The following is a 71,710-nucleotide window of genomic DNA, read 5'->3' as shown; positions in this document are numbered from 1 at the left end:
GCTTGTGAAAGATGCTTTCTACAGCTGCAGTGTGAAGCTGACAACCAGGTTCATAGAGATCACCTGGAGTGGGCAGGCCAGTAAGCTCAATGACATCAAATGCTTTGGCTTCATGATGGACATTTCCTGTCATCCACTTAAGGACCCAAGTCTTAGGATCCCTGTTGTAGCCTATGATATGAAGAGTGGCGTAGAATTGAAGCAGAAACTCTTCATTCCAGTGCTCCTTATCAGTGACGAAATGCAGTAAGCCAGACTCTTTGAAGCAATCTAGAGCTTCTTCTAAGCAGGGCAGGCCAGCTATGGCTTCAGTATCAAGGCGCATATGCGGAAATATGCGGCCTTGGTTGTACAGAATGCATGAATAGTAGCTGCACTGCTGATAACTCCAGAACCGATCAGATGAAATCTTGGGCCTGGTGTAGGGGTTCTTATCACTATCGAAGAAGGTGTTGTGTGCAATGAAGCCGTTGACATTGAAAGATCCTGGTGAAGTGGCAGTACCTGGAAATCTGGGCAGTCTTGGCTTTGGCTTCTGAACCTGAGGCCTGTGCTCGACATGGTAATCAAATTGAGGACCAGCAGCGGTCGGAGGAATCAGAATAGGCCATCTGACAGTGACAAGTTGGCCATAGTTGTATGCTTGCTCGATGGTATGTGGCCTTGGAGGCGGAACAAGAGCAGTGGCATTGACTTCAGGCTGCAGATTTGTGTTAGGTGCGGCATTGACTTTAGCTGCTTCATGGGCTTCATTGGCCACTGGTACATTGCCCACTGTAGGCTCTACATTGCCTTCGGCCATGACAACGTCATTGGCTTCAGGAATGTCATTTGTGGCAGCCTCAGGATTCTCACCCTCCACTTGAATAGCTGGAGGTTCTGGCATAAACTGGTTCTCTTCATTTACTTCTTCTTGAGTTGCAGGGGGAGTAGCGACACGCTCTTCTTCTTGTGTTGCTCCGGCTGATGCAGCCAGAGGGTCTTCAGCAGCATTGGCTTCAGACACAGGGATCGTCACAGAAGGATTGTCTTCAGGGAACACTTGACGTGCCACTGCACTTGACAAGTTGGAGCCCTCTTCTATGATGGTGGTCATGGAGACAGATGGTGTCAGGCCTTTGCGAAGCCGTTGGAATACGGGCGGCGCCTTTGGTGATGGTGATGTCTCCATGTAGTTTTCATCATTGGACACGTGGCTGATGACGGGCACAGATGACGGTTGGGGTGTACTTGGTGAGTCTTGATGTGGGGTAGCTTGCTGGGGGCGATCAGCCCACGATGCATCTTGTGAGATTGGCGTCAAAGGACGACAAATACTGATAAGCTCACTATTCGTCTGAACAAGCGATGATACCGATGGGCGCTCGATCTGAGGAAGAACTTCATCATCTTCTACATTGTCTTGGGGACCAATGTCTTCAGTCGCGATAGGATCAACGACTGGAACTTCTTGTTCTTCGGGAGCCTCTGTGGAAGCAGGCTCATGTACAATCAACTGACGTTCTTGATTGTCGGATGGAGGGGGAATAAAGGCAAGGGGTTCAACAACAAGGGGCTCTGTAGGAGCAGCCCGATCTCTCTTCTTGGTTTTTCTTTTCTTGGGGGTGGTGCTTCATCAGTGGTGCGCTTGGTTTTCTGCTTCCTAGCTTCGGCTTCGGCTGCCTTGGTTTTCTTTTGTTCTGAAGCCACTGTGGAGACCTTAGGCTTCGAGCCTGTCATGCTGGCAGGGAAGACAATGCGAGGTTCTTCCCGCCTTGGAGCTTCAGTGGGGGCCACAGTAGGCTTCTTCTTTTGCTTGGCAGCCATCTTGGGGTCAATACCAGGATGCCCAAGTGCCTTGCACTTTTTAGCTTCGTTGTAAGCATGAACACATTTGGCAGCAAGAATCTTCATGCGTTCTCTTGAGCCTTTGGCTTCTTCACACTTCTTGCGAAAGGCTTCTTTAAGGTCATTCAGCATCACCTTGAATTTTTGGACATCAGCCACACTCAGCTTGGCCACATGCTTCTTGAATTGTTCCTTCTCGAAATCAATCTTGTGTTTCAGTTCAACAATTCGCTGGGCCAGAGCAAGCTCAGGAGCAATGGTGCCTTGGAAAGCAACGCTGACACCAATGGGGAGCTGAAGGTCGTCAAAGCTGAGATCTTGGTTGTCGAACCATTCATCAATGAAATTGTGCAAGATGTTCACATCAAAGAGGGGCAGATCATTGAAGATCTCCGCCTCTTGCTTGCTCTTGATCAGCTGCTCAAGGGCATCCTCACCAAATTCTTCATCTGAAGACAAAGCAATGGCTTCAGATTCATTCCTCAGAACGGCAGCTGGTGTCAGTCCTTGACTTGTCCTTGGAGCAGTTTTCTTTTGAGGCTTCTCGGTCCATTTGGAGACACGAGATTGATCTTCGGAGGTGTTGCTTGGAGCAGGAGGGGCAGTTGCCAATGGCTTCACTCGAGAAGCCTTTGGTGCAGCAGTGGGTTTGGAAGCCTTAGCTTTCTTCAGCTTCTTTGGCTTAGGAGTAGGAGCTGGAGCCTCTTCAGAGTCAGCAGCATCCTCAGAATGATCCACTTTTTCACCTTGTACGGCTATGTGTGCGAGGAGGCCTTCGAAGTTGTATAAGGGGCCGATTGTGTTCTCATTGGCTTCACGGGTGCCATCTTCCCGTGGAGAGGATGGACCAGGGTTGAAGTCAAGTCTGAATTCCTTCTTGTTCTGCACAGCTGAGTCTTTGGCATACTGGTAATTTCGCTTGAAGAGATGGTCTTCGCGACACCATAGCAGAGAAGAATGGTCAGCATTCTCTGGCTCTGATCCGCAAACCATGCAAGGATAGAAGCCTTGCTCAATGGCTTCAGCTTGGGTTCTGGGTTGAAGATTTTTATACAGAATATCACCCCAGGGTGCCTTGATGGAATTCTTCTCTGCATATTCTTGAGTGACAAATCGGTACTTGAACCACTCTTCAGCCCAGTATCTTCGGATCCATTGGATGCGATTCTTGCGACCAGTATAGGTTTCCTCAGGGTCCATTTTGTATAGCTCATCCAAATCTGATGGCAAATCCTTGGAAGTGTTTCCACGACGCTTTCTGCCACCCTTCCTTGCAGGTTTCTCAGTAGCCATGAAGCTTAACCTGAAAGGCTTCAGAACTTGCAAAGGCTTCTTGCGGCTAGTCAAACAAGAACTTGCTTCAGGTGAATTGATGTGACTCTGCAAGAATTCTGCAAACGAATGCAGACTATGAGAACCAAGGGGTTCTCCCATGGACATGTACCTGCGACAGCATTAAAGGTGCGAGGGAAGGGGAAGAGGTCATATGCATTCTCAGAAAATTTTGACGATAAATCAGTTTGAAGACATTGACCTCATATCGCAAAGACATTCACTTATATGATGAGAGTTGGTTCCAGAGTTGTACAAATCCAAGAATAAGTACAAGTGAGGAATCTAACTTGTGAAGAAGCATAAGTGAATATACTAGGCAATATACGAGATGCAGAAAGAGATAGATTCATGTTCGAAGATCAAGAAACCACTTTTGGTAGGAAGGGATGAATCTATCAGATCAAAAAGACAGTAAAAAAGAGTTTTAATTACCACAAGAAGAACTGCTAGATGAAGGGAAGGTTGAGTCCGAGCAGTTCAATCTCTCGTGCCCTAACTTGGCGATGAGAGACAGCTACGGTGGCGGCGGAGAAGATGAGGTCCGCGGCTGGCGTGAGGACGGCGTCGGAGAAGTCGCAGCAGCTAAGCGCTTCGTCATCGGCGTCGTCGAGTGCTAGCGGTGGCGCTAGGGTTTTCGGGAGGTGGCGAGGTGGAAGAAAAGTTTTTGACCGCGATGGGATGTGCATTTATAAGGAAAGGGACAACACAGCGTAATTACGCAGGTGCCCCTAGCGATTCACATTTGAATGACACGTGGCGTGCATGCAACTCCTAGGTAGTTGTTCCATGTTCCCACGCACGCCTGGATTGTCGGGGCGGTCGTTCCGAATTCTTCGGACTTCCGATAATAAAGATAGCACATTTAAAACTGACATAAATGTTTGTCAGATTGGCTTCAGCTGACAAGGTTCAGTGAAGACAATCGACAATTTTCAATAGAATGCATATGATTTGGACAGATAGAGTTGAGGTAGAAGCATAGATAGGTTAGGGTCCGATCACATTCACTTAGATCAAAAGATTCAACACGAAGTCATAACTATAAGTGAATGTTGTGGAGGACAGAACACAAATAGTATGCAACCGGTTTAAGTCCAAATCAATCATATGAAGATAAATTCAAATATAAGTCAGAAATAAAGATAACTCAGTTATGAAGACTATGCAAACATAACGCCAAGAGAAGCACTTCAAACAAAAGTTTGGTGGTGGCGTTACCCACCGTATAGGAAATATTAGACCCAGACACGGCGCACAATTATCGTGGCGCTCCGAAGTCAAATTCTGCATTAATGTATTCACACTTGGAATGTATGTCTTCATTGATTGAAAATATACGTTACTTCGTGTGTTGCACATCTAAGTCATCAACATGCATAAGTGTTAGGATGTGTGTCCCATTCACAGGACATTCGAGGATTCCAAGATATTTAGCTCACACCGCAACTTGCAAAACCTTTGCTCATCCAAGGGCTTAGTGAAGATATCAGCCAACTGCTCTTCTGTCTTGACGTGGATGATATCAATGTCTTCCTTCATAACATGATCTCTGAGGAAGTGATGACGAATCTCAATATGCTTTGTCTTCGAGTGCTGAACTGGATTGTTGGCAATCTTGATGGCACTCTCATTGTCGCAGTAGAGAGGCACATTCTTCAGGTGTATACCATAGTCCTTGAGAGTTTACTTCATCCAGAGAAGCTGAGCATAGCAAGATCCAGCAGCAATGTATTCGGATTCAGCAGTGGAGAGAGATACACAGTTCTGCTTCTTTGAAGACCAACAGACAAGTGATCGTCCCAGAAAGTGACATGTGCCTGATGTGGACTTGCGATCAACCTTGTCACTAGCATAATCAGCATTTGAGAATCCAACTAGATCAAACTCTGAGCCCTTTGGATACCATAATCCTAGTGTTGGGGTGTAAGCCAAATATCGAAGTATTCGCTTCACAGCTAAGTGATGTGATTCCTTTGGAGCCGCTTGGAATCGGGCACACATGCAAACACTAAGCATTATATCTGGCCTAGATGCACATAAATAAAGCAAAGAACCAATCATGGAGCAGTATACCTTTTGGTTGAATTCTTTACCATTGTCGTCGGGACCCAGATGACTTTTGGTTGGCATTGGCGTCGTGTATCCTTTGCAGTCTTGCATTCCAAACTTCTTCAGGCAATCTTTGAGATATTTTTCTTGAGAGATGAAGATGCCCTTGCGTTGCTGACAGATTTGGAGACCCAGAAAGAACTTCAATTCACCCATAATGAACATCTGATATTGCTCTTGCATCATATGACCAAACTCATCACTGTATTTCTTGTTGGTGCATCCGAATATAATGTCATCCACATATATTTGGCACACAAACAGTTCACCGTCATAAGTCTTCGTGAAGAGAGTAGGGTCTAGTGAACCAGGTTTGAAGACTTTGCTCTTCAGGAAGTCCTTGAGCATACCATACCAAGCGTGAGGGGCTTGTTTGAGGCCATACAGTTCCTTGTTGAGATTTTACACCATATCAGGATGTTTTGGATCTTCAAAGCCAGGAGGTTGTGCAACATATACTTCTTCTTCTATCTTTCCAGTTAGAAAAGCACTCTTCACATCCATTTGATATAGGAGTATGTTGTGATGATTTGCATAGGCAAGCAGTATGCGAATAGCTTCAAGCCTTGCCACAGGAGCAGAAGTTTCATCAAAGTCAATCCCTTCCACTTGAGTGTAGCCTTGAGCAACTAGACGAGCTTTGTTTCTGACCACTTGACCATGTTCATCTTGCTTGTTGTGATATATCCATTTGGTGCCAATGATATTGTGCTTCCGAGGATCAGGACGCTTGACCAGTTCCCACACATTGTTCAACTCAAACTGTTGGAGCTCTTCTTGCATGGCTTGAATCCATTCAGGTTCCATGAAGGCTTTAGTCACTTTCGTGGGTTCTGAGATTGAGATGAATGCAAAGTGTCCACAGAAATTGGTGAGTTGTGTTGCTCTTTGTGTGGCTCTTGAATGAGTGAGTGGACCAGGTGCATTGAGGCTATCAATCATCTTCTCAATTTGTACTTCATTTGCAAAACGAGGATGAGCAGGACGAAGATTTTGCTCTTGCTGATCATTGTCATCGTTTGTGGAATTGTCTTCAGGCTGAGCATTGTCTTCAGATTGATCAGGTGCAGAAATGACAAGTTCCTCTTCAGACAGACTCTCAGAGGGTATGATTTCGCCAGTTCCCATTTGCTTGATTGACTCAATAGGGGATAATTCATCTAGCACATTTGGCAGGTGCTCTCTTTGCGAGCCGTTAGTTTCATCGAACCGCACATCCACATTTTCAACCACTTTATAGTGAAAGAGGTTGAAGACTCTGTAGGAGTGCGAATCCTTTACGTAACCAAGCATAAAACCTTCATGTGCTTTCGGTGCAAATTTTGAAGTGTGATGAGGATCCTTGATCCAGTACCTAGCACCAAATACTTTGAGGTAACTTACGTTTGGCTTCTTACCAGTTAGGAGCTCATAGGAAGTTTTCTTCAGAAGCTTGTGAAGATAAACACGGTTGATGATGTGGCATGCAGTGTCAATGGCTTCAGGCCAGAACTTTCGTGGAGTCTTGTACTCATCAAGCATCGTTCGAGCCATCTCAATAAGAGTTCTGTTCTTGCGCTCTGCGATGCCATTCTGCTGAGGTGTTTAAGGAGATGAGAACTCATGAGTGATACCCATGGTATCCAGGTAGAGATCGAGGCCGGTGTTCTTGAACTCAGTGCCGTTGTCGCTTCTAATGTGCTTGATCTTGACACCGTAGTTCGTCATGGCACGGTTGGCAAAGCGTCTGAAGACATCTTACACTTCAGTCTTGTAGAGGATTATATGCACCCAAGTGTATCGAGAGTAATCATCAACAATGACGAAGCTATAGAGGCAGGTAGTAGCATTGAGAGTGGAATAGTGAGTAGGGACAAATAAGTCCATGTGCAGCAGCTCGAAGGGTTGACACGTGGTCATGATAGTCTTCGAGGGATGCTTGGCTCTTGTCATCTTTCCGGCTTCGCAGGCGCCACATAAATGATCCTTCTTGAACTTGATGCCTTCGATGCCCACAACGTGCTTCTTCTTCGCGAGAGTGTGCAAGTTCCTCATGCTAGCATGCCCTAGCCTTCGATGCCAAAGCCAGCATTCTGAAGCTTTTGCAAGAAGACGTACGACCATCTGTGGACCTGCTGAGAAATCTACCATATACAGATCATTTTTCGATATCCTTCAAAGACTAGAGACTTGTCAGGTTCCATCAGTACAAGGCAGCGAAATTTTCCAAATAGCACAATCGTGTTTAAATCACAAAGCATTGAGACAGACATTAAGTTGAATCCAAGGGATTCAACAAGCATCACTTTGTCCATGTACTGATTGTCGTGGTTCTAAGTCTGACAGTAGTGTAGGGGGGGTACTAAGGAGAGGCAAGATCCTAGCTATGGAGTAGTTGTGCACACAAGAGTTTTATGAGTTCTGGCCCTTCTCGGAGGAAGTAACAGCCCTACGTCTCGGTGCCCGGAGGCGGTCGACTGGATTATATGTGTGAGAGTTACAGGGGTGCGAACCCTTCTACCAGCGGAGGGGGTGGCTTATATAGAGGATGCCAAGACCCCAGCCAACCCACGTAGCGGAGGGTTAAAGTACATTAAGGCCTGGCGTTACTGGTAACGCTCTACATAAAGTGTCATCATGATCATAAAGATACTTAATTACAGACCATTTGGATACATAGTAGATCTTGAACTCCTGGTGGTCGAGTGAGTCTTCATGGTCGAGTGTCTTCAAGTGCGTCGAGTGTCTTCCAGTCAGTCGAGTGGAGTCCCTCTAGGTCGACTGGAAGATGGCTTCATCTAAAGATGTCCTCGGGGAGGGTACCTTGGACAGGTTCATGACCCTACCCTAGGTACATGACTTCATCATTAGCCCCCAAATGGATCGAGGTTTGAGTGAGGAAGGAGTTGAGAATTCTTCCGACTCCTCTTGCTATGCTATGAGTATGTCTTGTTCTGGATCAAATGACCATAGGTGATGGCATCAACTTCTTTTTCAGTCGCCTTGATCCATTCTGGATATAGGTCGAGTGATCTTTCTATACTTGGAGATCCCCGAGCGACAGATCAGAGGAAATCTTCGATCTGACAAGTTGCCCTGCTCTCCGCAGATTTAGTGGGATCTGAATTTTCGGGAAGCGCGCGGGGCGGAGGAAGCCGTAGTACTCGGATGGGATAAGGCAGGGATGCCTCGATTTCTGTGCCACCTTTTTCGCCACGTATCGCGTGTGCGACTGTTGCGGGATTTGACAGGATCGCCCGGGCCTACCAGTCAGCCACTCGGAAGAGACTTCATATAAGGCGCCGGACGGGGGGTTTTCAAACAGTGCGCCCCCAATCTCCTCTTCCTCCTCGAGTCCACCCGCTTCGTTTGCTTCCGCCTCCGCCCCGCTGCTCCTTGCGTGCCTTGTCGGCGATGATGGTGAAGGAAAAGACTGCTGCCTTGGAGCGGGTGAAGAAGGCGACGGCGAAGGCGAAGGGAAGAGCGCCCAGTCGGGGTGGCTCCTCGTTGTAGTCCGGCCTGCCGCAAGGCTGGATCCAGGGAGATTGGATCCGCTCGACCATCACGCAGAAGGATCTCGACGACCTGGCCAACGAGGGACTGATCCCCCATGGGTCAGTGAGGCTTCCGGGGAAGGAGTGGCAGCCGCAACCTCAGGAGGGTGAGTGCGTCCTCCTAGCCACCCATGTAGATCGCGGTTTTTCTCTGCCACCGAATCTTTTCTTCCGGGGGTTTCTGAACTTTTTTGGTGCACAACTCCATCACTTCACGCCCAACTCCATTGCCTACCTTGCTGCTTTCGTGTCTTTGTGCGAAAACTTCCTGGGTTGTCGGCGCACTGGGGCCTCTTCAAACACATTTTCACTTGTCGCTCCCAGACGGTGAGAAAGGCTAGCCCGAATGACGAGAGAACCCAAGTTATTTAGATGTGCGGGTGTCTCGGGGTTCAAATGAGGAGTAAGAGTGCCTTTCCAGCCGTGACCCTTCCCGAGTCAGTTCGAGGGTGGCAGTCGACCTGGTTCTACTGCCAAGACCAGTCGACGCCAGGGTAGTCAACTGGTCTCCCTCCGTTCTCCATGGACCGAGCGAACAAGCCATCTTCTTTGAAGGTGCTCCCGGAGGAGAAGGCTCAGGTTAGGATGTTGATGGAGCGCGTGGTCTAGCTTATTCGCGACGGAGTGAAAGGCATGGATCTTCTAGAGGTTTTCCTTCGACGGCGCATTCAACCACTTCAGTATCGAAGGCATCCAATGTGGTTGTACTCTGGTCCCGAAGACACCTCTCGGGTCCACCCGGAGGAGGTCGATGATGTCACTCTGGAGAGGTGGATGACCGCCATCACAGGGAACAGGGACAATCCTCGTGGAGCCAGGAGGATCCCGCCACTCGACCAGTCCTACGAACTGGACAAGGTTTGACTACATTCTTCCGACTGTGCTTCTTGTTTTCTTCATTCCGCTTTGTTGCAATCCAGTCGACTGAAATTTTGTTTGTTATCTCCCAGATCACTACCGAGATGTACTCGATGCCCAATAGGGCGCAAGAACAGGCTGAAGAAGAAGAAGGAAGCGGAGGCGAAAGCCAGGAGGAGTGGAAGTCGGATGGCGACGAGGGTGATGAAGATGCTGGTTCTGAAGAGGAAGAGGAGGAGGAGGAGGAGGAGGCAGTCGAGCCTCCTCGCACTGAAAGACGGTCCAAGCTCGCCCACGACCCTACAGTCGAGCGCGGCAAGGGAGTCGTGCCTGCTGGGCAATCGACAAAACGCCCTCGGACGACTTTTCCGGCGCCGACTGAGAAAGCGTCGAAGCAACCCCGAGCGGCACCGACAAAACCGGCGAAGGCCTTACCGAAGATGAGGATGGAGATTCTGACTGTTTCTGGGTAATAGCATAACTCATGTTTTCCCATTTGATATGGATATATTCTTGGTCGACCCGATCGCTGACCGACTGAATTCTGAAATCGCAGTGCTGCTACTTCTAAGACTTCAGCCAGGCATGAGGACCAAGAGATGGAGGATGCTGCTACTTCCCATCCTGGTATGGTCTGCGCAGTTTCACTTTCGGTCGATTGGATCTTCATTTTTGACTTTGAACTTTTTCTGCAGCTCCACCTAGCGTTATCATCGATCTCCCTGACGATGACGATGAAGCGCCACTGAGGCCGAGGAGGAGCAGGAAGGCGACTGCTGGCAAGACTGCTCAGGTTGCGTCAACACCTGAACTATTGGTTCCGGAGGGGAGCAATGTTGCTCGGGCTACCGTGTCCTTTGCGGAGCCGTTAACGAGTGCCCGTCCTCCGTCGTCGAGTGCTGATCCACCTTCTCTCTTCTCCACCTACCACGTCCCGGAGGACCAAGCAGGCACTGCCAAGGAAGCCATACGCCAAGCGGGGATCATGATGGAGCAGGTGAAGGCGATCCGAGCCGCCAGCCAAGCAGCTTACAACGCGAGTTCAGCTCTTCAGAGCAACGTCCAGGCTAGTTGAACACCGACTGAAAAATCTTTAATGTTTGTCATGCACCCGCTTGGTGTGTTGATTGGAATGTTTGGATTAGTGGGGGCAGGCTGAGTGCACCCACTGGGTGTAGTCCCCGAGACTACGGTGGACTGCTGGCAGTCGACTGTAGTCTTTATGTCTTGAACCTCTTTTTTTTACTTGCTTCGCTCGAGCTGGCGAGTGGAATTATAGAACCGGTGGGGGCACTCTGACTGCACCCGCTGGGTGTAGTCCCCAAGACCATGGTCGACTGCTGGTAGTCGGCTATGTTCTGAAGAATTCTTCATTTTTTTTGTCTAACTGCTGGCAGTTAGCTGTTTCCGGTCGACTGATCGATCCGAGCCGGTAGAACCAGTGGGGGCACTCTGAGTGCACCCGCTGGGTGTAGTCCCCGAGACTACAGTTGAGTATTTTGATTCGGCTGTAGTCTTAGAAGTGCTACGATTTTTCTCTTAGTAACTCGGAAGTGATCTATCTTTGATGTCTGTCGACTGATCTTTCACAGAAATCTTATGACCTTGTTTCTCGTTATACTGAGCTGGAGAACAAGCATATCCAGCTTGAACTTGATCTGAAGCTTGTCCATGAGAACTTCACGAAGTCGAAGGAGGAGGCAAAAGGTATGTTTCGTGAGAATCTTGACGACTGTCCTTATTTTTGTCCATTTTTGAGTCTGATCTCACTGTCGTTTTGCAGATAAACTGAAGGATGCTCTGAAGAAGAAGGACCTTGACCTTGCCGAGGCGCAGAAAGCTGCTTCGGACAAGACGAAGCTTGTCGAAGAGAAGTTGGCTTCGATCAGTAAACTTGAAGAGGAGAATGCCACTCTGAAAGTTGCTCTCGACGTCGCCAACAAGGAGGTCACCCAACAGAAGCGTGAGAAGCTAGCCCTGAGTGACAAAGCTAGCGAACTGGCGGGAAAGAAGAATGACTTGGAGGATTATCTGGGAGGGCTCGCCAAGAAGTTATTCCTTATGCTCGAAGGTAACCCCTTATATCCGACTAGTGATCACTGACTTTGTGGGAACATTAGCTTATCCTTGGATCGCATCCACAGAATTCTGCCAAAATTTTGAAGAGGAGACTAGTCGAGTGGAGACTGGCTTGGATCCCATCAACTCTCCCGTGAAGGACGAAGCTGCTATGAACGTGCTCCGTCTCGAGTCTCGCGTTGCTGCTGTGGTTGACTATCTGGCGAGATTGAAGGCCACAACATCGCGCATTGACACAGCACTCTGGCCGGAAGAAACACTTCAGAATGACCTCGAGTCTCTGATGACTCGACTGAACGAAGTTCCAAGTCGAGTGCAAGAATGGAAGAAGTCTTCCGCCAGGTGTGGCACCGACGTTGCCCTGTCTCTAGTCCATGTTCACTGCAAGGAAGCGAGAGAAGACAAGCTGGTGTCTCTCAAGGTGGCCAATACCAGGAAGCATGACTTCCATTCTTTCATGGAGACCTTCATCGCTGCAGCCACTCGGATCACAGACGGAATCAACCTGGACGAGTTTGTTGCGCCTTCCAGCCCTCCGCGGGAGGGGTAAAAAACTTCTATGCTTGATGCTTTGAATTTGCCTCGGAATGCCGAGTGATTTTTGTAATCAATAAACCTTAACAGGCTTGATGCCTGAGCACTTTTGGATCCATAGGACGTTATCCGTACATGGTTTACCATTGAATATGTTTGCTTCTGCCTTCAAACGATCATCATCCTTTGCTTGGAATATATTCTAGTGTCTGTGATGCTCTTTTGCAGGTAGGGACGAAGCACAATTCGCAATCGACTTGTACTCGTCATGCTTAGGCGAGCAGTGGGCTGCAGCTAAGCCCCCGAGTGGGAGTTTTGCTCACCACTCGGTAGGATTTCAAAAACTTAGGAGAGCACTGGGCTGCAACTAAGCCCCCGAGTGGGAGGTTTGTTCTCCACTCGGTAGGATTTTAGAAACTTAGGCGAGCACTGGGGCTGCAGCTAAGCCCCCGAGTGGGAGGTTTGCTCTCCACTCGGTAGGATTTTATTAACTTAGGCGAGCACTGGGCTGCAGCTAAGCCCCCCGAGTGGGAGGTTTGCTCTCCACTCGGTAGGATTTTAGAAACTTAGGCGAGCACTGGGCTGCAGCTAAGCCCCCGAGTGGGAGGTTTGCTCTCTACTCGGTAGGATTTTAGAAACTTAGGCGAGCACTGGGTTGCAGCTAAGCCCCCGAGTGGGAGGTTTGCTCTCCACTCGGTAGGATTTTAGAAACTTAGGCGAGCACTGGGCTGCAGCTAAGCCTCCGAGTGGGAGGTTTGCTCTCCACTCGGTAGGATTTTAGAAACTTAGGTGAGCACTGGGCTGCAGCTAAGCCCCCGAGTGGGAGGTTTACTCTCCACTCGGTAGGATTTTCGTGGCGTAGATTTGGAGGAGAAGGTAGCAGTCGACCTACGCTTCGTCCTCCTTGCAGAGCGCACGTTGTATTTGTGGCGTAGCTCGGAAGGAGAAGGCAGGAGTCGACCTGCGCTTCGTCCTCCTTGCGGAGCGCACGTTGTATTTGTGGCGTAGCTCGGAAGGAGAAGGCAGGAGTTGACCTGTGCTTCGTCCTCCTTGCGGAGCGCACGTTGTCTTTTATACTTAGGCGAACACTAGGTTGCAGCTAAGCCTCCGAGTGGAAGGCTGGCTTACCACTCGGTAGGATTTTCAAAAACTTAGGCGAGCACTGGGCTGCAGCTAAGCCCCCGAGTGGGAGGTTTGCTCTCCACTCGGTAGGATTTTGTTTAAACTTAGGCGAGTACTTGGACTGCAGCTAAGCCTCCGAGTGGAAGGCTGGCTTACCACTTAGTAGGATTTTGTTTAAACTTAGGCGAAACGGATTCGCAGCTAAGCCTCTGAGTGGAAGGCTGGCTTACCACTCTGTAGGATTTTTTACAAACTTAGGCGAAACGGATTCGCACCTAAGCCACCCACTGGGGACTGATTTATGTGAACAAAAGTAATAACAACCACTGGAAAAATTATGAAACTCTTGTCTTTGATAAATAAACTACAGAAGTACTTTTATTACAACTCATCCGAGTGAATACTTAAGTATAAAAGGGGCGGAGCAGATCCGCATTCCAAGCTCGTGGCTCGTCAATCTGGCGATCGACGTTGTAAAGGCGGTATGCTCCGTTGTGGAGAACTTTGGAAACAATGAAGGGGCCTTCCCAAGTAGGGGCGAGTTTGTGTGGTTTCAGTTGGTCCACTCGGAGGACCAAGTCTCCTTCTTGGAAGGCTTGGCTCTTCACATTTCTGGTGTAGAATCGACGCAAGTCTTGCTGGTAGATGGTCGATCGGATCATGGCCATCTCTCTTTCTTCTTCCAGAAGGTCGACTGCGTCCTGCCAGGCTTGTTCTGCTTCAGCTTCAGAGTAGAGCTCGACTCGCGGTGCATTGTGAAGCAGGTCACTTGGCAGAACCGCCTTAGCTCCGTAGACCCGAAAGAACGGAGTCCTCCCAATCGACCGATTTGGAGTAGTCCTCAATCCCCAAAGAACTGATGGAAGTTCGTCGACCCACGCGCCTGCTGCGTGCTTGAGGTCGCGCATCAACCGGGGTTTCAGTCCTTTGAGAATTAGGCCGTTTGCTCTTTCTGCTTGTCCATTCGACTGGGGGTGGGCGACTGAAGCGTAGTCGACTCGTGTGCCTTGGGAAGCGTAGAAAGCTTTGAATTGATCGGAGTCGAAGTTTGACCCATTATCAGTGATGATGCTATGCGGAACTCCATATCTGAATATTAATTCTCTGATGAAGCTGATGGCAGTGCCAGCATCAAGATTTTTAATGGGCTTGGCCTCGATCCACTTGGTGAACTTGTCGACTGCCACCAGTACATGGGTGAAGCCGCTCCTGCCAGTTCTCAGCGGTCCAACCATATCTAAACCCCAAACAGCGAAAGGCCAGACAATCGGGATGGTCTTCAAGGCTGAGGAGTGTTTGTGTGACATGTTGGAGTAGAACTGACATCCTTCACACTTGTCGACTATCTCTTTCGCCATTTCATTTGCTCTGGGCCACTAAAAACCCGCTCGGTATCCTTTAGCCATGATGGTCCGAGAGGACGCATGATGGCCACAGGTCCCCGAGTGGATGTCATTGAGAATCATTCGACCCTCTTCCAGTGTTATGCATTTCTGGCTGACTCCAGTCGTACTTTCTCTGTACAACTGTCCCCTCATGACAGTAAAGGCTTTGGATCGACGGATGACCTCTCGAGCCTCTTCTTCATTCTCTGGGAGCTCTTTCCTTAGAATATACGCGATATAGGGCACTGTCCAGTCGGGAGTGATAACCAGAACTTCCATGATTAAGTCGACCACAGCTGGTACCTCGACTTCAGTCGGATCTGTGGCTCTTTTTGGCTGCGGGGTTTCTTCAGTGAAAGGATCTTCTTGAACTGACGGCGTGTGAACATGCTCCGAAAACACGCCACTCGGGATGGCTTCTCTTTTGGAACCTATCTTCGCCAAGTCATCGGCTGCTTGATTTTTCAGTCGGGGGACGTGATGGAGCTCTAATCCCTCAAATTTCTTCTCCAGCTTTCTGACCGCATTGCAGTAACCAGTCATGGCTGGGCTTCTGATGTCCCACTCCTTCATCCCTTGGTTAACCACTAAATCCGAGTCGCCGTAGACCATGAGGTGACGGACGCCGAGTGAAATGGCCATACGCAACCCATACAAGAGTGCTTCGTATTCTGCTTCATTGTTGGAAGAATCAAAGTGAATCTGGAGTACATATCTGAGATTATCTCCTCGGGGGGAAACCAACATTACCCCGGCACCGGAACCATTCAGCATTTTAGAGCCATCAAAAAACATAGTCCAGTGCTTCGAGTGAACTTGAGTTGGTAACTGCTGTTTAGTCCACTCGGCGAGGAAATCTGCTATTGCTTGGGACTTGATAGCTTTCTTTGCCTCAAATCTGATATCCAGGGGAAGAAGTTCAATCGCCCATTTTGCCACTCGGCCAGTTGCATCTCTGTTGCGCAGAATCTCTGATAAGGGGGCGTCGCTGATGACTGTAATGATATGGTCAGAGAAGTAGAGAGCAACTTTCTTCGTGGTCACATAAATCCCATATACAAGCTTCTGATGATGAGGGTATCGTTGCTTTGATGGGGTCAAGACTTCAGAAATGTAATATACTGGGCGCTGAACTTTGAAGGCTTTCCCTTCTTCTTCCCGCTCGACCGTAAGTACAGTACTGACGACTTGTCCTGTGGCTGCAATGTAAAGCAGCAAAGGCTCTTTGCTGATCGGGGCAGCAAGCACCGGCTGGGTGGAAAGCAGGGTTTTTAACTCTGCAAACGCTGCGTCAGCTTCAGGAGTCCACTCGAACTTGTCTGACTTCTTCATCAGTCGGTAAAGAGGCAATGCCTTCTCACCGAGACGAGAGATGAATCGACTTAAAGCGGCCAAGCAACCAGTAAGCTTCTGAACATCGTGCACATGCACAGGTCATTTCATTTGGAGTATAGTGCCCACTTTCTCTGGGTTTGCATCGATTCCTCATTCGGAAACGAGAAAACTGAGTAACTTTTCACCAGGAACTCCGAATGTGCACTTGGATGGGTTAAGCTTGATATCGCACCTCCTAAGGTTGGCAAATGTTTCAGCGAGGTCAGTCAGCAGGTCGGAACCTTTCCGTGACTTGACCACAATGTCATCCATGTACGCTTCCACATTCCGACTGATTTGAGTGAGCAAACACTTCTGAATCATCCTCATGAACGTGGCTCCGGCATTCTTGAGGCCGAATGGCATGGTGACATAACAGAAGCACCCGAATGGGGTGATGAAAGCTGTTTTGATCTCATCGGGTCCAAACAGACGGATCTGATGGTACCCGGAATAAGTGTCCAAGAAAGACAGTCGCTCACATCCCACAGTCGAGTCGACTATTTGGTCAATGCGGGGAAGAGGAAAATGATCTTTCGGGCAGGCCCGATTGATATGCTTAAAATCAATGCACATGCGAAGCGAATTGTCCTTTTTGGGGACCATGACGACATTGGCGAGCCACTCGGAGTGGTAAATCTCTTAGATAAACTCTGCTGCTAGGAGCCGAGCCACTTCTTCGCCAATAGCCTTCCTTTTCTGGATGACGGACCGTCGCAGATGTTCCTTCACAGGTTTTGCCTTTGAATCGACTCGTAGACGATGCTCAGCCAGTCCCCTGGGTACACCCGGGCACCTGGCATGTCAGAAGGTTTCCATGCAAAGATGTCCCAGTTCTCACGGAGGAACTGGATGAGCGCTTCTTCCTATTTGGGGTCGAGTGTTGTGGAGATATGAGTCGGAGCAGCGTTGGGGTCGGTCGGGTGGATGTGAACTGGTTTTGTCTCACCGGACAACTGGAACGCTGATTCCGTAGCAGGCTTTTTGGCTCACAACAAATCACTCGGGTCCGCATTCCTTTGGTGTTCCTGCCACTCTTCTGCCACCATCTGAGCATCGACGATCTTTGAGCCTTTCTGGAAGCACTCTTCTTCCTTCTTGCGGTTACTAGTGACAGTGATCACGCCTTTAGGGCCAGGCATCTTTAGTTTGAGGTACACGTAACATGGTCGGGCCATAAAACGTGCATAAGCTGGCCTGCCCAAAATAGCATGGTAGGCACTCTGGAAATCCACAACCTCAAATGTCAGCTTCTCTTTGCGGAAATTCTTTGAATCACCAAAAACCACATCAAGAGCAATCTGGCCGAGTGACGCGGCCTTCTTGCCAGGAATGACTCCATAGAAACTCATGTTGCTTGTGCTGAGTCTGGACATCGGAATGCCCATCCCTTTCAGTGTCTCAGCATACAGTATATTCAAACTACTGCCGCCATCCATCAACACTTTAGTCAGTCAAGTGCCCTCAACGACTGGGCGACCACCAGAGCTTGCCTCCCAGGGGTGGCTATGTGCGTCGGATGATCAGACTGGTCGAATGTAACGGCGGTTTGAGACCACTTCAGATAATTGGGTGTTGACGGAGCAGCCATATTCACCTCTCGGTTTATAACTTTCAGTCGGTTTTTGCTCTCAACGTTAGCAAAAATCATCAGGGTGGAATTGACCTGTGGATATTCCTCGTCACTGTCCTCTTTGTACTCGACTTTGTCTGACTCTTTTTCCTTATCCTTGTGTTGCTTTCCTTGGAACTGCTGTATCAGGAGTCGACACTGCCGAGTGGTATGCTTCGGGTAAATGAAGTTACCCTCTTCATCTTTCTTTGTGTGGATGTGACACGGTAAATCCATCACGTCGTTTCCTTCTTTATCCTTTACTTTTTTGGGGTTCCAAGGCCCCTTGGGCTTTCCTTTGAACTTTCCTTGGGTCACGGCCAAGGCTTCTCCAGGAGCAGCTGGCTCGGCTTTCCGCTTTTGCTTCCGACTGGAGTTCCCTCCTCCGGTTTCCTGGGCGACTGACTTATGCTTGCCGCTCCGGAGCCGATCCTCTTCCTCACCATTGGCATATTTGGTGGCTATTTCCATCAGTCGACTCAGAGACATGTCTCCGGTTCGACCGAATTTCAGGCTTAGCTCTCTGTATTTTACGCCCTCCTTGAAGGCACAGACTGCCTGGTGATCAGATACATTCTCTACTGTGTGATGTAGTGTGATCCATCTCTGGATATAATCCCTCAAAGTCTCATTCAACTTCTGCACACAAGATTGCAGCTCTGTCAGTCCTGCTGGTCGCTTGCATGTTCCTTCGAACGTTCTGACAAACACTTAGGAGAGGTCCTCCCACGTGTAAATGTTGCTAGGTGTCAACTGATTCAGCCATGCTCTGGCTGACCCTTCCAACATAAGAGGCAGATGCTTCATGGCCACCTCGTCATTTCCGCCGCCGATCTGAACAGCCACTCGGTAGTCCTCAAGCCAAGTATCGGGCTTAGACTCACCGTTGAACTTACTGACTCCAGTCGCCAACCTGAAGTTGGGGGGAATCACCGCGGCTCTGATGGCTCTGCTGAAACACTCTGGTCCGGAGACATGCACTCGGCTGCTGGTGGGTAAATCTCTATCGTTACCCTCTCTGTGGGCTCTGTTTCGGTCGACCAGACCTTGAATGATGATGGATCTCGCATCAAAGCCTGGTTCCCTGGGGTCGACCGGAATCCTTCGCCCGCCACTGTGCTGGCGTCTATCATCCTGCTGTTGAGGCATATAGGACCCACCCCTTGGGGGGAGTAGGCACTCGACGTCGATCGTTGTGATCGAATCGGTGATCATACTGCTGATGGTTCCTGTACTAATCGTGCCGGTCACCACGCCCTTCACGCCTCGGGGGCGATCTGGGGCTATGAGCCGACTGGATCGTATTCGCTGCCACGGATCTGCTGTGAATCCTGTTCCGCGACTGCGACACAACTGAGTTCTGATCTCCTACTGCCCGGAGCAAATCTCTGATCTGCATCAAGCCTCTGCCCGCCTCTGACTGGGAAGGCTGAATTGATTCTGCTATACGGGTTGCAGCTACTAAATTCTGAATCGGAGTTCGATATACCTGAGTCGGGGGTGGAAAGAGCTGGCGTCGACTGGAGTCTGGAATCCGTTGTCGCGCGCGCTCGTCGAGTGCCCGCTGAAGGTTCTCCAGTCGAGTGCGCTCGGCCAGGTTGGCCAAGCGCACGTCCTCCAAGGTGCGAGCCTCAGGGGTTTATCCAACGATCGGAGTGTGAAGCGCATCCATGTTCCGGCGGCGAAGCTCTTCCCTCTGCTGCGAATTGAGGGGCTCGGGGAGATATTTCTCATGGGCGTGCGACGGATCGCCTCCGCTGTTGCCTCCCTCGGCACCGGGAAAGCCGGGGGGGACATGCGGTCCATTGACCATCAGGACCTCCACTGCTGGATCACTGCTGTCGCACTTGGATGCAATCTCTGCGGAGCCAGTCGAACAGGCCGTAGAGAGATACGTCGGGCTCGATTGCCGCGACTTGGGCGGTGGTCGACTGGCGAGCCACCGCGTGCCTCACCCACCGCTGAAGCCTCGACTGACCGGAGCGCTTGCGCCGGTGGGAAGCGGGGAGGGAGGATGACACGAAAACCGGCCGATACTGGGTCGACGGTTGCCGCAGAAGGACGCCGCGGACGCACGCTTGAAAGTGCGTAGCCCCGCGGACCGGGAGCGCGTCGACGTCGAGCGGAGCCTCCTGCAGCCAGGCAGAGTCGTCGACGACGAACGTGAGCGCGCCGAGACGGATCTCGCGGCCCTCAACCAAAACTCTGCCTATAACCATGATGACGGGAATCGGAAAAATTGCAACTTCTCCAATAAGTCGCTAAGACACCTGCCCCACGGTGGGCGCCAACTGTCGTGGTTCTAAGTCTGACAGTAATGTAGGGGGGTACTAAGGAGAGGCAAGATCCTAGCTATGGAGTAGTTGTGCACACAAGAGTTTCCTTCTCGGAGGAAGTAATAGCCCTACGTCTCGGTGCCCGGAGGCGGTCGACTGGATTATATGTGTGAGAGTTACAGGGGTGTGAACCCTTCTGCCAGCGGAGGGGGGTGGCTTATATAGAGGATGCCAAGACCCCAGCCAACCCACGTAGCGGAGGGAAGTACATTAAGGCCTGGCGTTACTGGTAACGCTCTACATAAAGTGTCATCATGACCATAAAGACTACTTAATTATAGACCGTTTGGATAGAGAGTAGATCTTGAACTCCTGGTGGTCGAGTGAGTCTTCATGGTCGAGTGTATTCAAGTGCATCGAGTGTCTTCCAGTCAGTCGAGTGGAGTCCCTCTAGGTCGACTGGAAGATGGCTTCATCTAAAGATGTCCTCGGGGAGGGTACCTTGGACAGGTTCATGACCCTACCCTAGGTACATGACTTCATCACTGATCCCTTGAGATTGCAACTCTACCTAGGACCAATACCTTGCTTTTACCAGTGTCAGCAAATGTGATGTGGTTCTTGTCTGATGGACGCATCGTTGAATCCATCAGAAGACTTCGATCGCCAGCCATGTGATTGGTGCATCCACTGTCGATAATCCATTCTGAAGCACGAGGTGTCGAGGCCTACAATGCAGTTTGGGGGATAGGCTTCACCAAGAGAGTTGTGAAGCATAAATATTTGACGCACAAGAGGATTATCAAAGCTTAGATCAAGGTTAGGATAGATAGTATGACTGGCAAGCGATTCAGATACGAAATACATAGTTAGACCATTTGGGCATTTTATCTTGTGTCCCATAATGTGTTTTAGGTCTCCAGCAATTGCATCGGACGCCTTTGATTTCTGGCTGGAGACCTTTCTCTGCAAAAGAAAGTTAATTCTTCTTAACCACCCACATCTTCAGGGATGGCTTAGAAGCAATGAGTCTAAGTGCAGCATCTGAGAATTTCGGCTTTGGAGCCCTATCAAATAGCCTTGCAGGAGAAGAACGATACTCATATGAATAAGCAGAAAAGTCCTTAGTTCTATGAACATAGCGGTTTGAAGACACACGCTCATATTCATAAGTCTGAGTATGGTTTCCCTGCAAAACATTGGCGTTAGGGTGACTCAGGTGAGTCCCGTATCTATATGAAGCCTTAGGGCCATATGAAGCCATAGGTCTGGGGTTTGTCTTCTTCCTTGGTGGTGTCAGGATGACATTCACAGGAAGATTCTCAATACACTATTTAGGTACCCAGATCTTCTTCATAGGTGGTCCATTCCTGCAGTTAGTCCCAATATACCAGGCAAACACTTCACCATTATGATCCTTAAACAGTTTATAGTTTGCATCAAAGGATTCATCAATGATAATAGGGTTAGCGCAAGTGAAACCAGATAAGGTGGATGGATCTACTGAAGGTTCCTTTGCAGCAACCCATGTTGTTTTGGGGTACTGCTCAGGCTTCCAGTACGACCCATCAACATTCATTTTCCTCTTGAACCCAAACCCTCTTTTCTAGGGTTTCGGTTCAGAATCTGCGTTTTGAGGACATCACATAATGTCTGATGCCCTTTGAGGCTTTTGTACATGCCAGTCATGTACAATTCCTTCTGCCCTGCATCATCAGTGATACTTGCATTGTCCTCAGATGAGGAGATAGTGACAGCAGAGACATATGAAGAATTTGTAGCATTAGAAGCATTTGAACATTCAGGTGAAGAATTAGTAGTTTCACGTTCAATGCACTTCAGACATGGAGGAACAAATTCTTCCTGTGTAACGCTGATTTGTTGAGCAAGTAATGAATCGCGCTCCTTCTGAAGCTCTTCATAATCCACTCTTAGTTTTTCAAGATCTTGCTTTCTTTGAAGACATTCAAAAGAAAGCTTCTCGTGATCAGACAAGAGAGTATTATGTTGATCTTCAAGGGCGTCAAACTTGGAATGAAGTCTCTGAAGACTCTCAGCCAATGCTTTTGACTGATCCATTTCTTCACCCAACATATCATCGCTCTTACTAAGCATATATTGAACTTTTTCCAAGGCTCTTTGTTGTTTAGTGGCAAGGGAAGCAAGTTTGACATAGCTGGGGCCAAATTCATCACCTGATTCATCATCACTAGATTCAGAAAGGTAGCATTCAATTACCTTAGCACCCTTTGCCATGAGGCATGGTGAAGATGATGACGATTCAGGTGCAAAGGTCATCTCTTTGAGAGACTCCTTGTAATCCTCAAACCAAGGATCATGACGAGTACGATGACCTTCATAGACCTCAGAAAGCCGGTCCCAGATTAGCTTCGCGTGATTGAGGTGCATGACGTTCCTGAACTGATTTTGGGACAGACAGGAGCAGATGACATCCTTCGCCGTAAGGTTCAGTAGAGTGTACTTGCGAATGTCATCAGCCTCCGCCATCTTGCATAGATCGGTAAGACCAATCTCAGTGATGGTCCACAGTTTGCTGTCCATAGCCATGAGTCGCTTCTTCATCATGGCCTTCCACCGAGGATATCATGACCATCAAAGGTGGGGCAAGATACGTTCCTCAATCCTGCAGTCGACATAGCTAAAAATCCAGATGGTTAAACCGAATCACACAAAACAAGGGAGTACCTTGCTCTGATACCAATTGAAAGTGCTAGTTATCGACTAGAGGGGGGTGAATAGGCGATTTTTATGAAAGTCTTCAAAACATGGGAGTTTCGAAGATTAACAGAAGAAACAACACTATTCTTATGTAGCGGAAGGTAGACTACACTAGACAAGCCATAGTCATGTATTCAATGAAGTGAAAGCACGAAGACTATTAGCAGCTAGGTAGTAAGGATCAGGGTGGAAGATAGTATGAAGCCAATCAGAACAAGTAGTTACACAGTGAAGTCAAACAGGCAGAGCAATCAGGCAATGACTTCACAAAGACAATTGTAAGTAAGGAGAGTAAGAGATAGAACCAGTGTGTTGTGAAGACAAGGATTTGTTCGACCAGTTCCAGTTGCTGTGACAACTGTACGTCTGGTTAGGGAGGCTGAGATTCAACTCAGAAGACCGCGTCTTCACCTTATTCCCCTTGAGCTAAGGACACACAGTCCTCGCCCAATCACTCTGGTAAGTCTTCAAGGTAGACTTCCAAACCTTCACAGACTTCGTTCACCGGCAATCCACAATGACTCTTGGATGCTCATAACGTGACGCCTAACCGGCTAAAGGATTCACAGTCCTCAAGTGTAACAAGTCTTCAGATCACGCGAACAGAAAGACTTCAATGATGCCAAACACTCTCTGGGCTCTGGGTGGTTTGGGTTTTGTCCTCGCAAGGATTCTCTCTCTCAAAGGCTTCGGAGGTGGGTTGCTCTCAAACGACAAAAGCCGTATCTAACTCTGAGCAGCCACCAATTTATGGTGTAGGGGGTGGGCTATTTATAGCCACGGGGCAACCCGACCTGATTTGTCCAAAATGACCTTGGGTCACTAAAGAACTGACACGTGTCACAACGGTCAGATTTCAAACACACGCGACAGCTTGACTTGGGCTACAAGTAAAGCTGGCTTATCCGACTCTGGATAAGATTTGCTCTCATTGTCTTTGCTCGAAGACATAGGATTTTGGTTGAGCATCACTTCGGTCACTCTGACTTTGTTCACTTGGACCCCACTTAACAGTGCGGTGGTTCCTATGACTCAACAAAGAAGAAAAGAAACAATGAAACTACTAAGTCTTCGCGCTCCATAATCTTCACTCAATGTCTTCTCCTGTCATAGTCTTCAGTGTGAATGTCTTCACGTACCACCATTATCTTCAATGTCTTTATACATTTTTAGGGGTCATCTCCGGTAGGTAAACCGAATCGAGGAGGGACTACTACCTGTGTTATCCTACAATTCTCACAAACACATTAGTCCCTCAACCATGTTTGTCGTCAATACTCCAAAACCAAACTAGGGGTGGCACTAGATGCACTTACAACTACGACGATATGACCAAGGTGTTAAACTATGGAGGGGGGCACCACACACGGCTAAGAGATTGTCTGTTTTGCTTTGGGGTGCCCCCTGCCCCCATATATAAAGGAGGGAGGGAGGAGGTGGCCAGCCTAGAGGGGCACGCCAAAGGGGGAAGTCCTACTAGGACTCCCAGTCCTAGTAGGAGTCCCCTTCCCTTTTCGGAGTAGGAGAAGGGGGAAGGGAAAGAGAGAGGGAGAAGGAAAGGGGGGTCGTGCCCCCTCCCCTAGTCCAATTCGGTTTGGCTAGGGGGGGAGCGCGCCACCTCCTGGCCGTCGGCCTCCTCTTCCCAGTAAGGCCCATGAAGGCCCAATACTCTCCCGGGGGGTTCCGATAACCTCCCGGTACTCCAGAAAATGTCCAAACCTATCCGAAACCTTTTCAGTGTCTGAACATAACCTTACAATATATCAATATTTATGTATTGACCATTTCGAGACTCCTCGTCATGTCTGTGATCTTATCCGGGACTCCGAACAAACTTCGGTCATCAAAAACACATAAGTCTTAATACAAATCGTCATCGAACGTTAAGCATGCGTACCCTACGAGTTCGAGAACTATGTAGACATGATCGAGACACATCTCCGATCAATAACCAATAGCGGAACCTGTATGCTCATATTGGCTCCTACATATTCTACGAAGATCTTTATCGGTCAAACCGCATAACAACATACGTTGTTCTCTTTGTCATTGATATGTTACTTGCCCGAGAGTCGATCGTCGGTATCATCATACCTAGTTCAATCTCGTTACTGGCAAGTCTCTTTACTCGTTCCGTAATGCTTCATCCCATAACTAACTCATTAGTCACATTGCTTGCAAGGCTTATAGTGATGAGCATTACCGACAGGGCCCAGAGATACCTCTCCGATACACGGAGTGACAAATCCTAATCTCGGTCTATGCCAACCCAACAAACACCTTCGGACACACCTGTAGAGCATCTTTATAATCACCCAGTTACGTTGTGATGTTTGATAGCACACAAGGTGTTCCTCCGGTATTCGGCAGTTGCATAATCTCATGGTCAGAGGAACATGTATAAGTCATGAAGAAAGCAGTGACAATAAAACTGTAACGATCATAATGCTAAGCTAACGAATGGGTCTTGTCCATCACATCATTCTCCTAATGATGTGATCTCGTTCATCAAATGACAACACATGTATATGGTTAGGAAACATAACCATATTTCATTGACGAGCTAGTCAAGTAGAGGCATACTAGGGACACTATGTTTTGTCTATGTATTCACACATGTACTAAGTTTCTGGTTAATACAATTCTAGCATGAATAATAAACATTTATCATGATGTAAGGAAATATAAAAAACAACTTTATTATTGCCTCTAGGGCATATTTCCTTTAGGAGCATGTTCTCAATTCCAAGGGCTCGATCAATGGTCATCGAGTGCTCAACTGCAACAGGGCGCGTGGGCATTTGACACTGATGGTCGACTACTTTGCCCCTGATGCACTATTCACTGACCATTTTCGTCGGCATTTTCGGATGCGCAAGACTGTCTTCGATCGTTTGTAACATGGCGTCCGGCCCTACGATGACTACTTCATCCCGAAGAAGGACATCATGGGAACGATTGGCTTCTCTAGTTACCAGAAGTGAATGGCCACACTTCAGATGCTTGCATATGGCACGACCGTTGATTCATGGGACGAGTACCTACGGATGTCTGAGAGCACATGTGGAGATGCCATGGTCAGGTTTGCAACTGCTGTGGTCAAGGTGTTCGGACCTCAGTACCTGAGAACCAACTGTGGCAGACACCGAGAGGCTCCTGACAATCTCAGAAGCAATAGGGTGGTCTGGTTTGCTTGGATCTCTTAATTGCATGCATTGGAAATGGAAGAGTTCCCCGAAGACTTTACAAGGGCAATATCAGGGTCATGTTAAGAAGCCCACCATCATTCTTGAAGCAGTAGCATCACATGATCTTTGGATTTGTCACGCTTTTTTGGCATGCCCGGGTCTCAAAATGACATCAATGTGCTGCAACAATCGCCGTTGTTTGCGAGACTGACTGGATAAAAAGCTCCTTTTTGCCACTATACTGTCAATGGACATGAGTACAACATGGGCTACTATCTGGTTGACGGTATCTATCCTCCATGGGCTATCTTTTTCAGCACCATCTTAAACCCAATTGGCCAGAAAAAGGCCCATTTTACCCAAAGACAAGAGGCGGCTAGAAAGGATGTCGAGAGGGCATTTGGAGTTCTTCGGGTGTGTTTTTGCAGTTGTTTGTGGACCTGCAAAACTATGGGATTCGGAGACCTTGTGGGAGGTGATGATGTTGTGTGATCATCCACAACATGATCGTCGAGGACGAGGGTGACGATGCTGCCGCAGCTCTGGAATTTGAGAACATGGGTGATCCTATCCAACTTTCGGACCAGAATCCGGCCACATTTGAGGAGTTTATTCAAATGCATCAACAAATTCCGCATCGACCAACTCACGAGCAGCTCAAGGAAGATCTGATTGAGCATGAGTGGGCGGTGAAAGGGGAGAACAATGTTGGGATGTAAATATTTGAACTAGTGCTGCATGCGGCTATTTGAACTCTGTGCCCTTTGCATGTGGCTACTTGATCGTGCAGACTGAGATTTTTTTGAAAGGCCGGATGTATGCAACCACAGTTGGTTGTCGATCTCGTGCATCCGTGTCCGCGGACTAATCCTCTGTCCGTGGACGGATGCGGGAGATTTTTTGCAGGTTGCCGTTGGAGATGGCCTAATGTCGACAACGCGGGTTCAAGTTCCTCATCTCTTATAAGAATAAGACAGGGGAGTCTCTCCTCTGTTGTCATTCTCATTCAACAGTAAGACTGAGCCTAAGGTTCAAGTATGTCCGAATCCATAGTACTCCTGCATGATTGTATTGTGGAGTGGGTTTTGTCTAGAGGACGAGTAGAGATCAAATGCAAGCATCCATGTTTGTCTGGGATATTTATTACTCCCTTCATTCCACAATGTAGTGCGCTTGCGCTTATCGAGATTCAAGTTTGACCATAAATTAACAAACGAGACCGACTGCAGCGGGAGCAAAAACTATACCACTGAATTCATATTTTTGACATGAATTTAGTGATATAATTTTTGCTCCCGACGTAATCGGTCTTGTTGGTTAAATTTACAGTCAAATTTGGATCTCGGTAAGAGCAGGTACAATAGAGCTGAGTCAGCTGGCTATAAGAAATAAACTAGTATATTTTTACTTAGTTGGAGGAAAGAGAAGAAGAGAGAGAAGATAAGCGGGCTCTTGGTGAAGAGCCAGCTCTAGCACGTGCTCCTAGTCACTTTGTGAGAGTGAAACGTGGGCCATATAATAAAAAAGTAATACACTCTTCTAATCAACTATTGTACATATTGGCTATAAGATGGGCTATAGATGACATGGCAATGGCTTATAGCCAGCAGTTGGCTATACTATTAACCATGCTCTAAGTGCGGACGCACTACATTGTGGTATGGAGGGAGTAATGAAAATTACACGTCTGTCCAAACATAGCCTTGAACGAAGTGAATTCTGAAGTAAAGAAAATTCCAATCAAAGGAAAACATGCAAACTTTATTTTGATTAGGACCAAATGAAACAATAACACAACTATCGAAAAAAAATGTTTTCTTCGACTCATTTTAATTGACGTTTCTAAATCTAGGATAAATACGAGCATCATGATTTAAACCCAGATGGACTGTAAATACTATTATACACCTAACCATCTCAAACACAGGTTAACACACGTTGGTTGGTTTGCGGGAGTATGCACACACTGTTGGAGGACCCTATCCCGTCCCATGTAGATGTGGTACTACAAAAGTCCAAAGCAATTACGAAGCCCTCTTTCGGAAGGGACGAACACGCCTGTCTCGCGCTCCTCCACACGCCAAAGCAACAACAGTCCCAGTACTATTATAGGCTGATTGATAGGTAAACGAGGGAGGGAATCAAAGGAAGGAAATATTATTATTCATTCAGCCATCCCTTCAAAGCTTCCTCCCTTCCTTCTCCACTCCACCAAACAAGCTCCAAACGTGCACGCGGCCAACGTGCACGGCACAGCCACGCCAACAGCAGCCGCATCTTAATTCTTATCATCATCGGTCCAAAATTTACACTTCACCAACCCAAATTTGACAAAATTTGGCAAAACTATCTTTGACTCTTTTTTTTTTGAATGACACACACAGAGAGAGAGAGAGAGAGAGAGAGAGAGAGAGAGAGAGTCTGTCTTCTTATCGCAACGCAAATCATTGGAACTGGTGAAGTGGTGATGATGAGATGCCTTGCTCGCCGCACCTAAAACGAAACTGATTGCGGCGTGACGGACGCCAACAGCGACCACCCGTTCGCGCGATTCAAAACCACGAACCAAATTCCCCAATCCCACGGTCGTGCACGCCAAAACGAACGAACGACATATCCGAACTCCTCCTCCTTCCCGAGCAAGCCAGGTCCCGGTCCCGGTCGTGCGCGGATCCGCCTTCTCCAATCCGATCGCCCCTGGCGCGCCATCGAGCCCAGATTTATGCGGCCGTACTGCCGCGCGCGCCCCAGCCATGCAGCAGAGTAGCAGCGGGGAACAGGGTTTGACTGCCGCGGAGTTGCGGGGAGTAGTAGATTGGTCGCAATGGCGAGCCTGTCGGACTCTGGTGGTGGTGGCGGCGGCGGCGGCCGGTCTGGCGCGGAGCTGATGGTGCCGCAGTTCCACCTCAAGGCGCTGCACGCCATCCTCGCCGCGCGCGCGCCGCGCCCGATCGCGCCGGCGCCAGCGTCGGCGGCGGTGCGGAGGCGGGACAGGTGGTTCCACCTGCCGCTCCACGCGCCGCCCGCGGCGGAGCACGTCCCGGAGCCGGCCCTCGGGGAGCCGGTCGTGGTGGACGTGTACCTGGCCCCGTCGGCCGGCGGGGAGGAGGAGGAGGTGGTGGAGAGGTGGACGGTGGCGTGCGAGCCCTGGTCGGCTGGGGAGAGGGCGGCCGCCGAGGCGGGGGAAGGGCTGGCCGTCAACAGGGCGTACAAGCGCTGCATCACGCTGCTCAGGTCGCTCTACACCACGCTCCGCCTTCTCCCGGCGTACCGCGTCTTCCGCACGCTCTGCGCGTCCGGCCAGGGCTACAACTACGAGATGGGCCACCGCGTCGGCTCCTTCGCCGCCCCTTTCTCCCGCGCCGACGAGGCGGCCATGCGCACCCGCGGCTTCCCCCCCGTAGAGACCCACCTCGGCCGCCTGGTCGTGTCCGTCCAGTACCTCCCCAGCCTCGCCGCCTACAACTTCGAGATCACGTCTCTCTCCTCCGCCATGCTCATCACCGATTACGTCGGGAGCCCGGCAGCGGAGCCTATGCGCTCCTTCCCGTCGTCGCTCACAGAGCCTGCCAGCTCGGCCTTGCCGCTGCCCTCACGCCGCCCCAACAGCTGGGCGTCGCCTGCTGGTGCCTACTGGCCACAGTCGCCCGGGCAGCACGCCAAGTTCTCACCGCCCCCAACGCTGTACGCGTCTCCCACGCCATCTCCTCCCACGTTCGGTGGCGGCTACCTGCAGTCGCGGCTGTGCGGGGAGACCGCACCAATGAGCATACCGCAAGCGGGCGGAGGGAGGGGCCCTGTCCAGTATCGGAACATGTCCGATCCCAGCAGGGGGTTCATGCTACCTCCACCTTCACCCAAGAGCGTGCGAGGGGAGGCACGGTCACACGAGTCACTCACAGAGAGCGGCCGCTCATCCCGGAAGGCAGAGGGGCTCCGGATAGCCGATCTCTACGCTAACTTGCCTGCTGCTCCAAAGGTGATTCCTCGCGTTTGCAATGCATATGCTTAACTGATGATGTTTGTGTGCATAACTGAAAACTCAAGGACAGTACAGATTGTTATGGTATCCGAAATGCAGCCTGGACGGAGTTTATAAGGGTGGTTGATATGATATTGTGTCAAGTAGGGTGGAATCTTGGTAATTTTAGTAGTCCCATTAAAGTCGAAAGGCCACGGGAACACATGCACCCAACCGTAAAGTTATGTTGATAAATCTCCCCTTCACCAATTCTGCAGGTAGTATGCATAACTTGTTTGGTTTAGCCTGATATTATTTCTCGAACATTTAGCCTGATAGTTACAGTGGCATAATTTGTATCACTCCAGACTGGCACTTGGTATGATATGATTTTCATAATCTTGTAACCTAGGGTGCTGCAGCATACTACACCTTCTTTTTACTGAATTTTGTCTAATTACTAATGATTATCGTATTGTCAACCCATACTACATACATACCGCGATGGGAGCATAGAATTCTCTAGAATTGCTCGAAGGCTGACATGTTATTTTATTTATTTGAATTTCTTATTTTGGAAATGGCACACCTCTCCTGGTTCTTTGTAGGTCAAACCTGTCCAGACTAAATAACCTTAGTCGGTTAGTCCTAACAGTTTGAAATGCATATTTGAGTCCCAAAAATAGACAAGTTCCTGAAATATGCGTTTTGATACTTTTAGGACCAACTTGACATACTTGTGATACTTATAGGACCTCTGGTGCATTTTATATCCTGGCTGCTAGTTTTATAAGGCCTTGCGTAAGCTCACCCTTTTCCAATAGACCCCCTCTGTATCCCTGATGCAATTCATAAATTAGTTTATGCATTACACATACTTGGTCGTAGTGAAATATTGGTTATCAACTTTTGGTGAGAATGTTATTGTGTGAATATACATATTATTTTGGGGGAATAAATATATATCTTGTACTTCACATTATATGTCAAAACTTGAAAATCTTAATTTTGTTGTAGTATTCATATCTGGGAGTGGAAATAACTCTGCCAAGATAGATGTGAAACTTGTTATATTCATATTTGATACTGGAAATCACTATGCAGATAGCTGACAAACATAGTGTTCACATCAGAAATCAGTGGATTTCTAAGATTTTATTTCTAATCATATGTCCTTGTTTTTTTTCTAATATAATAAGCCAAATTGGCACGTCTTCTTCATACTGAGCATCTCTCAGTCTCAGTTGGTGGGGCCGCATGAGAGATAAGCCCGCCTACTCTAATTGAGTTATGATGTTTGGAGTACCAGAGTTCAACTCCTGTTGGTGTAATGTATTCCGTGGAGTGCCTGGTGTCGTAACCGTTCTTGTACAAGGAATACCAGTCGGTGCACCTGCTTGAGTTTTCTAAGCACGTCTTCTTCATAAATCAGTATTTAGTTTACCCAAAATAACTTTTGTGTCCACTCCATTTCTGCTTAACAAATCCTCAAGTGTCTGTTTCCGCTAACTGATTTGTGGGCCACATCTTATAAAAAACTAATTCCGACATATTATGGGCATTTCCTTCTTATCTTTTTCGCATGGTCCACAACCTGTGTACTGCAAGTGTGAGGGGATGTTTGGATGTTGGTAAAGTTTTATGCCCAAAGTGGCAGGCAAACGGGTCACCACTCTTCACACCTATGACGAGCAGCATATGAGTCTTAGCCTTCATTTTCCATTGCACTCAGTATAAACCAAGGTTGATAGACTAGGTTTTATGCCTGCTAAGTCTATATCTTTTGGCCTATATGCAGACTAAGGACAGTAGGGAGGAATCTGGTAGGTTCTCAGGTGTTTTCTCCTCTAGTGGTTCCCCACGACATGGGATTTCAAGGAGTTCAAGCAGACTGTCTACGCAAGATGATACTGATGATGCATATCTTCCTTTTGCTGTGGATGATGTCGATGCACCTGATTCCAGACCTGGGTATGTTTGAGTCCTGCTTCAAATTTGGCAGATATTTCCATGTGGTTCATGACCTGGGTATCCAGTTAGTTAATTATAAGCAGTATATGCTACATGTATATGTTATATGTGATGTTTAGTACTTGAGACGCTGTTCCTAACCCTATTTAGTACTACCTCTGTAAACAAGCTAAGACGTTTTAGATCACTAGTGATCTAAAACGTCTTATATGTGATGTTCTCAGAGGGAGTAGATCTTACTGATTAGCAAAATTTGATGTGCTTCCATGACATGCACTTTACAGGAGCAGTGGTGGTAAGGAGGACCAGTCGGCTTCGTCCTCGCATAAATCACAAGATGCTGCGGTTGGCTATCTTGTCCATCTGCTGAGGTCTGCACGTCCGTTGCGAGATCCTAGCAATTCATCTGTTACATCAAGGGCTGAATCTACCGAAGCAGGCAACACCAGCTCGTTCATGTCCCGTAGAACGTCTGATGCATTCGAGGAGCTTGAATCTTTCAAAGATATAAAGGAGAACCTGCTCTCCCGTAGTAGATCTAGAATGCAAGATTCATTCGATAGATCCTAACTTAACGGACGAAGGCTCCCAATCAGCCAATCACACAGGATACTATTACACGGTAAGATCGGTAGTCCGTATTGATGAGTGAGGATATCTCCATGAGCTATGTATATAACCATCAACTGGCACTTGTTTTACGGCACCTCATTCTCAAACTCAAGCAGTCTCATGATCCGCCTCTGTTGATAGTGTTTTGCATAAAAGCAAAACCGACAGGATTCTTGTTGCTGGAAACCCACTGGTGTGTGTTTGGAATTATATATAATCATCATCATACTGAACTATTTATTTGTTCCATGTCAGCAGCTCTTTGTACTAGTGCTCTTGGTGCGCTGGATCGTTGATGTTGTGAGCTGAAATTTCTGTGCACGGAGCAGTATGAAACCATGAATTCTGCTTACTTGCTTTGCGACTGATGCTTCTGTACTACCTGGTTATCTGTAAAGCGCACTCCTAGAATCGAAAATGGCAGCTTCGAGCTTGCTTGCAACGTTGGAGTTTCTGCTTTCAGCCTGGCCTATGTGTATCCATTTCCCTTTCTTGTGGCATCTGCCCTTTTCTTCAGAGCAAACGCGTCTCTGTAAATGAGTAAAGTAACGGCAGGAATCATCTTCATCATCCCTTTTGCTTGTTTCCATTGAGAACGCGCTACATCCGCTCCAAGGAGAGCAGGATACCGCAAATGTTTCCTGAAAATGTTGAGCTGTGAGGCGTCGCAAGCAAGCTTCTGAACCCGTTCAGCTTTAGGCGGATAACATGAGCACATCTGTTCACAAGTTTCATCTTCCAGTAAGTTGGTGGCCGGTTGTGCTGATGCTTCTGTTCGCATTTGTGTATCAGAGGAATGGAGTGAGACTGGAACAAAACAAGCCAAATGCCGTTCTTTCCCAGTTTTGCGGATTCGTCGAAAATTTTCGTGGGATGCTCTGAGCGAAAGTTTCACAGTGCAGCAGCCCTCAGACAACCGAGTGGGATGGATGTATGAGCGCCTGCGTTTGTACCGTTGTTCAAAAAAAGTTGCGAACGTGCCGTTTTTACTCTCGTGGAAATGGAATCCCACCGGCCCGAAGTGTTCTCGAGCGCGTTCCAGATGTCGCACCACGTTCAACCGAGAGAGAAGAAACGTCGCACCACGTCTCTGGATCAATTAATAAAGAAAAAGAAAACTCGCTATTTCGAATCAAAACTCTTTGCAGTGCCCATATAATACCCGCCGAAGGCGTGCGACTCACAGAAAGTTGATCTCTATGTGTGGCCACGTGTCATTCCATTTTTTTTACAGTGCTAGAACAAAAATCCATGACGATGAGCTAGTTTCCCTATAAATACCCCGGCCGCCGCGAGTGTGGTTACCACGCTCCAGTCCAGGTTCCCATTTGCACACAACAGTGCTAGAGCTCATCTCATTACACCCGCGGTGTGTTGCGTCCATGGCTCCCGCCGCCGACCTTAGCTCGCACGTCCACGCGGCCGCGGACGCCGCACCCAAGTCCCCCGCCAAGCCGAAGCAAGAAGAGATCAGTCCTGCGGCGGCCGACGTTGACGACGACGTGGAGGCGGGTGGTGGCAGCCCGGGCGGCGACGGCGTCAACTACGTAGCGCGCGCACAGTGGCTCCGCGCGGCCGTCCTGGGCGCCAACGACGGCCTCGTCACCGTGGCCTCCCTCATGATCGGCGTTGGCGCCGTCAACGATTCCAAGCGCGCGATGCTCGTGTCGGGCGTCGCGGGGCTCGTGTCCGGCGCCTGCAGCATGGCCATCGGCGAGTTCGTGTCCGTGTACGCGCAGTACGACATCGAGGTGGCCCAGATCAAGCGCATCCGCGGCGGCGACGGCGACAGGAGCAACCTGCCGAGCCCGATGCTGGCGGCGGGCGCGTCGGCCCTGGCGTTCGCGGCGGGCGCCGCGCTGCCGCTTCTGAGCGGCGGGTTCGTGCGGACGTGGGCGGGCAGGGTTGTGGCCGTGTGCGCGGCGAGCAGCGTCGGGCTTGCCGGCTTCGGCGTGCTGGGCGCGTACCTGGGCGGCGCGAGCGTGGTGCGGTCCGGGGCCCGGGTGCTGGTGGGAGGGTGGCTCGCCATGGCCACCACCTACGGGGCGCTTAAGCTCTTCGGAGTGCACGGCGCTTAGGCGAGCGCAAATTACGGGCAGAAGTATATATTTTGCCGCGGGAATAACCGAGCCAATGGATTATTTAGAAAACAAGACTAGCAGAGTAGCGCTAGGTCTGTTGGTGCTGCGCTTTACGAAAACATATCATGTAAGTATATTGCTACTAACGTGCATGTGGCCGGTCGTACTACTAGCCAGGAGATCGTATATTTGAATACAGATTATGAAGTTTGCTGCTGCTGGCCTATGAAAAGAATGTTGCATGTCATTCTGCACTCGGAAATGTCACTGCTTATGTACAGTCACAACTTGTCATGAGGCCATTCAAATATCTCAACGGTGTTTTTTTTAGGGAAAATACTACCGCATTTATTAAATTACGATGTTCGGAATCTCATCCGACAAAACAGAAAGAACGAAATCCGGGGGAGCCCCAACCAAACCTTACAAAGTTCATCACCAACTCCTACTCTAGCTAGCTTATGCGCGGCAGCATTAGCAGAACGTCTAACCCAAGACACCTTAGAGTCGACAAAGGACTGCATCAAGGATTTGATCTCCTCCACCAGAGGCCCAGACGGCGAGAGCTCCTTAGTGTGTTTCTTCAACATCTGCACGACTCCTCTAGCGTCTAGCTCGACATGCACGTGCGTCTCGTTGATATCTTTTGCTACTTCGAGAGCCCGCTTACATGCCAAGAGCTCAGCCACCTCAGGATCGACCAACTCCTGGAAGTGGTGGCACATACCAGCTCTGAATGCCCCCATATGATCCCATAGCACAGCCCCACCTCCAGCCTTGTTTCCCATCTTGGATATTGCGCCGTCAGAATTCACCTTGATCCAGCCCTCATCCGGTGGCTCCCATTTCTGAATCTGCAAGCGTGCCGGAGTGTTATCTGATGCGGGATGTGCCATCTTCCACTCCTCCATTTGCCTCAAAACCACACCCAGTATTTCGTGTGGGTGTTTGATCATTTTCCCTTCTCGTGTCTCATTCCTCGACAGCCATAGGCTGTATAATGCCTGCATCGTTGCCTGCTTTGCCTCATCGGAAGCTCCCGCTAGCCACTGTAGTAGCCAATGTGCTATCTCTCTCTGGGAGTCCAACTGGCATGGTGGGATCGCCACCAAATCTCCCATCTCCGATCGAAATAGCCGCCAAAAAAGTTCAGAGTGTGGACACGCCCAAAACCAATGAAATATAGTTTCTTCACGCCCACAAGCAACACAGAAAACCCCAGGTTTTATCCTTCATCGATGGAGCTCTGCTCCAACTGCCAGTCCATTTGAAATTAGTCTCCAAAGATGGATCTTGGCCTTTCCCGGTGCATTCGTGCCCCAGAGGGCCATATACGCCTTGTGTTTGTTCACCGAGCTAGATGACTCCGGCCGTCCGGAGCGCGATCTGAGCATGGCCATTTTCAAGTGATAAGCTGAGCGAACAGAGAAGATTCCATTCTTTGTGAAATTCCAAGCTTGGTAGTCATCAGCATCCAAACCACCCACCACAATCTGCAAAATGTCGCTAGCATCATCCGGGGTGAACATCTCCCTGACTCGGTCGCGATCCCAGCTCCTTCCGTCCGGCAACAGGAGATCTGCCACCTTCGTCATGCCAGGTATATACGTCTGTCCCAATGGCTTCATGGACCCGCCTCTTGGGATCCAGTTACTGTGATGTATACTCACCTTGGATCTGTCTCCAATTCTCCACACCAAGCCTTCGCGAAGTAGATCCCGGCCATGCAAAATACTTCTGTAAGTGTATGAGGCTGTAGCAGGACACGTTGCGCTCAAAATGGATTCCTCTTTGAAGTAGCGTGCCTTGAGCACTCTTGCCACTAACGCCTCTGGGAATTGTAAGACACGCCAGGCTTTCTTTGCAAGAAGAGCCTGATTAAACACTGTCAGGTCGCGGAAACCCATACCTCCATCCCTTTTCGAGGTGCACATCTTTTGCCATGAAATCCAATGTACTTTTTTCTCACCATCCTTTGCCCCCCACCAGAATTTTGACGAGATAGAATTCAGATTCCGGCATGTTTTCTTTGTGAGGTGGAAACAACTCATGGTGAAGGTTGGTACTGCTTGGAGACCAGACTTGATAAGAACCTCCCTTGCCTTCTTTGAAAGGCCTAAACCCTTCCATCTACTACATTTACCCTTTGAACTCTCCATTACATAATGAAAGATGCCCTCCTTTGATCGTCCAACCAGTGTTGGGAGACCAAGGTACCGTTCACTTAGTGCTTCCGAGGTCACCCCCAGCACCGCCTTGAGCTCTTCTTTAGTGTTGTCCTGACAGCCCTTGCCAAAGAAAATCGAAGATTTCTGCAAATTCACCTTCTGTCCCGAAGCTTGCTCGTAACTCACTAAGATCTCCCTTAGAGTCTCTAGGTACTCAGTGGAGCCCTCCAAGAACACAATACTGTCATCTGCAAAAAGGAGATGCGTTACATGGGGGGCAGTGCTCCCAACGTCACTCCTTTCAGTCTATTTTCTGCTTGCGCTTTCCTCAACAGAGCCGAGAAACCCTCAACACAAAATAAGAACAGATAAGGCAACAGAGGATCTCCCTGTCTGAGGCCTCGGGAGGGTAAAAAGCACCTAGAACATGCACCGTTGAGCTTTACCGAGAAATTTGCCGTCGTCACACACCGCATGATCATCTCTATCCATGACTCTGCAAATCCAAACCGTTCCATCATCTGCTTCAAGAACACCCACTCAACACGGTCATAGCCTTCATCATATCAAGCTTCACAGCACATAAGGGTCTCTTCCTCTTCCTGTTGCGAATGGCGTGGACACACTCATAGGCCACTAGCACATTATCTGTGATAAGGCGCCCAGGGACGAAAGCACTCTGCTCCTCTGATATAAGCAACGGAAGTATACCCTTCAATCGGTTGGCCAACACCTTTGTTGCTATCTTGTACAGCACATTACATAAGCTAATCGGTCGAAACTGGGACAACAGCTCCGGCGAGTTGACTTTTGGAATCATAACTATCAATGTAGCATTAAAACCCTCTGGTGTAGCAACTCCACCCAGGAAATCCCACACAGCTCTGCAAATGTCATCCCGGAGTAGCGACTAGTGTCACTGATAAAAGAGCGCGGGGAGCCCATCCGGCCCCGAGGCTTTAGTCGGCCCCATCTGAAATAGAGCCGTCTCTATTTCAGAATCTGAAATACTCGCTATCAACTCCGTGTTCATCTCCTGTGTAATACGCCCACTGAATGTTTTGTAGCACTCCCTCCACCCCCACCGATCCTTCCGACTTGAACAACTCTTCATAGAACGAAGCTGCCATGGCTCTCATCTCCTCGTCCATTGTACACCTAGAGCCATCGGGTCGTCGCAAAGCCTTGATGGTATTCTTTCTTTTACGATGCGATGCCCAGTTCTGAAAATACTTTGTATTTTGATCACCTGCCTTTAGCCAATCCACTCCGGAGCGCTGTTTGTACATAAGTTCTTCTCTTTCATATACCTCCCTCAATTGCTCTTCTAGCTCCCGAACCTCGTGCTGATAACCCGAGCTAAGCGCCCATTCCTTTGCTTCTAAAAGTTGGGCTTTTAGCTGTTTGATCTTCCTTCGTATCGACCCAAAAACCTCTCACGCCCATCTCTGCATCGAGCCTGCCATTTTGCCAAGTTTTTGCCAAACTGCCGTTACCCCCTCCTCACCCGTGCTCGCCGCTTCCCAAGCCTCCACTATCATGGCCTCATACTGATCATGTCTGGTCCAAGCCTCCTCATATCTGAACGGCCGCTCCCCCATCCTCGAGCGTTGTGGAGCCGTCTCTAACATACGTACCAGGAGGGCTTGGTGGTCCGATTCTTCACAGAGAAGATGCTCTACTGAAGTCTCAGGAAAAAGACTCAAAAAACCATCATTGCATGTGGCACGGTCCAACCGAACCTGAATATTATCCTTTCCATCCCTTTTGTTATCCCACGTGTAGGGGTAGCCAGTGAAGCCAAGATCAGCCAGGCCATAGTCGGCTAAGCAATCTCGAAAATCCTCCATTTGATTGAAACACCTTGGGTTACCCCCCACCTGATCAGTATGGAAGAGGGCCTCGTTAAAATTGTCGACACATAGCCACGGTAGGTTATCTTAAGCCCGAAGAAAGCGGATAGCATCCCATGATTTCTTCCTCAACTCGGTTTTGGGTTCTCCATAGAATCCAGTGATCCTATAGAGTTTACACTCCCACTCGATCTCAGCATCTATAAAGTATTGGCACCACGACCTCACTGTAACTTTAACATTCTCCCTCCACCACAAAGCCAAACCAACACTTCTCCCATTGCAACTCACCGCAACACCACTAGTGAATCCCAGACTCCATTTCAAATGTTCCATCGCTTTAGCTGATTTTTTTGTTTCTGAAAGGAACACCACCGCTGGGTTGTGAGACCTAATAAGGTCCCGCAGTTCGCCCACTGTCGAGTCCAACCCCAGTCCTCGACAGTTCCAGGCAAGGAGATTCATTGCTCTCGCCGCTTTATCATCATTGTTACGGATGTGGTCAAACACCGAGGAAGTCTTCCTCCTTGTATCGCGAAAGAACTCATCCTCTCTACTAGTCCCTTCTGCACCTGCCTCGGCCTCCTCTTCCTATTATCTCCCTCTCTCCAAGAAGTTGGTTCCAAGCGATGTCTCTCCCCAAGATCTGACCTGTCCTTCCTCACGTAATAGCCCCTACGTCGTTCCCGGTTCCCATGCATACCGGGTCCCCCCAGTGGGTCGACCCGCTCTAGATCTGCATGGCGCCCATTATGTCCCCCCGACGCATGGTTCCTGCTATACCCCCTGCTGCCTCCATTTGTTTTTTCTTTGCACCCCGCCTCCCTGAACTTAGCTCGTTGACTCCCAACACGCTGCTCCATTAGTTTACTTCTCATTTCCGTTTCCCTCCTTGCCTCAAGGCTGTCCCTGAGGTCTCTCCCACGTGTCATGTCGAGCTTCTCTCTAGCTTTGTTTGGGTTGGATACTTCCTCTACTGCATGCACTGGAGGGTCGCCAGTGCGACCCTCCGAGGTGCGCGAAAATTCCGTTTGTAAGTTTCTTTTTGTAGGTATATCCCTGACCCTCGGGTTCATGGTGTTGTTATTAGCCGTCTCACCCGTGTGAGAGGTCCCGTAGCTATTCTGGCCTCCCATACCTCCAGTTTTTGAGCCATCTTTGCTCCCATTGTTCCTCCCTGGGGACGCTCGAAGCCAGCCCCCCCATTGTGACGATGAGTCAACTGGGGGATTGCACTCACCCCCCTTGTGAACTAGTCTTCCACAGTCAAAGCAGAAATGCGGAATCTTCTCGTAGTAAAAATCAAACCATGTCTTCTCCTCATCATCCTTCTTCTTCCTCAAGTAAATACCGCGAATTAACGGTTCAAACACAGAGATCTTAGTCTGGATCCTAAAATTCTGTCCTCTGGCAACTCCATCTTTATCCACATCAACCTTCACCGTCTCCCCTAACCAATCTCCCAATGCCCTCCCAAAGGCTTTCGTCCTCTTATCTGGTGGCAAGTCCGAGATCCTCACCCACACCTCAATTTTATCAAAAATCATCTCAGACGGTCTCTTATCTCCTTCGTACACCTTCATCACCAGCACGCTGAAATCGAACTGCCAAGGGCCATTGTGTATGACATGCCTGTAGTCACCCTCAGAACCAAAGTGAACTTAAAAAATATTAGGTCCAATTTCAGCAAACTTAGCTTCTCTGTGTAGTCCCCAAGCCCTAGGCATCGTCTTCTCCACCACGGACATCTTCATAGGGCGGGGAGAACAAACTTTACCTAAAGCAGACCAACGGTGATCTTTATGGACTTTTGGGTGTGGATCTTCGAAGACAAACCCCTCCTCCTCCTTGTCCATGAGCACCATGCCTCCTAACCTCGCTGAAAGACTTGCCGCCGCATATGGAGTTTTGCTCTCTACAGGAGACTTACTCGCCTCCCTGCTAGCAGATCCGGCCCCCTTCCGCGCCGGCGTGGCCGCCGCCGCCCCAGATGGGATCGGTGTAGATTTGTTCGCCACGTCGGCATCCTTCCCTCCTGCTTCTCCCACCATGAGCGCCGCTCCAAAGCGCGGAGAGACAAGTTGACTGGCCTGACTCACGGGAGACGCCGTCGCCGCCCCGAGCTTTGCCAGAATCCAACCACCCCAGTGCTTCGAAACCCTAACCCTAGCGAGAGAACGCGGTCACCCTGGCGATCGCCTCCTATCGCCCTGACGGTGTTGTAATGTTGTAATTTGCTAATGTGTTGTTGTATTGACAATACGTGAATGCTACTTCTCTCCTTGGGTTTGGATTGGTCGGCGCGATGTGGTGTGGTTGTGCTCCCCGAGTTCATCCTCAATCAACCCTGTTCTCCATCCTCTCGACCTTCATTACCCATGTTGGGAGCTATGTTGGGAGGGATCTTAGTCTGCGCCTAGCTCTTGATTTAAGTGTCACAGAGATGGCATCTACCTCTCCTATGGTGTCGCCTCTTGATTTCAGTTGCCTATAAGCCGTGCATGCTAGAGTTTATTCCACGATGTTGGTTGCTAATCCCCGGTTGGTCGTTATCTTTGTGGTAACGATAGCTTAGTATGCTAGAATGGTTCATGTTTTTTGTATGCACAAGTTTGCAATGCCCTTTGATGGTGTTGGTGGCAAGCATCGAAACCAGAGCTAGCCGGTGAGGGTCTTGGGGTGTGATGATCTCTTCATGCAGTGATATATAACACGGCGAACAAAGAAAAGCCATCAACACTGAGTTAATTGCACAAAAGTACCACAATTGGGGCATCACATGCAGGTTGGTACCACGATTGCTAATTTTTGTGTGTCAGTACCAACATTGCTCCAGGCCGTTGCAAATAAGGCTAAAACTCCGTTTTATATGTATTGACACTAGATCCGACAGCTCAGGCCCACCCGTCAGGTGCCACGCTGGCCAATCAACGCGTGCTCGCGCGCTGACTAGGACGAGCCGCTCTCCAAACCTGGTTTGGTCGCACCGGTTCATCCCCCACCGTACCATTCCTCTCCCCTCCCCTCGACTCGACCTGAATCCTAGTCCATGGCGTCGGCGACTCCGACAGGCGGCGGTGAGGGCGTCGATGATGGCGGTGACATGCCATTCTGGCCTCCTAGCGGCCGGCTGGCGTCGACGGTGATGGTGGCGATGACTCCAGCTCCGCGTACTCGACCGACAACGAGAAGGAGTCGATGTTACTCACCATGGAGCAGCGGTTGCGGTTGGCGCAGCTGTGGGTGGCGAACCCTAGCAGCAGCCATGAGTTGACACATGGACTTGGCGGCATGCTGTAAGTACCCTTCTCCTCCTCCTCTGATTATTTATCCAATTGGGGATTTTTAGGGTTTGTTCATCTTCTGCTTTATCCAGTTGGGGATTAGGGTTTGTCCAATTAAAGTGAGTAGTATAGGACAATTACAGTAACCTAGTAACATAGTGTAGTGCACTCTCAAATTAGTTCAATTACAGTAACAAATTGGGATTAGGGTTTGACTAAGTGAAGTATTCTGGCATTGTCTTTTTCCTTGATTTTGCTATTGTGCTTGTTAGGAAAGCAACTTGTATTTCCAGGTGGCCATAGGCCAGTATATATACATGTACAGGTGTGGAATCTATGCAGGAAACCCCTTATACAATAGGGTAAATAACTCTGACAGTGCTGAAATAGTAAACTATATTGATTCATGTTCTGTCATCTGTAGTAGTAATAGTAAATTTTAGACTTACAACAAAGTTACTTGAAATTTTCTTTACTGTACTGTTGCTCTCCAAATTTAGAGTTATGCTAATGAATACATGAAATTTAATTTGTTCTGTAGTTTGGATGAAGACATTTGGAAAGTAAGGATCCATTTTGATGCAAGAGAACCATTGGAGATGAAGCTGTGTAGTTCAGATATTACTTATCTGAATTGGTTGTAGTGATGGAAACCCAAGGATTTAATGCATATGATTGTTTGTATCACATTGAAAATCCATCTTTAGGAGAGAAAGGGCTGGATTTGGTAGACAATCATGCAGAATTACAGATGATAAAGAGGAAGATCGCCGGCGATGGCTATATGCAGGAAACCCCTTATATAATAGGGTAAATACGAAAGGTTACATGGCTATATATATATAACTCTAACACCCCCCTCAAACCCATGGTGGATTAACAACACTAAGTTTGGAGAGATAGAAGCAATGTTGCGCTCTAGTCTGGGCCTTCGTCAGAAAATCTGCCAACTGTAACTCGGAAGGCACATACTGAAGAGCAATAACCTGATCCTGCACACCAGTGCGCACATAGAAAGCATCAACACCAATATGCTTGGTGAGTTCATGCTTCACAGGATCACGCGCAATGCTAATAGCACCTATACTGTCAGACAAGAGCGGAGTAGGTGTAGTAACAGAAACACCAAAATCCTAAAGTAACCACAGTAACCAAGTCACCTCTGCCGTCAAAAGAGCCATAGCTCGTAACTCAGCCTCTACACTCGAACGGGAAACTACAGTCTGTTTCTTCGTCTTCCAGGCAATGAGAGAACCATCAAGAAAAACACAGTAAGCAGAAAGTGAACGGCGATCGGAGGGATCACTAGCCCACATAGCATCCGAATATGCCTGAAGCTGTAAAGGACTGGAGCGAGGAAAGAATAGACGGTGAGAGATTGTGCCAAGAAGATATCGAAGAACACGAAGGAGATGACTATAGTGAACCGAAGTGGGAGCGGAGACAAACTGACTCAGAATATGAACCGGATAAGAGATATCCGGACGAGTGACAGCTAGATAAACAAGACTCCCAACAAGATGACGATAATGCATCAGGTCAGGCAAGGGGTCACCATCAGTATCACAGAGGTGAACATTGAGCTCCATGGGAGTCTCAGCAATGCGCTCATCTGTAAGAGCAGCACGAACAAGAAGATCTTGTATATACGTTTCCTGCGATATAAAAAAGCCATTAGAGGTAGAAGAGACTTCAACCACAAGAAAGTAGCGAAGAGGTCCAAGATCGGACATAAGAAACTGCTCACTAAGACGGGCCTTTACAAAGGCAATATACTCAGGGTAATCGCCAGTGATGATCATGTCATCAACATAGAGAAGATGAAGAGTACGACCACGAGGAGAAAGGTGGAAAAACAATGCTGGATCATGAGCACTCGCTGAAAAACCAGCGGCAGTCACCACAAAGGCAAAACGCTCAAACCAGGCGCTGGGGGCTTGCTTAAGGCCATAGAGAGAGCGACGAAGACGACATACCATGCCATCAGGAACAAAATACCCAGGTGGTGGCTGCATGTATACCTCCTCACGCAGCTCACAGTTAAGAAAGGCATTCTTAACATCAAGCTGAGATACAGACCAGTGGTGTGCAAAGGCCATGACAAGAAGTGTGCGGATAGTGGTCATATGGGCCACAGAAGCAAATGTATCATCATAATCACGACCATGCTCCTGCTGAAAACCACGAGCCACGAGACGAGCTTTGTAACACTCAAGAGAACCATTGGAGTGAGTCTTAACCTTGTAGACCCACTTACAAGTGATGGGACGGACACCTAGAGGAAGAGAAACAAGATCCCATGTGCCAGTGCGTTCAAGAGCAGCAATCTCCTCTGCCATCACAAACTGCCATTCAGGATGAACAACAACCTCACGATAAGAAGTCGGCTCAAGAACAACAGCACCATCGGTTGAAAAAACAAGGCGATCAATAGGCGGAAGCAGACGAGGACGCAAGCCATAGGTAGGCTGAGACGAGGAGGACGACACGTCAGCAGACACATCCACATTACGTGAATGACGAGTATAATATTGAGGCAAAGATGGAAGAATACGGGGAGGAATAGCCGAGGTAGAATCAGGAGGTGGAGAGGAAGAAATCACCAAGAATGAAGGTGCAGAATCTAGTGACATGCAAGGTGAGGAAACCGTGGGAGATTGTGGCAGCAAATCGGCAAGAGGTGGAGAAGTAGAGTGAGCAGGACGGAGAGACAAGGGCTCAACTGGAGTGATAGGTGTGTCGGGAAAAGTGAGGGAAGAGATATCCTCCACAGAAAAGGTCGAGGAAGATGGACGAGGGTACAAGGGACAAGACTCATCAAAAGTCACATCCCGAGAAATACGCATCCGACGACCGATAGGATCCCAACAACGGTAGCCCTTACGCTCATCTATAGCCTAAGAAAACACACTCAACAGACTAAGCAATCAGTTTGGTGCGTTCGCGAGGGGCAAGAAGAACATAGCAAACACAACCAAACAAGCAAAGCGTCGAATAGGCGAAGAGAACTGAGTGTGAACCATGGCAGCAAAACGCTTATAGATGGAAAGAACCTCACTGCGAGAAGTCATAAAATAAAGCCAAGTGTAATGAGAGAAATCATCTATGAAAATAATATAGTATTGATGGCCCCCTTTCGAAGCGAACGGAGCCAGACCCCATACATCAGAATGGACTAAATCAAAAGGATGCTGAGACACCGACTCACTAGTAGGGTAAGGTATCTGAATCTGTTTTCCTAGTCTACAACCCTGACACTCTAAAGAGACATCTCCTGGGACAGACCCGAGAAGACCTCGACGAGCTAATGATGACAAGCGAGACCCACAAAGATGACCAAGTCGATGATGCCACTGCTGGAAGGAGCCGGTAGCTAAAGCGACAAAAGCGGATGGACTGGCAATAGTGGTGGCAGCGGAAGGAACATGAAGCCAGTCTAGCTCCCAAAGACCCTGAGAGTCATGGCGGTGAGGGCCAGCCCCAACCAAAGTGTGCGTTTGACGATCTTGAACAGAACAAGAGTCAACGTCAAGGATGACGCGACAACCAGAATCGGTAAGTTGACCGACAGAAAAAAGATTCATGGTAAGTCGAGGAACATGAGCAACATCAGGAACATAGTAAGAAGGTGTGGTAAGATTGCCTCGACTAGCAACAGAAAGAGGAGTACCATCAGCAGTGAGTACATGAACAGGAAAATCAAGCGATTTAAGAGAGGACAAATTTGAAGAATGAGAAGACATATGAAAAGAAGCTCCGGAGTCCAGAACCCATGAGGATGTACCTGACTGTGTAGAGGGTGGTCGCTCAGTGCAGGAAGCATCAGTCACAGAACCTGCAGTACCCGTTGAAGGAGAACCTGAAGCGGCAAGAAGACACTTAAGTCGCAGAATATCCTGCTCAGTCAAGGCGGTGGCTAAAGATGTCGAAGTAGAAGAAGCCCCTGAAGCTGATGATCGCGCCTTATGCAGGTGTTTCTTCTTCTGGAAGCACTGAGACTCAACATGGCCATCCATCTTGCAGTAGCCGCAGTGAGGACGAGACCGACCCTGGCCGCCCGTAGGAGTAGGCAAGAGCGGCGGAGCACTCGAGTGGGAAGGAGTCGGTGTAGCAGGCATAGCAGGAACTCGAGTAGCAAGCACAGAGGGAACCTCAAGTAAACCAGTGCCACGGAGGCGAGTCTCCTCAGCACGGATCTTAAAGCGCCTCCATGAGGGATATATGACCACGAGCAAACAACTGAGCGCGTCGGGGCTCAAACTCCTTACGGAGTCGAGACAAGAACTCATAGACATGATGAAACTCCAAATCAGCCCGCACAACCTGGAAACACTGACAAGTATGACAACCAGCAGTGCAAAGAGAATCAAGCTGATGCCAGATAGCAGAACTCTGTGCTTAGAACTCATCAATAGTGGAGTCACCCTGCTGAAGACCATGCTCCTGACGAACCACAAACGGGTATAAGGCATCACCAGAGGGTTGATAGCGCTGACGAAGCCGAGTCCACATCTCAAATACAATAGAGAGGCCGAGAAACTCAGAGGCAAACTAAGGCAGAACACTGGCAATGAGAACAGCTCCAGCACGAGCATCATCATCAAGCCACTGAGTGTAAGAAGACAGAGCTGCATGATAAGCCTGAAGTGCATCCTCATAGGTCTGAACCTACTCATCATAAGCAAGAACGGCAGCGTCATTAGCCATCTTTGCTGCATCCTTCGCAGCCCGATCAGCGTCGACAACAAGAACCGGTGGCGTCGGGGGAGTAGGAGCCACATGAGGAACTAGACACGGCGGATTGGGGACCTCGCCAGAAAGAATGCCCCAGAGACGAAGGCCATGCATGTGAATGCACATGAAGCCGACAAACTCAATGTAGTTGGTACCATAAAAAATCATCGGACATCGAGGAAGAACAACATAGCCCAAGGACAGAGACATCACAACTGTTTTTTTTTGGATCAAGCCGAAGGAATCAAAGGTGGCCGACGATCAGCAATCTCGATCAGGACCTGGCGGCTGGAGGATCGAGAGCAGTTGGAAACCCGGCTTCAGCAACGGTGGGACCCGGGGGCTGGAGTACGGGAGGGACCTGGCGGGGGCTGGAGTACTGGCGGGACCTGGCGGCTGGGGCAACCCACTGGATCGGGACTTCAGGCAGAGAGCGACCACGGACGTTGATGCAGATCGGAGCGTGGGAGGGTGACGGAGATCGAGCGAGGGCGGCGGCTGGGATCCGGCAAGGACGGCGGAGATCGGCGACAAGAAGGAACTGACCACAGACGAACAACACGTCCTGGCGTTTACCTGCAGGGGGGAGAGGAGCAGGCACGGAGAGCCAGCGGCGGCCGCAGATGAGGGCAACGACGCGAGGTGGATCAACAACACGAGTTGCAGCGTGCAAAAAATTGACCTAGCTCTAATACCATGTTAGGAAAGCAACTTGTATTTCCAGGTGGCCATAGGCCAGTATATATACATGTACAGGTGTGGAATATATGCAGGAAACCCCTTATACAATAGGGTAAATAACTCTGACAGTGCTGAAATAGTAAACTACATTGATTCATGTTTTGTCATCTGTGGTAGTAATAGTAAATTTTAGACTTACAACAAAGTTACTTGAAATTTTCTTTACTGTACTGTTGCTCTCCAAATTTAGGTTTATGCTAATGAATACATGAAATTTATTTTTTTGTGTAGTTTGGATGAAGACATTTGGAAAGTAAGGATCCATTTTGATGCAAGAGGACCATTGGAGATGAAGCTGTGTAGTTCAAATATTACTTATCTGAATTGGTTGCGGTGATGGAAACCCAAGGATTTAACGCATATGATTTTTTGTATCACATTGAAAATCCATCTTTAGGAGAGAAAGGGTTGGATTTGGTAGACAATCATGCAGAATGACAAATGATAAAGGGAAAGATCCAGGACAAATTGGTGCTTAATTTGCTAGTTAGGGCTTGTCCACCCCCTAATACTGACTTTGAGAGGCAGCAATGTGAAAGGCTAGAGTTGTCCACTGTTGTGTGCCAAGAGCCTATTGTTTTTGACCTAAGTGAGCCTCCTATCTTAGTTGTTGATCAGCAAGGAGTAGTTTTTGAGAGTCAATGTAGCAACTCTAGCACACCTCATCCTCCTGGTGTTTGCACACAAGAAAGCAAGAATGGAAATGCCAAGTTGAAAGCTGTTTTGGAAGAAGAAGAAGAGGGATATCAAGGATATGAGGTATATGAGGACAGTGATGCTTGTGCCTGCGATGAGGATGGTCAAATTGAAAGTGACCCTAATTATGTGTGTGATGATGAAGATGTAGAGGTGGAAGAGGGGAAGAGACAGAGAGAGCTAGAAGTACAAGAGGAAGAATCAGATGATGAGCAATCAGAGGAGGAACAAGTGCTGCATTATGAGGGTGACACTAAAGTTGAGGACTCATTTGAGGTAGAGGAAGATAGGACTTTTGAAGAAGAAGAAGAAAATATAGTTGTACCTGTTAAGAAACAGAAGCTAACAGTTAGAAGAGGACCAGCAACTAGGTCACATTCCAGTAAGCTACCAGAGGTTGAACCTAATTTCAGACCATCATCAGGTCAAGAAGAGAAGGGGTTGTTGAGGGAGAGTGATGATGATGGTTTTGAGCCACTCTTATTTGTCCTACCAAAGAAAAGGAAGAGTAGGGCAAAGAAAAGGCCTGCTAGGAAGTGGTACAATGAGAAAATGGAGCAACCACATGAACACAACTGTGTCTAAAGTTGTGTTTTAGGGATCAACATCAATTCAGAGATGCTTTGTTGAATTTGCGCATCACTCGGGCCAGGAATTTCAAGTATCACAGGAATTCAGATCAGAGAATAATTGTTGAGTGTACAGATAAATAATGCCAGTTCTTTATGGTGGCAGCTGTTATAAATGGGGAGAAAACCTTTGTAATTAAGAAGATGAGACTAGAGCACACTTGCCCTAGCACTACTGAGACCACCAGGGTTAGTGCTAAGTGGTTAGCACATAAATATGAGCATCTCTTCAGATCTGATATAACTACTAGTATTCAGACTATAATTGATGCATGCATGAAAAAATATGGTGTAGATGTGCCCAAGTGCATGGCATATAGGGCAAAGAACATAACTATTGAAGCTGTGTTAGGAGATCACAAGAAGCAATATCCTAGGCTTAAAGACTATGCTCAGACTGTCATGGACACAAACCCTGGGAGTAGAGTAATAGTCACTATTGTTACTCCAGTACCAACTGCAAAAATACCCCACCCAGGCCCAAGATTTCATGCCATGTTCTTTTGCATGAATGGAGCAAGGGAGGGGTTTCTCAAGGGGTGCAGGCCATTCATTGGTTAGTTTCTGAACCTTGTGCACCACTTACATACTGTAGAGTACTCCATATTGTATCTCACTTAAATGTATTTAATGTTGGGAAATGTTGATTATGCAGGTGTTGATGGATGCTTTATTAAGCTGGCTACAGGTGCTCAACTCCTTGCTGCCACTGGTAGAGATGGCAACAACAACATATATCCACTGACATTTGGCATAGTTGGACAAGAGGACACACCTAGTTGGTGTTGGTTTCTACACCAACTCAAAATTTGCCTAGGGGAGAAGTGGGCCAGTTTGGACCTTATACTATAATGTCAGATAAACAAAAGGTATGTGTTTGCATATTTCATTATGTTTTTCACAAGTGTTTACATTAGCTTAGAGTTTCATTGGTGCAAATTTCTTTAGCTTGTAGCTTAGACTTGTTAAATTGTGTGTATCAGGGGTTACTGAATGCAGTGAATGTTGTGTTTCCAAATTGCAACCAAATATTCTGCCTTAGACATTTATATGCAAGTTTCCAAAATGCTGGGTTTAGGGGTGAAGATCTTAAGAAGTGCATGGATAATGCTAGCTATGCCTACAATGAACACACATTTAATATTGCAATGAATGACCTTAGAGCTAAAAGTGAGGAAGCATGGGAGTGGGTTACTGCAATACAAAAAAAACATGGGCAAGGCATGCATTTGACACAAACCGCAATGCTGACTTGGTAGTGAACAACTTGTCTGAGGTGTTCAACAAGTACATTCTAGATGCTAGGAGAAAACCTATAAGGACAATGTGTGATGGGATAAAAGATAAGTAGATGGTGAGGTGGCACAGGAACAGAGAGAGTGGAAAGGCAGCAAGATGGGAGATAACACCTTATTACAGTGAGAAGCTAGAGGTTGAGAAGGAGAGGGCCAGATACTACAAGCCAATACAAGCTGGGGTGAACTTATGGCAAGTTACAAGTGGGCAGCAAACACATGTTGTCAACCTGAAACTTGAGACTTGTGGATGCAGGAAGTGGGACCTTAGTGGCATACCATGCAACCATGCCATCTTTGCAATAAACAAGGCTAAAAGGAAACCAGAGGATTATGTTAGCAAATTCTTCAAGAAAGATTTTTATGTTGCAGCTTATGAACCAATGATCTTTCCTGTGCCTGGTGAGCATGATTGTACAAGGACCCCTGGTCCAGACATATAACCACCTGCATTCAAAATCAAGAGAGGAAGAAAGAAAGAAAAGAGGATCAAGGGCAAATTTGAAGTACCAAAGCCAAAAGACACATCAAGAATGGGGACCATAACATGTGGCAATTGTGGTCTCCAAGGGCATAGGTACACAAACTGTCTTAAACAGTTGAAGCCTGAGCTTGCTTTGAGGAAGAATAAACATGTGGTAATAATTTTTCACCTTGAAATATACTAATGTTTCCTTTCTTGTACATTTCTTTCTAGTATTATTAACTGTTTTCCTTTTCTTTGCAAGGCTACTGCAAGAAACTCAGAACCAAGAGCTGCTGGTCCTTCTCCTACAGCAATAGCAAGACAGGCAAGAGTTGCTACTTCTGCTCGTACACCACCATCAAGACAAGGAAGAGTTGCTGCTGCTACTACCACACCACCACCATCTAGAAGAGGAGGAGCTGGCAGATGAGCTGGAAGAGGAGGAGCTGGCAAAGGAGGAGATGGCAGAGGAGATGGAAGAGGTGCTCCAAGGCCATTCACTGCCCCCAGGCAATATGCTGCCTCCACTTATGTTGATATTCCTACTGATGGTACACACACTGGCTGGATATCCTACTTCACTGCTAGAAGAGGAAGAGGTGCCATGTAATGTTGAACTGATGTGGTGTTATTTTGGTTCATGCTTGAATGCTGTTATGCTACAAAATGATGCTCAAATGACTTGACTGAACTTGAAGATGATGTTAGTTGATGGAGTACACTAGTTGATGCATATGTGGATGCATATGTTGATGATTATGTAATGCTACAAAGTTTCCTATCTTGTTGTTGATGATTATGTAATGCTACAAAATGATGCTCATATGTTGATGATTATGTACAAGCATATATGGTGTTGGCAGTGCCTGTTGATGTGGTGTTATTTGTGAATTATGGCTTTCTGTTTGATACAATCCAATATAGTTAATTGCAAAGCAGTACCACATTTGGGACTACGTGTTGTATGTTAGTACCAAGACTGGTGCTACTTTTTGCATGTTAGTACCAACATTGGGGCATCACATCCACAAGCAGTACCACATTTTGGGATTCTGACTGGTGGGACCGATACCTCCTACTAGTAATGGGACAACACAAGTGTATCAATTCAGAGTGAAACTAGGGTTCGTCCACGCACAGAGCGCAACATAGGAGAGATCTGAGCGTGGAGGTGGTGGCTGGGGCCGGCGACGGAGAGGGAGATATCGTGGTCGTCCAGTGTCGGGTCTGCTCCCGGATTCCGTCGAGCTACAGGAAGGAGGGGGGAGGAGTCGCGCTCGCCGGTGCGCTACCGCGAGAACCCAATGGCGTATGAGCCTCCAATGATGTGCCACTACAAGCCTCCGAGGAAGGCGCCAAGCTGGATCTCCTGGAGCAGGCTGAACCCTGGTAGGAGGTACTATAGTTGCGTGGATGCTATGGTGAGAATCTATTTGTGCCTAATTTTCTTCCTTTTTCTTCTGTCAAATGATATATATATATATGAATTTTTTTGTGCATCTTAATAGCATGGTGGTTGTGGATTTGTGGACTGGCATGATGATCCATTGCCGACATTTTGGAGTGAGCTCATTGGGGATCTGCGTGATGAAGTTTGGAAGCTTAAAGGTGCAACATCAAATGCTCCATGTGAAGATCATTTTGCAATGCTAGCTCCCAGTGAAGATCAAGGCACAAGGGAGGCCATGTTTTTGTCTCTACAAGCTCAACTGAGAGAGAAGAATGCATAGATAGCTGGGATTAGGGCCAAATTTCATAATGTGCTGTTTCTTTTCACTATATTTGTGCTTGGCTTAGTTGCAGGCAAGATCTTAAGTTGGTTGGTTTAGTTGTAGCCAATCTAAATCCAATGTACTATCTGGTTTAGTTCAATTTGTACTGGAAAAGTTAAGTTGCTGCCAAGTTAAGTTCTTGCCTTAGTTGAAGCCAAGTTGTCTTTTGTATGCTCTTGCTTAATGTGTAATGGATCAGTGAAGTTCTTGCCTTAATGGATCAGTGTAATGGATCAACCAAGTTAAGTTCTTGACTTAATGCTCTTGCTTTTGTATGCTCTTTTGTATCCATCAACATATGCATCAACATAATGTATTCAAGGCTGATCCATGTCTAGCAATCATATAAAATTTATCAGACATGGCACTATAAAATAAGAAACTGATCCATGTCTAGCAATCATAGACACATTAGTTATTGGAGTTCAACTGATTATAGGCATACATAACCATTGTTCACAATACATAGAGGAGTTCAGGTTCAAATGCACAGTTCATCCTTTTCTCACAAAAGTATGAATAGCATAACTACTACATACATACACAACCATAGTTCACAATTAGTACAAGCATACAATACACAACCATAGTTCCTAGATGCTGGGTCATTACACAACCATCATTCCCAAAAGGTCGGCAATGCCACTAATCTCATTTTCATCTTCTTCACTTCTCCAAGATGGCCTGAATCCCCTTGAACTTCTCCTTGAGCTTTTCATTTCCCATCATGAGCTCAACATTCTGAAGCTCTAACTTGCACTTCTCTTGAATATGCTTTTCCTTTCCCTTAAGCAGATCAGCAACCTGAAGCTTTAACTATAGCTTCTCTTGGATGAGATTCTCCTGACACTTTGTTAGATCTGCATTCTTCAGCTCCAAATTCATCCTAGCTTCAATCAACACTTGCTTCTCTTTCATATTGTTCAACTTCAAGTTCTGAATGACTGTTGCTTGTGCTCTTGTCAGGTTAACCAGCAGTTCATACTTCTGAGTAAGCTTCTGGGTCTCTGCATCTTTCTTTGCCATCTCAGTTGCCATCTGTGCCTTCATATCAGCAATCACTTTTCTTACCTCCTGCTGATATGTAATGTTAGACTACAGATAACTGAAATCAATCACCCTTTCCTCTTGGAAATTCATAAGTTCATGCACATCTTGTACTAGCTTGTCATAGTTGGCCTCTAGCTTGTTCTTCTCTTCTGTCAGATTATGAATAGCTAAAGCACTTTCAAGATTATCATTGACCCTAGCACTTTTGGCATCTTCAACCATTGCCCACAGCTTCAACAATGCATTCTGCATTGTTAGGGGCCACTGGTGATCAACCCATTCAACAAAGCCACAATTGTTACCTTCCTGCAAAAACAACAGCAACACCAACAGAGTTCATACACCAAGTAATTACAGAAGAGAGTAAGAGCAAGATCACTGCAAAAACAACAAAAATAGCTACATTTAGCATCAGAAGCAAGCTGTTCTTTAGCATCATTTAGCTAGCAAATTGGTCATTTCAGGCAAAGAGCACTGGAGCAATATAAGATTTCCATGTTTACTGCAAAATTTGTATGCTACTCCATATCAATAGTTTAATATATGTGAGCAATATAAGATGCCTAGATCAGGATAAGTTGTTTATATCAAGGGGTGTTCAACCATTTTTAAATATATGGTCAGTTAAAAAATGTTCACAGGAAGCAAAATATATGGTCAGTTAAAAAATGTTCACATGAAGCAAAATATATGGTAAGTATGAAAATGGTTCTTATTCATTTACTCCATTTTTAAATCAACAAGCAAACAATGGCTGATCCATTATGCTAAATAAGGCACTGTACTCATCTTATGCTAAATAAGCTACTCTAGTACCACTATCAACCTATATGACTATGCCATTGTACTCCAGTTCAATATGCCACTAACAAACTAAGAAATAAATCAACTATGCCTAAAATTCATACTGGCTGTGCACATGCTAAAAACCTCCTGCCTGTGTCTATTTCTTCAAAGGCAACAAGCCTCTCAGATGCCATGCCTTGCTTATCACATGGGGTCATCAGATCCAGCTCAAGCCCCTTGTAATCTGGATCTTCAAGGCTGAATGGGACCTGCAGAAGCTCGTACAAGGACAATGGCCAAATCAAAACCCATCTAAATCAACCAAATCAACAAACCCCAGATCTGAAACCCTAACACTAAACTTAGCTCAATTGTACTGACCTGGTTAAGCCCGTCGATGGAGGAGGAAGAGTGCATGTACGGGAGGCTAGACTGGTCGTTGCTGCTTTCGTCCTCCAAAACCATGGCGTCGGCGGCGCGGTGCGGCGACCGGCAATTGGGAACGTGGGCGGCGGTGATGGAGGGAACGAGAGAGGAGGAGGGAGGGGAGGGGAATGGTGCGGTGGGGGACGAACCGGTGCGACCAGACCAGGTTTGGAGAGTGGCTCGTCCTAGTCAGCACGCGGGCACACGCCGATTGGCCAGCATGGCACCTGACGGGTGGGCCCGAGCTGTCGGATCTAGCGTCAATATGTATAAAACAGAGTTTTAGCCTTATTTGTAATGGCTTGGAGCAATGTTGGTACTGACACACAAAAATTAGCAATCGTGGTACCAATCTGCATGTGATGCCCCAATGGTGGTACTTTTGTACAAGTTTGCAATGCCCTTTGATGGTGTTGGTGGCAAGCATCGAAACCAGAGCTAGCCGGTGAGGGTCTTGGGTGTGATGATCTCTTCATGAAGTGATATATAATACGATGAACAAAGAAAATCCATCAACACTCCATAGTTATTGACTAAGCGGGTGTTATTGTTGCAACCCACTTGTTCTCGGCATGGCGAGGCCTTTAGATAGTGCTGAGGGCACCCCTGTGCATTGCTTGAGTTTACTTCTATGGTGATGGACCATGTATGACATCGATTTATTACTACTTTGTCAAGTTCGTGTGTTTATTCCATTTGCTTTCCTTTCATTGTAATATTTCTGAGTTTACAGACTAAGGTTTCAGCTCAAATGTTTGACTGACGACCGCATAGGAGAAATTAGTGTTAGATGTGTATAGTTCCTTGCTGTACATCCCCATTGTATAAGGGGCTTTTCTGCACTTTACCACATCTGTATATGTACTAACCTTTGGCCCTCGATAAATCTAGTTGCTGTTTATCCAACATGGTATCAGATGTTAGGTTCCCCTCTCTCCCGCACGCTGCAACTCCGTGCTAGCTACTCCCTCAATCCACCCACTGCCAGGTCCGGCTCTCCTAGCCGCAGATCCGGCCGCCCCGGCTCTTCTCACCGCAGATCTGGTCGCCCCGGCCCTCCTCGTTGTGGATCCGGCTACCCCGGTTTGCTCCGCTGCCCGGCTCGGCCCATCCTGCTGCTCCCTCCTGCCGGACGGCCACCGTCGGTCTTCTATGCCTCGGATTCGCCCTGGCCGGCCCTCGCTCGGTTGCTCGCCCACTCCGCCTGGCCGCTGCCCCGTCTGCCCTTCGTTCAGCTGTTGAGGCTGCTGCTCCGCTCGGCCCCGCGCATGAGCTGCCCCGCTCAGCTCCACTGAGCCTCCCGCTCTCGTTCGGCCGCTTGCCTGCTGCGAGCCGCCATGGGTTCTCACCCGCTTGTCTGCTGCGAGCCGCTCGCCTTGGTTGTATGCGCGCGGGCGTGAGCGAGCGCTCGATCCCGATCAATCCGGATCGGGTCCTCTGCCTTAGTTGACTTTAAAAAAGGGATATCTCAGTATGTCATCTTCGGGCTATGTGGCTATTCTTCGCTGCACGGTGATCTTTGATGGCACCAACTATGCTGAGTTTGCGGGTTTCATGCGTATCCATACACGCGGCCTTCTGCTGTGGGGCGTTCTCTTTGGCGAGGTACCCTGTCCGCCCTACCATGTTGCTCCGGTGGCTCCTGTTCCACCGGTACCGCCGGTGCTTGCTGCTGATGCTTCTCAGACTGATCGGGATGCAGCCAAGATTCTTGATGATGCTACAGTTGATGCTTATGACCAGCAGGTATCTGCATATTCTGATACTCTTACTATCTACCGGGACAATCTGTCTGCTTACACTTAGTGGTGCAATGATGATGCTCGAGCTACTGCTGTTCTCACTGCGAGTGTTCTCCCTTAGTTTGCTTCAGAGTTCATGGGCCTCGGCACTGTTGTAGCGATGTGGTCCTATCTTTATCAGCGCTATCAGCCCTCTGGTGATGCTCTCTACCTGTCTGTGGTGCGTCAAGAGCATGCTCTTCAGCGGGGTGACTTGTCTGTTGATGAGTTCTATTCACAGTGCTCTGCCATCTGGCGTCAGCTTGACTCTCTGTGGATAGTTGTTTGTGGCACTTGTCGTTGCTGTCAGACTACGCGTTCTAACTCGGAGTTTCAGAGGGTTCATGAGTTCTTATCTCGTCTTTGCTCCGAGTTTGAGCCTCGACGTGCTCACTTGCTTGCCCATGGTCGTGTTCCTATCTCGGAAGTGCTTGCTGAGCTTCGTGCTGAGGAGACCCGCCTTCGCTCTGCTGGGTTACTTGTGGTTCCTTCAATGTTGGCTGCCCAAGCTTCTGTCTCATCTGCTCGCTTCACTGCTCCACCACTCCTGCGTACTCCTTCAGGGGGGTGAGTCGTTCTCCTTATGCTGAGAAGAGTATGTCGCGCCATGACACCCTCTGTGGTTACTGCTCCCGATCAGGTCACCCAGAGTCTGACTGTCGCCAGAAGAAGCGAGACTAGAGGCGCTCCTCTTCCAGCAGCACTCCAGCGTCTTCCTTGACTCCGTCACTCACTGACTAGGACATTGTATGCCTTAAGCATCTACTTGCTTCCTCCGGCTCCTCATTGACTGGTTCCGCTGCTGCTGCGACTGCATCCACTTCTCCACCACCGTAGGCATCTACACAGTCAGGTACATCTTCATGGGTTCTGGATTCTGGAGCCTCCTTTCATATGTCTTCTGATTCTTCCGTGCTGTCTTCTCTCCGACCTCTTGATTCGCCTGTTAATGTTCTTATCGCCGATGGCACACCTCTTCATGTTGCTAGTCGTGGTCTTCTTTCCACTCCATCCTTTTCTGTTCCTAGTGTTTCACATGTTCCTCGCCTTACCATGAATCTTTTTTTCGCTGCCCAACTTACTGATTCTGGTTGTCGTGTCATTCTTGATACCGACTCTTGCTCCATTCAGGATCGTCATAACAAAGCTTTGGTTGGTGCTGGCCCCCGGCACCGTGAGTCAGAGGGCCTTTGGGAGGTTGACTGGCTTTGTGTTCCTTCCGCTGCCACCACTTCTGACAGCTCCCATGCTCTTGCTGCCTCTTCGTCTGTGTCCTTCCAGCAGTGGCATCATCGCCTTGGTCATATTTGTGGTTCTCGCTTGTCTTCTTTAGTTTGTCAGGGCCTCTTAGGGTCTGTATCTGGTGATGTTTCTTTACATTGTAATGGTTGTAGACTTGGCAAACAGACCCAGTTACCTTATCCTACCAGTGAGTCGGTATCTCATCGTCCTTTTGACTTAGTTCATTCTGATGTCTGGGGTCTTGCTCTCTTTGATTCAAAAGGTGGTCATCACTGTTATATCTTGTTTATTGATGATTTCTCTCACTACACTTGGCTCTACTTCAAGAAATCTCATAGCGAGATTCTCTCTATATACAAACGTTTTGCTGCCATGGTTCAAGCCCAGTTTTCCACGCCCATTCGTACTTTTCATGCTGACTCCACTGGTGAGTTTAAATCCCGGCTGTTACGTGGCTTTCTTGCGGAACAGGGTACTCTTGCCCAGTTCTCATGTCCTGGTGCTCATGCTCAGAATGGCATTGCCGAACGTAAGCATCGTCATCTACTTGAGACGGCTCGTGTGCTAATGATTGCCGCTTCCCTTCCACTCCACTTTTGGGCTGAGGCTGTTTCTGCATCCACCTATCTCATCAACATTCAGCCATCGACTGCTCTGCAAGGTGGTATTCATATGGAGTGTCTCACTGGTTGTTCTCCTGACTACTCTGCTCTTCGTATGTTTGGATGTGTGTGCTATGTCCTTCTTGCCCCGCAAGAACACACCAGACTGACTGCTCAGTCGGTTGAGTGTGTTTTCCTTGGCTACAGTGATGAGCACAAGGGCTATCGCTGTTGGGATCCGGTTGGTCGTCATTTGTGCATATCGCGTGATGTGGCTTTTGACGAGTCTCACTCTTACTACCCACGTCCTTCTTCTTCGAGCTTCTCTGTGGACGATATTTCTTTTCTTCTCTCCCCGAGACACCCTGCTCTGTGCCTCATTTCTCACCTCCTCCTCCTGCACCTCTCATTCCTTCTCCTTCACCACCGACACCATCTTCCCCATCCTCCTCCTCCACCTCTCCACCATCATCTCCGGTCCGTCGCCCTCTCTCACCTTTCCTCTTCACTATACTCGTCGCCCTCGTTCTGAGGATGCTTCCCCTGACGCGCCTTCCACCTCTGGTGCACCTCCCTTCATGCCTTCCCCGGCTCATAACCTCCGTGCTCGGCCTCGCCCCCCGCCTGATCGCTACTCTCCTAATCGGTACGGTCTCTCTGTTATTGATGAGCCCACTTCCTATCAGACTGCCATGACTCAGCCTGAATGGCAGCTTGCGATGGCCGAAGAACTTGATGCCCTTGAGCGCTCTGGCACATGGGATCTGGTTTCCTCCCTTCTGGTGTTCTTCCCATCACCTACAAATGGGTCTACAAGATTAAGATTCGCTCTGATGGTTCTCTTGAGCGTGACAAAGCGTGTCTTGTGGCCTATGGTTTTCAGCAGGAGTAGGGACGCGATTATGATGAGACATTCGCTCCTGTGGCCCACATGACCATTGTCCGCATTCTTCTTGTTGTGGCTTCTATTCGTCATTAGTCTATCTCTCAACTTGATGTTTAGAGCGCCTTTCTCAATGGCGTGTTGCGTGAGGAGGTTTATATGCAGCCACCACCAGGGTACTATGCTCCTAATGGTATGGTTTGTAGACTTCGTCGCTCCCTCTATGGTCTTAAACAGGCCCCTCGCGCCTGGTTTGAGCGCTTCGCCTCTGTGGTGACTGCCGCTGGTTTCTTGCCCAGTGATCATGATCCCGCGTTGTTTGTTCACACGTCTCCTCGTGGTCGAACTCTTCTCCTTCTCTATGTTGATGACATGATCATTACTGGTGACGACTCTGACTACATTGCCTTTGTTAAGGCTCGCCTTCGTGACCAATTCCTCATGACTGATCTTGGTCCACTTCGCTATTTTCTTGGGATTGCGATCTCCTCGATCTCTGATGGCTTCTACATCTCCCAAGAAAAGTATATTCAGAATCTTCTTGCTCGCGCTGCTCTCGGTGGTGAGCGCACAGTTGTGACTCCTATGGAGCTCAACGTTCAGCTTCGTGCCTCTGATTGTGACCCCCTTCCTAATCCCACTCGCTATCATCACCTTGTTGGCAGTCTTGTCTATCTTGCTGTTACACGTCCTGACATCTCCTATCCCGTCCACATCCCGAGTCAGCTTGTTTCAGCCCCCACCTTTGTCCACTATAGTCATCTCCTCCGTATTCTACGATATCTTTGTGGCACGATCTCTCAGCGCCTGTTCTTTCCCCGCTCCAGCTCTCTTGAGCTCCAGGCCTACTCTGATGCTATCTGGGCTAGTGATCCCTTTGATCGACGCTCGCTGTCTGCTTATCGTGTCTTTCTTGGTGGCTCTCTTATTGCCCGGAAGACAAAGAAATAGACTGCAGTTTCTCGTTCGAGTACAGAGGCTGAGTTGCGAGCCATGGCTATGTTGACGGCTGAGGTGATCTGGTTACGGTGGTTACTTGAGGATTATGGTGTGACTGCCACTACCTCGACTCCCTTACTGTCAGATAGTACTGGTGCTATCAGTATTGCGCGTGACCCGGTGAAGCATGAGCTTGATACGTCTCCAACGTATCTATAATTTATGAAGCATTCATGCTATATTACTATCTGTTTTGAATGATTATGGGCTTTATTATACACTTTTATATTACTTTTGGGACTAACCTATTAACCGGAGGCCCAGCCCATATTGCTGTTTTATTGCCTGTTTCAGTATTTCGAAGAAAAGGAATATCAAACAGAGTCCAAACGGAATGAAACCTTCGGCAGCGTGATTTTTTGGAAGAATATGATCCCGGAGACTTGGAGTCCACGTCAGAAGATCCTCGAGGAGGCCACGAGATAGGAGGTCGCGCCCCCCTTACAGGGTGGTGGCCCCCTGTCTCGTGGGCCCCTCGAGCACCCCCCGGCCGACTTCTTTTGCCTATATAAGCCTACATACCCTAAAACTATCGAATATCAAGATAGATCGGGAGTTCCGCCGCCGCAAGCCTCTGTAGCCACCAAAAACCTCTCGGGAGTCCGTTCCGGCACCCTGCCGAAGGGGGAACCCATCACTGGTGGCCATCTTCATCATCCCGGTGCTATCCATGACGAGGAGGGAGTAGTTCACCCTCGGGGCTGAGGGTATGTACCAGTAGCTATGTGTTTGATCTCTCTCTCTCTCTCGTGTTCTCTCTCGTGTTCCCTCTATGGCACGATCTTGATGTATCCCGAGCTTTGCTATTGTAGTTGGATCTTATGATGTTTCTCCACCTCTACTCTCTTGTGATGAATTGAGTTTCCCCTTTGGAGTTATCTTATCGGATTGAGTCTTTTATGAGAACACTTGATGTATGTCTTGCTGTGCTTATCTGTGGTGACAATGGGATATCATGTGCCTCTTGATGTATGTTTTGGTGACCAACTTGTGGGTTCCGCCCGTGAACCTATGCATAAGGGTTGGCACATGTTCTTGACTCTCCGGTAGAAACTTTGGGGCACTCTTTGAAGTACTTTGTATTGGTTGGATGAATCTGAGATTGTGTGATGCATATCGTATAATCATGCCCACGGATACTTGAGGTGACAATGGAGTATCTAGGTGACATTAGGGTTTTGGTTGATTTGTGTCTTAAGGTGTTATTCTAGTACAAACTCTTGAATAGATCGATCCGAAAGAATAACTTTGAGGTGGTTTCGTACCCTACCATAATCTCTACATTTGTTCTCCGCTATTAGTGGCTTTGGAGTGACTCTTTGTTGCATGTTGAGGGCTTGTTATATGATCTATCTATGTTATTATTGTTGAGAGAACTTGCACTAGTGAAAGTATGAACCCTAGGCCTTGTTTCCTATCATTGCAATATCGTTTACGCTCACTTTTATCACTTGTTACCTTGCTGTTTTTATAATTTCAGATTACAATTACCTTTATCTACTATCTATTTTGCACTTGTATCACCATCTCTTCGCTGAACTAGTGCACCTATACAATTTGCCATTGTATTGGGTGTGTTGGGGACACAAGAGACTCTTTGTTATTTGGTTGCAGGGTTGCTTGAGAGAGACCATCTTCATCCTACGCCTCCTACGGATTGATAAACCTTAGGTCATCCACTTGCGGGAAGTTTGCTACTGTCCTACAAACCTGTGCACTTGCAGGCCCAACAACGTCTACAAGAAGAAGGTTGTGTAGTAGACATCAAGTTCTTTTCTGGCGCCGTTGCCGGGGAGGCTAGGTAAAGGGCACTCACTCACACCCTGTCAACTAAGCTCTTTTCTGGCGCCGTTGCCGGGGAGGTGAGTGCTTGAAGGTATATCTTTAGATCTTGCAATTGAATCTTTTTGTTTCTTGTTTTATCACTAGTTTAGTTTATAAAAGAAAACTACAAAAAGAAAATGGAGTTAAGTTTGTCTCATACGCTTCATCTTTTTAATATCTTTCGTGAGAATGATGGAAGGAAAATTGTGCTCAAGTGTTAGAAGAAGAATGCATTAGAATGTTTGGTACTATATTTTTGAATGATGAGCATGATTGCAATGTTTTTAGTATGAATTCCTTGAATATCCATGATGCTAATGATATGCAAAGCCACAAGCTTGGGGAAGCTATGTTTAATGAATATGATATTTTTAGTCCCCCAAGTTTTGATGAGAATATTTATTATGATGAAAGCATGCCTTCTATTTATGATGATTATATTGATGAAAGTGGGTTTGGAAGAGTGTCAACTTTAGGAAGTAGTGATCCCACTATTTTGGAGGATGTTGAATCTTATTGTGATGAACATGAAAGTGGATTTGGAAGAGTGCCAACTTTATTTAGTGATGATTCCACTATTTCGGAAGAGGTTCCAATTGATTATGAGAACAAAGTTGCTATCTATGATGATTATTGTGATGACTTGTATGCTATTAGGAATAATGATAACCATGAAACTTGTCATCATGATTTTAGTTTTCAATTGGATTATGCCTCACATGATAATTATTTTGTTGAGTTTGCTCCCACTACTATTCGTGAGAAGAATTTTGCTTATGTGGAGAGTAGTAAAATTTATATGCTTGTAGATCATGAAAAGAATGCTTTAGGTGCTGGTTATATTGTTGAATTCATTCATGATGCTACTGAAAATTATTGTGAGGGAGGAACATATGCTTGTAGGAGTTGCAATAATATCAAGTTTCCTCTCTATGTGCTTAAAGTTTTGAAGCTATGCTTGTTTTGCCTTCCTATGCTAGTTGATTATTTTTTCCATAAGTTGTTTGCTCACAAAATCCCTAGGCATAGGAAGTGTGTTAGGCTTAAATGTGCTAGTCATATGCTTCCTGATGCTCCCGTTATGTTTCAATTCTTATCTTTTATGTGAGCATCATTGTCATCATCATGCCTAGCTAAAAAGGCATTAAAGAAAAGCACTTGTTGGGAGACAACCCAATATTTACCCTTACTATTTTTGTGTGTCCACATGATTATTCTACTGTATTAATCATGTTTTATAGATTTTGTTTCAATAAAGTGCCAAGTAGAACCTTTGAGAAGACTTGGGTGAAGTTTATATGATCTTGCTGTAAAAACAGAAACTTTAGCGGTTACGAGATTAGTTGCCATTTTTTACTGGAGAGTGCTTTTAGGTTGATTCTTTTTGAAGATGATTAATAGTCAAATTCCTCAGGTCCACCAATTTATTTCATAATTTGTGGGGTTCCAGAAGTATACGTTTGATACAGATTATTACAGACTGTTCTGTTTTTAACAGATTCTGTTTTCTATGTGTTGTTTGCTTATTTTGATGCATCTATGGCTAGTATTAAGTGGCATGAACCATAGAGAAGTTGGAATACAGTAGGGTTAAAACCAATATTAATTTATAATGAGTTCATTACAGTACCTAAGTGGTGGTTTTACTTTCTTATACTAACGGAGCTTACGAGTTTTGTTTTGAGTTTTGTGTGGTTGAAGTTTTCAAGTTTTGGGTAAAGATTCGATGGACTATGGAATAAGGATTGGAAAGAGCCTAATCTTGGGGATGCCCAAGGCACCCCAAGGCAATATTCAAGGACAACCAAGAGCCTAAGCTTGGGGATGCCCCGGAAGGCATCCCCTCTTTCGTCTTCGTTCATCGGTAACTTTACTTGGAGCTATATTTTTATTCACCACATGATATGTGTTTTGCTTGGAGCGTCAATTTCTTTTGTTAGTTTTTGCTTGCTGTTAGTTATAATAATGTTTTGCATCTTTAGTTTCAATAAAAAATTTAAGGATAGCCTTTGCCGTGCTTGTTTTGCTAGTTTACATGTTGCCGTTTGAAAACAGAAAGTTTACCGCTGTTGCAAAAATCCCCTAGAAAAGTCAGAGAATGGTATAATGTTGAATATTTTTGCATATTAAGCTCTGATAAATTTATTACATTGGTAATTTTAGTTCATAATTTTTGGAGTCAGGGAAGTATTGATACTCTTGCATTCTTTACAGACTGTACTATTTTGGCAGATTGCTGTTATGGTTGCATTGTTTGCATATGTTTGCTTGTTTAATGATTCTATTTGAGAATAGGAGTATTAAATATGTAGAGGCATTTAGTATGCAATGTTGAATAATTATTTAAGTGATTTGTTACAGTAGAAAATGATAAGGTTTTGCATTGGTTTATACTAACCTATCTCACGAGTTCTTGTTGAGTTTGTTGCGAATGAAGCTTTTGATAAAAAGAGAAACCATGATATGAGAGGAATTAAGGAGGCAAAAAAGTTCAAGCTTGTGGATGCCCAAGGCACCCCAAGATATTATTTCAAGAAGTCTCAAGCATCTAAGCTTGGGGATGCCCCGGTAGGCATCCCACCTTTCTTCTTCAACAACTATCGGTTAGTATTAGTTGAGCCTAAGTTTTTGCTTCTTCACACGAGTTGTGCTATCCTTGCAATGTCATTTTATTTTGTTTTGCTTTGCTTGCTGTTTGAATAAGATACCAAGATCTGAAATTCTTTAATGAGAGAGAGTCTTCATATAGTTGCATAATATTTAGCTACTCATTGGTCTTCACTTATATCTTTTTGGACTAGTTTTTCATTTACTCGTGTGCTTCACTTATATCCTATGAGTAAATGGTTGAATGAGTTGAATGTCATAAATCTGAAATTATATATGCCTCATTTGCTTATCCCATGGGGATTATTGACTTCACATCTAAGAAGTAGAGGTTGTAAATTTGTTGACGGTTAGCAAGCATTGTATTAGTGATTTGAAAAATTCATGAAAGAATATTTAAGGAAGAGAGATTTCACATATAAATATATTATCATAGACATCTTTTATAATTGTGAGCACTCATTAAGTATGACATGCTAAAGAGTTGATGTTGGACAAGGAAGACAATGTAATGGGTTATGTTTTCTCGCATCTCAGTTAAAGTATATTGTCATGGATCATTCAAACATGTTGAGCTTGCCTTTCCCCCTCATGCTAGCCAAAAATTCCTAACACCAAGTAGAGATACTACTTGTGCTTCCAAATATCCTTAAACCCAGTTTTGCCATGAGAGTCCACCATACCTACCTATGGATTGAGTAAGATCCTTCAAGTAAGTTGTCATCGGTGCAAGCAATAAAAAATGCTCTTAAATATGCATGACTTATTAGTGCGGAGAAAATAAGCTTTGTATGAACTTGTTATGGAAGAAATAAAAGCAACGGACTGCATAATAAAGGTCCATATACAAGGGGCAATATAAAGTAACGTTCTTTCGCATTAAGATTTTGTGTATCCAACCCTAAAAGCGCTTGACAACCTCTGCTTCCCTCTACGAAGGGCCTATCTTTTACTTTATGTCTTTTACTTTTATGCAAGAGTCAAGGTGATCTTCACCTTTCCCTTTTTCATTTTATCCTTTGGCAAGCACTTTGTGTTAGGGTGATCCTGATATATATATCCAATTGGATGTACGTTAGCATGAACTATTATTGTTGACATCACCCAAAGGTGAATACGTTTGGAGGCAACATTATAAGCCCCAATCTTTCTCTGTGTCTGATTAAAACTTCATAACCACAAGTATTGCGTGAGTGTTAGCAATTGTAGAAGACTATATGATAGTTGAGTATGTGAAGTTTGCTAAATCAAAGCTCTGACATAGACTCTTCCTGAAAGTAAGATGAATTGCAATTGTTTGATGACTAAGAATGAAGTTTGCTAGTTTTCAAGAAAGTTTATGGTCTATGCTTTAACATGTGAATTGCTTGTTACTAGTTCGTGAAAAGTTTTATGAGATGAACTACTGTTATGACATATAATGATGCTAGTAAAGGTGATTGAAATTATCATTGATCAAACTTGTGCACCTCTAGCATTCACACTTCATAAATTCTTTTTTTATCATTTACCTACTCGAGGATGAGTAGGAATTAAGCTTGGGGATGCTGATACGTCTCCAATGTATCTATAATTTATGAAGCATTCATGCTATATTACTATCTGTTTTGAATGATTATGGGCTTTATTATACACTTTTATATTACTTTTGGGACTAACCTATTAACCGGAGGCCCAGCCCATATTGCTGTTTTATTGCCTGTTTCAGTATTTCGAAGAAACGGAATATCAAACGGAGTCCAAATGGAGTGAAACCTTCGGCAGCGTGATTTTTTGGAAGAATATGATCCTGGAGACTTGGAGTCCACGTCAGAAGATCCTCGAGGAGGCCACGAGATAGGAGGCCACGCCCCCCTTACAGGGTGGTGCCCCCCCTGTCTCGTGGGCCCCTCGAGCACCCCCCCCCCCAGCCGACTTCTTTCGCCTATATAAGCCTATGTACCCTAAAACTATCGAATATCAAGATAGATCGGGAGTTCCGCCGCCGCAAGCCTCTGTAGCCACCAAAAACCTATCGGGAGTCTGTTCCGGCACCCTGCCGGAGGGGGAACCCATCACCAGTGGCCATCTTCATCATCCCGGCGCTATCCATGACGAGGAGGGAGTAGTTCACCCTCGGGGCTGAGGGTATGTACCAGTAGCTATGTATTTGATCTCTCTCTCTCTCGTGTTCTCTCTCGTGTTCCCCCTATGGCACGATCTTGATGTATCCCGAGCTTTGCTATTGTAGTTGGATCTTATGATGTTTCTCCCCCTCTACTCTCTTGTGATGAATTGAGTTTCCCCTTTGGAGTTATCTTATCGGATTGCATCTTTTATGAGAACACTTGATGTATGTCTTGCCGTGCTTATCTGTGGTGACAATGGGATATCATGTGCCTCTTGATGTATGTTTTGGTGACCAACTTGCGGGTTCCGCCCATGAACCTATGCATAAGGGTTGGCACACGTTCTTGACTCTCCGGTAGAAACTTTGGGGCACTCTTTGAAGTACTTTGTGTTGGTTGGATGAATCTGAGATTGTGTGATGCATATCGTATAATCATGCCCACGGATACTTGAGGTGACAATGGAGTATCTAGGTGACATTAGGGTTTTGGTTGATTTGTGTCTTAAGGTGTTATTCTAGTACAAACTCTTGAATAGATCGATCCAAAAGAATAACTTTGAGGTGGTTTCGTACCCTACCATAATCTCTACGTTTGTTCTCCGCTATTAGTGGCTTTGGAGTGACTCTTTGTTGCATGTTGAGGGCTTGTTATATGATCTATCTATGTTATTATTGTTGAGAGAACTTGCACTAGTGAAAGTATGAACCCTAGGCCTTGTTTCCTATCATTGCAATATCGTTTACGCTCATTTTTATCACTTGTTACCTTACTGTTTTTATAATTTCAGATTACAATTACCTTTATCTACTATCTATTTTGCACTTCTATCACCATCTCTTCGCCGAACTAGTGCACCTATACAATTTGCCATTGTATTTGGTGTGTTGGGGACACAAGAGACTATTTGTTATTTGGTTGCAGGGTTGCTTGAGAAGACCATCTTCATCCTACGCCTCCTACGGATTGATAAACCTTAGGTCATCTACTTGAGGAAAGTTTGCTACTGTCCTACAAACCTGTGCACCTGCAGGCCCAATAACGTCTACAAGAAGAATGTTGTGTAGTAGACATTAGAGCTCGCCAAGCACATCGGTGTGAATGCCCACTTTGTGCGTGCTGCTGTGCAGGATCAGACTCTCGCTCTTCACTATGTGCCCTCTAAGTTACAGTTGGCGGACTTCTTCACAAAGGCACAGACTCGAGCGCAGCATGACTTTTTCCTCTCCAAACTCAGTGTTGTTGATCCACCATGAGTTTGAGGGGGGGTGTTAGGTGTGTATAATTCCTTGTTGTACATCCCCATTGTATAAGGGGCTTTTCTGCACTTTACCACATCTGTATATGTACTGGCCTTTGGCCCTCGGTAAATCCAGTTGTTGTTTATCCAACAATTAGAAGCCTAGTTTCTAGTTGTGATATTTTTAGGTAGTGCCAGATATATTCTTGTTGTGATATTTTTTTGGTGGTGCTAGTTATTTTCTGATTTGCTTGGCCACTCAACGTGTATGCTCATGTTGCGCATGCATGAAGGAAAACACCTTTTAAAAGAAACATCAGATGAAGGAATCACTTCGGGTGTGCTAATCAGATGGTAGGGCAAGACCGTAAGGCAGATGAGACATGAAAGACGGCTACTCTTGAAGTTTTCATAGTTTGATTGATCGATTGACATGAACTAATGAGATCGGCATGCATTCATGATTGATGTTTCACTAAGAAGAAATCGATAAGGCGACAAATTCATACATCGATTGATATTTGATTTACATTTACCGTATGACAAATCTGCGCCGTCGTATCTTGTTGCTTAAACTTGTATACTTCCTATATTATCTTGTATTTTTTTTATCATGGTATCACCTCAGGTTCTATGTTGTTGCTGTCAAAAGTAGGGGATTAAATATTGAGGAGCCTAATTTTTTAGGCACTTCTCACACAAAACTATAATGATTATAAATGATTGCACATAAGGAAAAGTTGTGCCGGCAACCTGTAAATTTTAGGACAATATGTAACATGTTCTCCAAAAGATTCAAATACCGACGTTCCTGTTAGCGTAAACTAAAGCGCTAGCGAAGCCATGGGCCTGACTTAAAACAACTTCCTGCTAACTAAAAGAAGGCCTTAAAACCATTCCTTGTGTCCCACAAAAGCGTAAAAACGAGTATTGCCAGCCTTAAAAAGGACGGCGACAGACATCCGCTCCACTCGTCAGAAGTTAGCCCCATATAAATTTGAATCACAACTTAACAGGCTGTCCGAGATTGCGAGTCTGCCTCGTGCATGTGTGTCTCCTCATTGTCCAAAGGACTCGAATACCGACGTGCCTGTTAGCGCAAACTAAAGCGCCAGCGAAGCCCTGGGCCTGACTCAAAACAACTTCCCGCTAACTAAAAAAAGGCCTTAACACCATCCCTTGTGTCCTACAAAAGCCTAAAAACAAGTATTGTCAATCTTAAAAAGGACGTCGACGGGTCTCCGCTCCACTCCTTCAGAAGTTAGCCCCATATAAATTTGGATCACAACCAAACAGGCTGTCCGAGCTTGCAAGCCCGCCTCGTGCATGTGTGTCTCCTCATTCTCCAAAGGACTCGAATACCGATTTGTCTGTTAGCGCAAACTAAAGTGCTAGCGAAGCCCTGAGTCTAACTTAAAACAACTTCCTGCTAACTAAAAAAAGCCCTTAAAACCATCCCTTGTGTCCTACAAAAGCCTAAAAACGAGTATTGTCAGTCGGCGACGGGCCTCCACTCCACTCCGTCAGAAGGAGCCCCATATAACTTTGGATCACAACTTAACATGTTATCCGAGCTTGTGAGCCCGCCTCGTGCATGTGTGTCTCCTCATCTCCGACGGCGCCTTCCTTCGAGCTGTAGTGGCGGCTCCGGTGTGGCAGCGTGTCGAGGCAACGGTGGTTGTTCCCCAGGTGGTGTCTGCCTTTGGCGACGCGCCGACCTGGTGGTGTGGTGGGCACGGGGCGCCTAGCAACGGGCTTTTGCCTGCGTTACTCCGGCCTTGGCGGCCTTGTGCCTGCATTCTCTAGTGTCCATGGTTTGCCGCGCCCCGACGGCTACGGCCCGACTGCTGGGATCTGCATTCTCGCCGGCGACTAGCTTGTCGAAGTCGCCAGCCGCCGTTGTTTTCCTGCGCTAGTCCTTTTTGCCTCGTCGGCTCCCCGACCCGACCCTGTACACTTCCATGCCTCACTCTTGTGCCAGAGCCCCATCAACCCAGTTTTCGACACGACAATTTCGACCATCGACCTAGCCACATCACCTCCGTATCCGGATCCGGCAGCTATGAGATTACTCGGACTTCATCTGCGAACCCTAGGTCCGGTTCTTGAGGCGCCGATCTCCTTCATGAAGGCGTCGCCGGTGTTTGCTTTGGCGACGTTGGGCATCATGCTGGTGTTGTTTCATGCTTGGTTTCAGGTCGAGCATCCTTGTTCCTCGGCTTCGGGCACCATGTTCATTCGTGTCATGTGAAACTTCCCGTGTCTACAAAACATGCCAGCTTCAATACGATTCTCTTTGGCGTGCTGCCCACCTAATCTTTAGTATCAAAAATGAAGTTCGTGCGCTGATTTTCACCATTCACTTATTTGACTCATTCTCAGTCAATGCTTCAGACTTCCTTCTTGAACAGAGCTCAAACTCGTGATTGTATAATAGAGAAGGAAACAGAGCTCAAACTCGTGATTGTACAATAGAGAAGGAATCAGTCGAAATAATTAGTGCTTGGCGCCAGCTACGAAGAAACCCACATTTCTGAAATGCAAAGAGCTCCGCATCAAAATAAAGTATCATCCACACAATAGGCGACAATGAATTTTCTCCATTGACAGCATTTTCCTAGAGCAAGAAATAAAATACAATAACACTCCATTGTTCTCTTTGTCCACAGTGAAGGCGGAAACGGCTACAAGTAATAACATGGGATATTGCCCGCATAAAACTGTAACATAATAGCCGTAAACAGGAAAAACGATGTGGCTGGCTGTACTCACGAATCCAACTGAAAAGCCCCATGGCATACAATAGAAGTTCGTTCACACTGGGCAGAGAAGCAGTGTACAGTGGTGACACAACCGAGCACAATTTCAATACAAACGCCCCTGGCTTCTTTCTAGCTTTGCTTGATCATCTCGTTTGGACTATTCCAGCGTTTATGAGCTTTTGGATCTTCTGTGCTACTCCAGGGTCCTTCAGATGATCCTGAGCAGCCCTAGGGTTCTCCTGGAAATCCATCAACACCTGCAAAACATTTCCAGCGTCATTTGTATGAACAAATAGACCGAGTGGCATTACTCTCACAACGAACTGAGATTCGATGATACCTGTCGCATGATAGGATCGGTAAGGATGTTCTGGATTTCCGGGTCCTGCATAGCTTTACTCTACAAAAATAACAAGGACGGTTAGTGATGTTGAGTTTTTGAAACAGCCAACATAAAGAACCAATGAAGTGCATCAAGAGGTTTACCTGTTTCTCCTGCAAATCTTCCTGACTTATGTCACCCCTGTTAGCCTTGTTGATCTGCTCAACACACCTGCAAAGGCCAACAGCATATAAGTTTGTTTATGCATATTTTCAAAACATAAAGTGACTAGACTAAATGGTTATATGGCATAACTTCGTTACCTCCTTATACCATCAAGCAGTTCCTGGTTATTCGGGTCATGCTTCAACCCAGCCTGGTAAGTTTCCATTGCCTTTTCATATTCCTTCATGAAAAACTGAACTGCACCTTTTCTTGTATACCCTTTGGTGAAGGTTGGGTCTAGCTCAATACACTTCTCTGCGTCTTTAAGACCTTCAGGCATGGCTCCCAACTTGGTGTAGCATGCAGCCCTATTACTGTACACCTGTAGGTGAAGTGGTAAACCATTAAAACAGTTAAAACTGTAACAAACATATGTAGAATGATAGACAAGACAATACACAACTGCAGTCAACAAATGCAATAAACAGGCGTACATGACAACAAAAGGAAAAGGGGGCAGCAGCTGAGAGTTGATTGAAGTTCAGGTGCAATTTCAAAATTGTTAAAGGCCTATGAAAGAAGTGCCAAGTGATACGAAAAACAGGACACTTTAAAGCAAACATACATATTTCAGTGGTCTACAATCTGCTGAGTTCCATATGTTGTAGAGTTGCAAAAC

At 47.1% G+C, this 71,710-nt stretch overlaps 3 protein-coding genes across 3 annotated transcripts in view; 2 read left to right on the top strand and 1 right to left on the bottom strand.

Annotated features, from left to right (window-relative positions):
- Positions 1-28,479: 28,479 nt before the first annotated feature.
- On the top strand, positions 28,480-32,769 carry LOC119322705 (autophagy-related protein 13a-like). Its single transcript, XM_037596201.1, has 3 exons — positions 28,480-29,950; positions 31,731-31,903; positions 32,188-32,769. Exons 1-3 carry the CDS (start codon positions 28,796-28,798, stop codon positions 32,471-32,473), a joined length of 1,614 nt encoding a protein of 537 aa, XP_037452098.1. The 5' UTR covers positions 28,480-28,795; the 3' UTR covers positions 32,474-32,769.
- A 1,069-nt stretch (positions 32,770-33,838) lies between these two features.
- On the top strand, positions 33,839-34,911 carry LOC119325703 (vacuolar iron transporter homolog 1-like). Its single transcript, XM_037599420.1, has one exon. It carries the CDS (start codon positions 33,898-33,900, stop codon positions 34,591-34,593), a length of 696 nt encoding a protein of 231 aa, XP_037455317.1. The 5' UTR covers positions 33,839-33,897; the 3' UTR covers positions 34,594-34,911.
- A 35,428-nt stretch (positions 34,912-70,339) lies between these two features.
- The window catches only part of LOC119323335 (hsp70-Hsp90 organizing protein-like), a 5,142-nt gene continuing 3,771 nt past the window's right edge, over positions 70,340-71,710 (bottom strand). The window contains exons 4-7 of the mRNA XM_037596963.1: positions 71,190-71,413; positions 71,031-71,097; positions 70,885-70,944; positions 70,340-70,801 (exon numbers count right to left, since the gene is read on the bottom strand). Coding sequence (XP_037452860.1) covers positions 70,688-70,801; positions 70,885-70,944; positions 71,031-71,097; positions 71,190-71,413 — 465 coding nt within the window. The 3' untranslated portion in view covers positions 70,340-70,687. The remainder of the gene's footprint in view (positions 70,802-70,884; positions 70,945-71,030; positions 71,098-71,189; positions 71,414-71,710) is intronic.

This window comes from Triticum dicoccoides, chromosome 6B (assembly GCF_002162155.2).
Source record: "Triticum dicoccoides isolate Atlit2015 ecotype Zavitan chromosome 6B, WEW_v2.0, whole genome shotgun sequence".
Lineage (NCBI taxonomy): Eukaryota > Viridiplantae > Streptophyta > Magnoliopsida > Poales > Poaceae > Triticum > Triticum dicoccoides.
This window is presented reverse-complemented; position numbering and strand designations above follow the sequence as displayed.

Excerpts from the sequence above, each read along its gene's own strand:
- LOC119325703 (XM_037599420.1), top strand. The coding sequence starts at position 33,898 with ATGGCTCCCGCCGCCGACCTTAGCTCGCACGTCCACGCGGCCGCGGAC.
- LOC119322705 (XM_037596201.1), top strand. The coding sequence starts at position 28,796 with ATGGCGAGCCTGTCGGACTCTGGTGGTGGTGGCGGCGGCGGCGGCCGG. Across the intron at positions 29,951-31,730 it reads ACTTGCCTGCTGCTCCAAAG|ACTAAGGACAGTAGGGAGGA; the intron begins GTGATTCCTCGC and ends GCCTATATGCAG. Across the intron at positions 31,904-32,187 it reads GCACCTGATTCCAGACCTGG|GAGCAGTGGTGGTAAGGAGG; the intron begins GTATGTTTGAGT and ends TGCACTTTACAG.